Source organism: Balaenoptera musculus, chromosome 17 (genome assembly GCF_009873245.2).
Source record: "Balaenoptera musculus isolate JJ_BM4_2016_0621 chromosome 17, mBalMus1.pri.v3, whole genome shotgun sequence".
Taxonomy (NCBI): Eukaryota; Metazoa; Chordata; class Mammalia; order Artiodactyla; family Balaenopteridae; genus Balaenoptera; species Balaenoptera musculus.
In genome coordinates, this window is record NC_045801.1 from 36249370 (window position 1) to 36321458 (window position 72089).

At 41.6% G+C, this 72089-nt stretch overlaps 1 protein-coding gene across 3 annotated transcripts; it reads left to right on the top strand.

Annotated features, from left to right (window-relative positions):
* Positions 1 to 268: 268 nt before the first annotated feature.
* ANKRD46 (ankyrin repeat domain 46) lies at positions 269 to 40682 on the top strand. Of its 3 annotated transcripts, none has more exons than XM_036830277.1 (5): positions 269 to 382; positions 28545 to 28645; positions 31168 to 31505; positions 32692 to 32850; positions 38640 to 40682. In XM_036830277.1, exons 3-5 carry the CDS (start codon positions 31195 to 31197, stop codon positions 38854 to 38856), a joined length of 687 nt encoding a protein of 228 aa, XP_036686172.1. In that variant the 5' UTR covers positions 269 to 382; positions 28545 to 28645; positions 31168 to 31194; the 3' UTR covers positions 38857 to 40682. The 3 variants fall into 3 exon arrangements, with proteins under 3 accessions (XP_036686172.1, XP_036686173.1, XP_036686175.1); XM_036830278.1 differs by lacking the exon at positions 269 to 382 and adding an exon at positions 631 to 803; XM_036830280.1 differs by lacking the exon at positions 269 to 382 and adding an exon at positions 6668 to 6870.
* Positions 40683 to 72089: the final 31407 nt, after the last annotated feature.

Consider the following 72089-nt stretch of genomic DNA (forward strand, 5'->3'; position numbering starts at 1 on the left):
GCCTTTTAAGCCTTCATTTAGCTTAGGGGTGGGATGTTTCTTTAGAAAAAGACGTGAAAAATGCAAAATGCTCCTGGACTCAAATCGATGAAACCTCTTTCGGTTGTCTTTCTCTTCTCCCCCGTCGCAGTTTTGGTACTTTGCCTAGTTCACAGCGGAATCACTGAGTTTCTGATTCAGAGCCGGCAGAGCCGCCGTGCGGGCTGCCCGCCTCCAGGGGGAGCACCAGCCGCGGCGCAGTGAGGCCGCTCTGGCCAGCTGGGGTCCCCGCTCATCTCAGTGGCCAGCCCTTCCCCTCCACACGCCGCCGCAGCCGCTGCCGCCGTCGCCGCCGCCGCGGAGAAAGCGCTGCCGCTGTTGCCGCTGCTCGGCCGACTCGAAGGTACCTGGGCCTCGGCCCGCGAGCGGCCTCCGGACGGAAGCCACTGACACCTCTCCCGCCAGCCCCGAAGCACTGGAAAGCCTCGGCCCGGGGCCTGGCCGCAGGGAACCAGACCGGTGGTGGTGCGACGGGTGGCTTCCTCGCGGGTCTGGGCCGCTCGCGAGAGCTGGGAGGGCCTGCGAGGGTTCTGGGGGTTTTGTGGGTAAAAGCTGCGCGGTCGGCCGCGGCGGGCGGGGCTGGGGCGGGCGTGCTCGCTGGGCTTCGCACGGTAGGAGGTCCGAGCCGAAGCCCGCGGCCGGCTTCTCGGCGTCGGGCCCGAAAAGGTGCGCTGTGTCTTGGCGTTGGCACAGATAGTACGTGGCCGTTTACTAGGCGCCCGCCTAGTAAACGCCGTGTAGGCGTAAACAGAAGCTGCTGAGAGGTGAGTGGACGGTCCCGATGGCACACGACCCCGGGTGCCCGGGTTAAAAGACAGCATTGCCTCTTATTCACATGCAGTGCTGGAAGCAGATTGTCTTCCAGTACAGTGCTCTGCCTCGAGAAAAACACGTTTATTCTTCAGAAAGGTCCCCAGTGTTCAGAATTGGCTACAGAACATAACGAGGTAAAAAAAATATACCATTGAATAGTAACCCTTCTCACTCTTTAAAAAATGACGGTGGTACCAAGGAGCTCCTAGCTTAAAGAGCTGTATTATCAGTGATGTAGGAATCATAGTAATAGCTCTCTTCAGTGCTTACTATATGTCATTGTGCTGGGTGCTTTAAAACCTAGTATCTTTATTTAATCCTTGTAGCAACCGTAGGAGGTACCATTTCCATTTTACAGATAAGGAAACTGAGGAACAGAGTCTGAATTTACTTGTCCGAGGTCAGACAGCTAGTAAAGGGTGAGCTGGGATTTCAACCTCATCTCCTTAACTCCAGTGCTCCTACTTGTTGCCTATCCAAACATGTTCCCTAAGACTTCTATTTGTTTATTAATTTGACTTGTAGCTTGAACTGATTTCTCTCAGGTTTAATTTTCATGGCTAAATGCAAGAGTCCTGTACCAACTTATTTTTAGTTTAAAAGGAGTTTAATGAGAAAAATGTTTGCTCATTAAGGAGTGTAGTGATAATAAAGTTAAGCATGAACTAGGGCCTTCACCACTCTGATGCACTTTGATTTGAAGTAGAGTTGGGTTTATTTGGTTGTTAATGAGCTTCATTGCTTTTCTTCATTATTTGCATTGTGATACCATTTGTAGTGAGTTCACTTTGCCTTTGCAATATTATGTACAGTAGTGTTGAAGGGAAATGAAAGATTTTTCGATGACAGAAAGTTAATATTTTAGAGGATGTAGGAAAGACTGAAGTAAAAAGGAATTAAGAGGTTTGGGGCATGTTATTTAGAGCAGATTGTGTTACTACATGGAAGAGAAAGAATTTCCAGTTTCTGTCAGTGTCAGAAGGGAAGTGGTATTTCCTTTTGTGGAAAGAAGTTAGATACTGTAGTGTCCTAAGTCACTTAGCCTTATCAGGATTTCAGAGTTTGCCTATTCAGCATTCCTGTAGCAAATGTACACTGAGTGCCTCCCAGGGCCAAGCAGTGTTCTAAGCACTGGGGATGCAAGAGGAACAAAAGAAAACAGCATTCTTCTTCTCCGGGAGCTAACATTCCACTGGAGGAAGGTGGGGATGGAGACAGTAAATTAAATACTTTATAAAAATTAAAATATATCCAGTCAGATGGTAACAGTTGCTTAGAAGAAAAACAAAGCAGTGAAGAGGGCTAGGGAGCGCCAGAGAAGGAGCAAGGAACGGCTTCGTGGAGAAGGCTCTTGAGCCAAACCTGAAGGAGTTGGGGACAGCCGTGCCGCTGTATAGGGGTCACGTGCACCAGGCAGAGGCACAAGCCCAGAAACCACCAGGCTTGTTGGAGGACAAGCAAGAAGGCCAGTGGGTTTGAGCAGAGGAAGGGAGGGCAAGGTGGGGTCTGAGAACTAACCCGTCCTGGTAAAGACTATGGCCTTTTCTCTGAGTGCAGAGGGAGGTGGTTGGAAGGCTCTGAGCAGAGGAGTGAGGGGATCTGGCTTAATGGGTGTAAAGCAGCGTTCCCCAACCTTTTTGGCACCAGGGACCAGTTTTGTGGAAGACAATTTTTCCACGGATGGGGGTGGTGGTGGGGGGGATGGTTTGGGGATGATTCAAGCGCATTACATTTATTGTGCACTATATTTATATTATTATTATATTGTAATATATAATGAAATAATTATACCACTCACTACCGCCGCTGATCTGACAGGAGGCAGAGCTCAGGCAGTAATGCAAGCAGTGGGTAGCGGCTGTAAATACAGATGAAGCTTCGCTTGCTCGGCCACTGCTCACCTCCTGCTGTGTGGCCCAGGGGTTGTGGGGACCCCTGGTGTAAAGGATCACTCTGGTGCCTGTGTTCAGAATGGACGGTAGGAGCAAGGATGGAAGCAGGGAGCCCACTTGGGAGGTTGGGTCAGTACTGGAACGAGAGACGATGGGGTTTAGACCAGGTGGTAGCAGTAGAGTAGTAAGAAGCAGTCATGTTCTAGGTATGGCTAGCAGGATTTGCTGATGGATTGGATGTGGGGTGTGAGAGTAAAAGAGTGAAGAATGACAGCAAAGCCTTTGGCTTGAGCTAGTGGAAGGATGGAGTTGCCCTTTACTGACATGGGGAAGACTTGAGGATTGAGAGGGATGGGGAGACGGGTAGAACAGGAATCAAGGGTTCAGTTTTAGACATGTCAGGTTTGAGATGCCTGACATGAGGTGGGGTTTTATGAGGCTGGAGTTCAGTGGAAAAGTCCTGACTCGAAATAGAAATTTGGGAGCCATTAGCAAATAGATAGTATTTAAAGCCAAGAGATTATTTGAGATCTGGTCTAAAGAAGTGAGGGCTGAGCTCTGGGACTTTCCACGTTCAGAGGTTGGAACCACAAAGGAGACTGAGAAGGAGAAGTCTTTGATTTGACGAGTCAGGTAAGATGAGGACTGTGAAATGAGCGTTGGAGTTAGCAACGTGAATGTCATTGGTGACAGTGCAAGAACATTTTAAGGAGTGGGGAGAAAATCTGATTGTTGTGGTTTAAGGAGAGAATAGGGGGAGAGGGATTGGAGTTTGCAAGTATGGACAGCTCTTTAGAGGAGGTTAGCTGTAAATTTTTCATATATAATTTATTTGAAAGCACTGTAGTATATCCACAGTTAATAATTTTATTTCCAGCTTCAGCTACTTAGCAGTCAGACTTGGATTATTTTATCAGTGACTGGTGGAAATAAAATAACTATACTACTACTGATGATGATGATAATGTATTATTAACCTCCAAAACCAATACACAGTGAAGCTTGTCCTTTTTACATAATTCATGTCAGAGCTCATAAAAGCACTTCGGTGGAAAGTATTCCTTTGTCGCTTATCTTTGTTCTTACCTTAAGTTAAAATTAACTTAGAGGTGCTACGAGCTGTGCATTTAAAACAAAGTACATGCACAAAAAAATTGAGAACCAGGATTTGTTTTGAAGTGTGCTATCTTTTTATCTAAAGACATGAGTTTAGGTTCTTGTTTCTGCCCTCAGTAAATTAATGCCCAAATACAAAATAATCTACAAAGTATACAGTATATACCAGATTTACACCATCTTTACTGTGAATATAAACTCTTTCCATGGTCTTGGTATGTGCCTTTTTCATAGCAAATACAGCCCTCTATTGCATTGTAAAGAATTAAAGTGATTAAATAAAATATTTTGAAGTTTAGGGTTATATCTACTGATTTTTTTTGTAATCCATTAATTTTATCTGGAAGATGATGCATCCTTCAGTCTACAGATGGAAATCTTTTTTTAATTTGAGGGAAGTACTTTCTTAAGTTTGTCTTTTGTTCTTGTTTTTTTCTCTGGCAATTTTTCATGGGCTGACTCTGCTGTCTAGTTGTCATAATCATTTCACACGTCCTTTGTAACTTTTCTTTTGCAGAGCTTCTTAAGTTAGAAGCTGATTTGATTTTCTGTAATAGTTGTTCTGTTCCTTACTGTTTACAATTTGGATTTTAAATTTTCTTTTATGTTTTTATCAAATTCATAGTCTTTTTTTATCCCAATTTTCATTTGGTACTTTTTTTATTCCATACCCTGAGTTCTTAATTTTTTTGTATATTCCTAATCCAGTGTTTTTCTTTCTTTTTTTTTTTTTTTTCTAGTAAATGGTCTTTGGTGGTTTGCTTATCTCTGTGTAGAGCTAATGAACTTCTCTTACGGTGCAGAATTTTTCATTAACTCTATGTTGACTTTCTTTTGTTATTCATCCTTTAAAAATGGAAGAACTTTTGAGATTATCACTATACTATTGAATTTGTTCTACCAAATTTGTTCCGTACCATTCTACTAAAGACTTTTTCTAGATTCCTTACAAGGAAAATAGAGAATTGGATTTTGTGTAGGTGTTCTGTAAAGGATTGTATTGTGGTGTTTGAAAAAGATTTACCTATTTAAAATTATTTTCAGTATTATTACTTAGGTTTACGGTTTAGATCTTTGTAATAAAATCCTTTTGTTCCAAACCAGCATTCAGACATAAGAATGATCAACTTAAACTTTATATATAAATATATATAATAATGTATAAATAAAATCAGAGACAAAGGAATAGCTAATTTCCAAATTAAATAGATGCTTGTCCTTTTTCCTTTTTTTCCAGCTTCACTGAAATATTATTGACAAATACAAATTGTATATAGTGTTCATGCAGTGTGGTTTTTTAAAGGTGTACAATGTGATGATTTAATATTCTTATATACTGTGAAGTGATTACCCCAATCAAGTTAATTAATACATCCATCACCTCACATGGTTACCTTTGAGTGTATGTTTGTGTATAATGAGAACACTTAAGATCTGCTCAGAAAATTTCAAGTATACAATACAGTATTGTAGTCACCATGCTGAACGTTAGCTCTTCAGGACTTATTCATCTTATAACTGAAAGTTTGTACCTTTTGACCAACATCTTTCCATTTCCCCCTCCCCCAGCCCCTGGCAACCACTGTTCTACTCTCTGGTTCTATAAATTTGACTTTTTTAGATTCCACATGTAAGTGAGATCATTCAGTATTTGTCTTTCTGTGTCTGACTTAACTTCACTTAGCATGGTGTCCTCCAGGTTCATTTATGTTGTTGCAAATGACAGGATTTCCTTTTTCTTTTTTATGGCTGAATAATATTCCATTGTGTATATATACCATATCTTCTTTATCCATTCATCTGTCAGTGGACACTTAGGTTGTTTCCATAATGGCTATTGTGAATAATGCTGCAGTGAACATGCAGGTATCTCTTCGAGATAAGATTTCATTTCCTTTGGATATATACCCAGAAGTATAGAACTTGAAGAAGAACTTGTCCTTTTTTTTTTTAGCTCTGTTCAGTTTTTCTAGACCTCTTTGTTCACTGCAGTGTTTACAAACCTTAAATAATTTAGCTTCTGACTTGCCAGTAATTATTAGAGAAACAAAACAATGCTAAGACTAAAATATGTTCAATAAACAATAGAGATACACCCATTTGATAAAAAATAGATGATTTGTTTTGTCCGTAGCTCTTGGTCACGTGGCCATAAACACACATAAGCCAGCGAAGTACTGATCCTTCTGTGTATTCAGTAAGCTATCCCGTAAGTACTGCTTTTAACAAATTTCTGAATATAGTCATTTAAAAGATACGTGCGCATTGTTATTTAGGGATGGTGCCAAGTCAGTCAGAAACAAATGCAAGAACGCAAATGGTTTATTTAGCTGTCTTTCCCACATGGGGCCTTTATGAGATTAGATACTCTGCTGTTTTACTTTTTAAACTAAATATATTAAAACTAGCCAAAAACCCTGTATTTTATTATATTATAGTGTCTTTTTTTCCTTTAGCCTAATTTAAATTTGTTTAAAATGTCCTGAGTGTGACATTGTCAGACAGTTTATCTAGGCGTTCTAACTTTGGTGGCATTTTTAGTCCCAGTATCAGTTTTTTCCAAGAGCCAAATGGCACGGCTTCTTTCATTTAAATCTCTTTCTGCCACTTCCCCATTTGGGGCTATGTTTTGCCTGTTGGTTGTTTTTCTCAAAAACAAAACAAACACTGGGCCTTCCCTGGTGGCGCATGGTTAAGAATCCGCCTACCAATGCAGGGGACCTGGGTTTGATCCCTGTTCCGGGAAGATCCCACATGACACGGAGCAAGTAAGCCCGTGTGCCACAACTACTGAGCCTGCACTCTAGGGTCCACATGCCGCAACTACTGAGCCCGCGTGCTGCAACTACCAAAGCCTGCATGCCTAGAGCCCATGCTCCACAACAAGAGAAGCCACCGCAATGAGAAGCCCGCGCACCGCAAGGAAGAGGAGCCCCCGCTAGCCACAACTAGAGAAAGCCCACGCAGCAACGAAGACCCAGGGCAGCCAAAACAAACACTGGTATTGTCTGTAAGTGTTTTCCCCACAGTGAGCTTATTTTTATCTCACTTATTTATTCAGAGTATCCATTCAACTTGTTCTTCAAGTTTTCTCCTTGGTGAGCTCCTAGAGTTTACCCAGCTTTCAGTCTACTTCCAACCTCCTGTGCTATTTGTTCCATTAAAACATGAGATTTCTTTGACCTTAATTCAACTCCTTCTTGAAGAGAGTTAGATATCATTACACCCGACCCTTCCTTTGACCTTTGTCTTTTGCTGAAACATGTAACACAAGCAATATTTCTTTTCCTTCTTAGAAAGCAGTGGCAGAAGCATATGGCAGTAGGAATCAAGTGGTAATGATTACTTTAGGTTCTTTGTCGTTTAAATATTTGGTTCTAAGTAACAGAAAACCTAATTTAAACTGTCAGTAAAAAAGGGACTTTACTGATGCCTGTATTTGAAAAGTCCAGAGCTAGTATGAGCTTCATGTGAGGTTTAATCAAGGCTTTGCTGATTTTCTGTCTGCCATACCCTGTATACTTCCCTTCTCTTTCTCTGTCTCTCTACCTCTCTAGCTCTGTTTCTCTCTCTCTCTCTGTCTCTCTCTCTCTGTGTCCCTTCTGAAATATATCTCAAAATGACTAAAGCAATTTTGGATGTCATGTTTGCACCATATTATCAGAAAAAAAGAATATATCACTTTTAGCATTCCAAGTAAAGGGTCTTATTGGACTGAAATATGTCTACTTCTAAATAAACCACCACAGCTAGAAGAATGTAATATGTTACATAGCTTAAAATCCAAGCTGATCCCTTCAAAACATACATACAGACAACCAAGAGTAGTAGTGTTGGGTACTAATGGACAGAAAATGGTAGAAATGATAGGCAACCCGTTATATCCACTACAGTGGCACTGGGCCTCTGAGGGAATGAAAAACAGTTTTGGCCAATTATACAAGACCTGGTTCTGAACTTCCTTGTCAGGTGGGCAGCTGGAGGCAACTGTATGGAGGAGTAAGCATGGGGGAGGAGGAATGGAGAGCAAAAATGAACAAACCCTTCTCCCAAAATAAGCTTGCAGCAAAAATTCCAAAACAAATGAAAAAAGATCCAGTGCAAAGAAAAATCCATCTAACAGCGTTAGAGTTGGAACACAAATTCAGTCCTGATGTAAATGATTTTAGGAAACCATCCAACAAAGTTTTTTTTTCTTTTTTTTTTTAATTGACGTATAGTTGCTTTAAAATGTATTAGTTTCAGGTGTACGGCATAGTGATTCAGTATTTTTGCCTGTTATACTCCAGTATAGGTTATTAGAAGATAATGGCTATAATTCCCTCTGCTATATAGGATATCCTTGTTGCTCCAACAAAGACCTTCAATTGTTGTTATGCTCATGTAGAAAAAGGACTTGCGTTTATTAAAAATGAACAGTAAATTATGAAATGAAAAGTAACAAGCAGATGGATATGAAGACAAAATTAGAACTCTTAGAAAAGCACAGTAGTTGAGGGTTTTTTTCATGTGTGATAAACTTTTAGACTCAATCCAGCCAGAGAGGATAAGTGAATTAGAAGGTAGTGCTGAGAACTGTACCTAGAATGTAGCACAGAAGAGTTTTGGTTTTTTTTTTAAGAAAAGCATAAATTGAGTTTCCAACATATATCTAGTAGGAAGATATGGCTGAAAAGCAATATTTGAAGAGATAATAAGTGAGAATTCTCCAGAATTGAAGAAAGACATGGTCCTTAGATTATAAATACACTCAGAATTCCAAACAGAATAAGTAAATCCTCCTAAATAGATCCCAGTGAAACTGTAGAACATTAAGGATAAAGTGAAAACTCTTAAACCAAATAAAGAAAAAGAAAAAAGTCTTTTCTTATGCAATAATGGATGCCAGGAAGCAGTGGAGTGATAGCCTCAAAGTGCTGAGGGAAAGTAACCGTCAGCTACAACCTTGTAATCACATGAACTATCATTCAAAAATAAACTCAGAGTCACTTTAAAATTTCCAAAGACTGAAAGAGTTTACTACTCACGGATCCTCATTAAAGGACTGAAGGATGAACTTCAGTCAGAAGAGTGAATATACAGGCATGGGATTTTTTTTAAAAGAGTGGTCTGATTGATAAAATGTTGATAATTTAGTTAACCATTCTTTTAAAAATTTGGGTTTTTTTTTTTTTTAAGGTAAAATTAAACTCTAGACAACAATCATGAAATGGAATGTTCTGTAGTGGTTATAGTGGACTCAGAATAAAACTTCTGGATAATTTTAGACTTTAAGAAAAATTATTAGCATGTATGTCAAAATAACATTTGTTAGTAATCCTAACATTCAGGTGGAATAGGGAATGGCAAATAATTGTTACTTTGCAGAACAAATTTGGGAGACTTGCCATACAAGATACCAAAAACTATTATAAAGCCAGAGTAATTAAGACAGTGTGGTATTGACACATATATGTCCCATAGACTGTGGGAACAGAATAGAGATACACATAAACAGAAATTTGTTACATGTTAGAGCCACATTGTCCAGTACATAGCTATGACCACATAAGGCTATTTAAAATTTAAATGTATGGTACCTAGCATTAATAACTGCAACACTGGTTCTCAGCAGTCTGGTGTTCTCGTATTTAGTGCTATTTTAAAGTATTTTTGAAGATATATCTTTGTGGGGTTTGGGGATATTTTTTAAAACCTTATGTATATATGCCTTGGGACATAGCCAGGGAATTACATGTTCTAATTTCAAACTGAATGGTGCTACATGTGTTTTAAACAAATTTCTCTTCTGTATTTCCATTATCTCAAGAGGAGAAAGAAAATTGTCAAATCAATCTTCTGTTGTAAAAATAATCCTAACTAATTCAGAAACTTTCCAAATAAGCAAAATTTAAAATTGAGAGTACTGAAATTGATTGAGATATCCCTGATGAAATTAAGAGATGACAAATTGGAAATGTTTTCTCTGACACAGCTAAAAGCTCATTAGCAATAATAAGATTGCAGTTTCTGCAAAAATAAAGAAGTAATTAAAAGAAGAGAGGGACCTCAAAGAAGAGATCAAACGATTTGAAGATGGAATCAGAAGATGTGGAATTATGTTACTGTTATGTTGCCTCCAGTTAACGTAGATTTTTCAGCAGCTGGAAAAATTTGCACAAAAATTTGCTCACAACTCATTTGCATTGCTAGTAATGCATTTGTAAAATTATGCTGTCACAAAAAATCAAATTCAGTTTTTGTTTTCAATTTTTTGGGATTCTTGCCTTTTTTATCACTTCATGTGGTTTATTTTTAGATAATATTTCACTTTATTTTTCTGCTGATTTGTATTAGGATGATAGTGTATGCCCATTTATATTTTTATCAGTTTATATTTTTATTTGATACTCTGATATGTTATTAATGTTTTTGAGGTATATTGAACATTAAATTTTACTTGTTAAAACATGAATTCTGAATTTTAAAAAACAGAATAACCAGTATTAATGCTAATGTTTCCATATTATATAAAATAAGTATTGAAATATCCATACTTTCATTTTACTTTAATATTTCATTTCTAGCTAACATGTGCCTGCTATGGAAGGAGGTAACAAATATTGGTTTATTATTTCTAAGTAATTCCTACTTCTTAGACATCAAAAGACTTTCAAGAAGTAGTCATATGAACATGGTTTCCCTTTTTTTGTGTGTGTGTGAGGTGTTTTTTTTTGAAAGTTTTTCAGCTTTATTTGAAATCAGTAGTAGACAAAGTAAAACAACATTTTACTATTTTTACCTAGAAGATTAACAAAGGTCAGTTTCACCATGTTGATGAAGAGTCACTATCTCTCTCTTTTTTTTTTTTAGTGTTTCATGTAACTTTTTAAGAAATTTTATTTTATTGAAGTATAGTTGATTACAATGTTGTGTTAGTTTCTGGTGTACAGCAGAGTGATTCAGTTATACACATATATATACATTCTTTTCATATTCTTTTCCATTATGATTTATCATAGTATACTGAATATAGTTCCCTGTGCTATACAGTAGGACCTTGTTGTTTGTCTTTTTAGTGTAGTTATAGTCTGTGGCCACCTTCAATGGTTGTCTTCATTCCTGTTGTCACCATTTAGGCATTATGTATGCTAATTTCCATACTCCACTGAAAGTATGTTTGAATGCACACTTTACATTACATTTGTACCATACATTTCATTTAACCAAAAAAGTATGAAATGAGCACTTAGTTTGCAGTAGGCACTGCTAGACACTGTGGATCATGTTATCAAGACAGGCAAGCTCCTGCCCTCAACTTATTTTCAAATGGAGATATACAGGAAATGATTAACCAAATAAGCAAATAATAAAATTATAGATTGTGGTAAGAACAGGAATGAAGTAAACGGTGATGTGAGAAGTAAGTTGTGGGGATAAGTACATTTGAGCTGAGACCTGAGTGCTGAGAATGAGCCAGTTAAGTGAAGATCTATCCAGAGGAAGTACATTCCAGTAGAGGGGAGAGTAAGTGCAAAGGCCCTAAGGTAGAAAAGAGCTTCAGGGAGCATGAAGGAGGCAGGCGGGGCTAGAGTATAGAGAGCAAGACGGGGTGGGGGGATGGTGAAAGCTAAAATTGGGGAGGTAGGCAGGAGCGAAATCATTCAGGGCTTTTGTAGGCCACGGTAAGGGTTTTAAATGTTATCTTAAATGTGTTGGGTTGCCATCGACTTATTTAAAGCAGAGGAATGACATGAAATGATTTGTGTTTTTGAAAGATTTTGTTTACATGTGGAAAATGAATTGTAGAGGGGTGAAGGTGTAAGTGGAGAACGGTTAGGAGTTTATCGGAGTAGGCTAGATAAAAGGTCATACTTGGACCATGGGAACCACTAAAGAGTTTTTTTTAGCTTGGAAATGATGTTCACAAAGAATGAAATGAGAAAATGAACATGGCAACCTAATGTAGATTGACTGGGATGGGAGTGATAGGGGAGAGAACGAGACTGAGAGACCAATTGGGAAAGCATTGGAAAACTTCGCATATAAGGTTGTTTGTCAGAACCCAAAGTAAGAGTGGAAATAGTATAAATGGAAAGGAAAAAGAATTTGAGAGACAACGAAAGAAGAGTTGACAGGACTTTGTGTGTGATTCAGTGTCTGGAGAAAAGAAGGCATCAAGGATGGTGATTAGAAGCGTGGTTTACTAGAGTCCCATCTGGATATCTTGCCTTCACCTCAACATCATATCTACGTGCACACACACACACACACACACACACATATACACCCCAAGAAAAACTCTACCACTGACAGAAATTTGGAAGTGTTTTTGTTGGGGGGGGGGTGTGTGTGGAGTGTTGGGTGTTAGATGTGATGCAGAAGTGAAGGCAAGATATCCAGATGGGTCTCTGTATAGAACTGCCCTGTGTACTCACGTTCCAATGTACAGTACTGTTACTATCTCTTTCGATTTCTCTGCTCACTCTGCCCTTTCAGAGCAGCCGACTCTTAAGAGTTGCTCCTGTCATTGCCCCTGAGCTCCTGCGGGGCAGAAATCTTTTTACCTGTTGTTACCAAGATGTGGAAATACTTTTACCCTTAATTCAGGCTGAACTTGTTTAAGGGGAACTTTCACTAGGAAACTAAGCAAAAAATCTAGCATCGTATATTTATATATTGCATTATAGTTTTCAAAGTCCTTTTGTAGAAAAACACTGTGAAGGAGATAGGGCAGATATTATTATCCCAATTTTACAAATGAGGAAACCAAGGCTCTTAGAGACTGACTGGTTAAGATCGTACCCTAGAAAATGGCAGAGTTAGGACCTAAGATGCAAATCTTTTGATTAATATGTAGTCCTCAGTGCCTATCATAAAGAATAGTTCTTGATAAATTCACAGAGCAAAAATCTCTTGATTCAAGTCTTTAGGCCTGCCTTTACTGTTTATAGCTTATGATCACCTAACTGGTCATTTTTCTAGCTTCAACCTTACCTAGATTGAGAGGGAAGTGGTACCTTTGGGTTAGCAGAACCCTGACACTGAAATTTGATAGAATCCTTCATTTTTTCTGGAAGTTATTTTTTAGTCTTTTATCCAGTTGTCAGTCCCCTTAGGCCTTCCCCTCTGACCTTACACTTCTACACATTGTCCTTGCTTCTATGTGTCATGGTCCTCTGGATGGGGAAGGCACCTTCTTCCCTGGTGGAAATGGGCGTGAACCTTAGAAGTGAGTGAGCCTTAGAAGGAACCAGAAGCTGGCTGAAGAGATGGACAGTTGTACAGACATTTCTTTCTGCTCCAGGTAGCCAAAAGGGGGCTAAAGAAGAGGTTGAGAGATGTAAATGGGAGACATTTTATAAGGTGTGATAGAGTAGAAAGGGTAAAAGATAATCCAGAGATAGTTGTCCTAAGAGAGAGTTCGGGGTTAGGATCTGGGTGGTGGAACCAAGTTCCAGAGGACAAAGTCCAAGGAAGGGAGACTGAAGTGAAGTGGAGATAAAGGTATTTGACGTTGAGAAATTTGAGGAACTCTTGGGTTAATCTTTTTTAAGTGATAAGTTACACACAGGAAACCATCCAATAAAATATAATTAAAAACTAAAATTTGGGCCAGAGAAGATAGAAGGAAAGTGGTATGAAAAGGCAGTATATACTGGAAAAAATTTTAGGTTTATTTGTATTTGTATTACTGGGGGTGATGTGCTAGAATATCAGTAAATTTAATAGTTACTTTGAACTCAGAAGTTTGCCTTTAGTTTGTTTTTGTATCTGTTCTTATGCTTTTCTGCAGTTTAAAATGCTAAACATTTCATTTCCTAGATCATTTTCCCAAATCCAAAGCTTGTGAATTCTGAGATTGTAATTTGTTTCATTTATTTAAATATAAGAAATTTATCCTCCCATCTATTGTTTGAAGACCATGAAGTAATTATCTTTTCATAGTATTTTAAAGAATAATTTTCCTATCATAATTATCTTTGCTTGACAGTGCAGTTCTCTTGAGTACAAGGACAAATGTTCAAAGTAGCAATTGTTCAAACTTAAAAAAAAAGACTCTTCCTAACAGTTTTATAGTACATCATGACACTATCTACAGTTCATACAGAAAAAAAAATTTTGAAATGAAGACATTTACCATATTATTCCCAGTCTCTTCAGTATTTGTCACAGACCAAATGACAAAATACTAAATCGTTTTAAGAGACTGAAAATAAGGACCAGAAGGAAAATGAGGTTTGTATTTGCTAAACTTAGCAAACAAGTTTAATTGAAAAGGTTAAGAAAAAAACTCTGCTGAGAAGACATTTCAGTACATCTGGAAGAGCCATGTATCTATTAAAACTTGAGACCTTAATCACTGACCACTCTTTCCCATATTGGTCACAATGGCCTGGTAGGTCTTTGGGCAGTCTATAAAAATAGTTCCATGGGAAACTGATACAGGGATTTGCCAGCCCCTATTCCCGTTTCTGAAAGATACCCTAGAACCTGATTACACCAGACCTAAGTAAACTGAGCCAACTCACAGACCCGATGTGTGGGAGCCAGGTCTCAGTCAGAAAGAGGATTCCTGCGGTTCATTGTCCCTCTATTCAGAACTGCTGTTCTACTAAAGAAGCTACCAGGACTGCTGATTCAGTTCCACTTTACAATCCTGGCATTTCCCACTTCTTGCCCCACATCTTAGGTTCCTAAGTGGCAGCATGAGGAAAACTCCAGCCAAAAAATATAGCTTCTGCTTGGAATCCTATACTTATTTTTATCCTCATAAGCTGGGCTAAAAAAACAGAAAAAACCTAGTGGGAAAAAAAAAAAATCCCTATTTCTCTTTCTTGAACCTAGAGCCATTTCTAAGCATATAACTCACTACTTTCTTTTCTCAGGGTATCAAAAGATGCCTCCCGAGATAGGTAGGCCACAGTCCAAAGGAGAGACAGCAGGAAAAGAACCAAAGGCTCCCTTTAAAGCCTCAGACACTCCTCAACTTTCTTATTAAAACTCTGTACTCACTTCCTACCAAAGGTCTCATCCTTAATTCTTATTTCCAGTGGGGAGAAGGAGGAAATTACTACCCCATATGGTATCTATACATAAACATGCCATTTTTGAAGGTTTGGCTAAGTTAGCCCCGTAGGCCTGTCTTTAGTCATTTTTTCATTGCGTATTCTTATTATTTACCAGGTTCCCTAGAGGTTGGAATGAGTGGAGTAGGATTTGGGTCTAATGATGATGTGTAAGGAGTTCCTGATTTTTAAGGGTCTACCTAGGCCATAAGTGTAAACATCATGGAGCTCTAGACTAGAATGATTTGCATAGCCTTACCAGCAGTCAGACCATACCTCAAAGTCCACTAGGTCCTCTCTTGGGTTGTGTAGCTTAAGGAGGGTCCTGTGTCCCTAGAACGGGTGTTTTATATTAAGGATGCAATACATGCTAGCTTCCATCTAGCACGTAATTCAGAGCATGAATGGGAACAGATTATGGGAGAACTGTGAAAACCTATTATGTTGAAGATGATGTACCTTATATTTCTACCATAGATCATGAATAGGGCTAGAACCTTAGAGGTGAGGGTTGGCCTGTAAAGTTACAGCCTCTCTGGTTCTCAGTATCCTTATTTGTAAAACAGGGAGATTGGGTTAGATGATCTAGGTTAGATGATCCTGGATGGCCCTTCAGCTGTAAAAATTTCATAGAAATACTTAAGTTTCTCCTAAGAACACATTCTTGTGCTTTCAAATTATTTGAGGTGAAGTCTGGTTAAATTTTGTGAACTATTTAGGAAATAAGGAATAATTTACAAAAGTTGTAATTCCTATATTTTAAAATAACACCAAAGAAATGAATAAGAAAGTCATTATTGTAGCACTTTAACAATTCTGTATAAATGAAGTCTGATAAGGTGGGTTTAATGAGGTTTAGATTTTTTAAAAGGCCTGGAATCATATTTATGCTATTTATTTGCTTGGTAAACTGGTCTTTTTTTTTTTGGCCGTGTTGCACGGCTTGCGGGATCTTAGTTCCCCAACCAGGGATTGAACCCGGGCCATGGCACTGAAAGCCCTGAGTCCTAACCACCGGACCGCCAGGGAATACCTCTTCTCTTTTCTTTCTTCATTGAGATATGATTGGCATACAACATTATATTAGGTAAACTTTTCTTTTTTAAGGAAAATTGAACTTCATCCCAATTCTGAACAGTTTCAAAATTAGTGAGAATTATAATAAGTGACTGTGAAATGGGACAAAGGGAAACTTCAAAGGCCCTCACTCCTCTTGTTTTATACCAGTACTAGATGCTCACATTACTCTTGAAGCCCAGGTAGGCCACAAGGTGGCACCATTAGGTCATGTAAATAAAATACAGCTGTGTCTAGGAAAAAACTGATTTTTTTTTTTTTACATAAATAAATTAATTAATTAAAAAAAAAACTTGATCAAATATAGTTGGATAATATAGCCATAATAACCACCACTCATGGAGCACTTATTCTGGGCCTGGTGTGAGGTCTGCACAGTGCTGTGGGGACGTTGAGGGGATCTCTTTTCAGCGTAGAGATCAGGGAAGTTTTTCCATCCCCAGGAAAGGACGGTTAGAATATCTAGCAATCAGAGGGGACAGCAAGGCCCCTCAGAAGAGTGGGAACCCTAAGTACAGCGGAACTGGCTGGGCGAGAGAGAGCCTTCTGGATGTGTGCAAAAGTTTGGCTGTTGGGTGGGGAAAGGGACATCAGAGTGTAACCGAGCAGGACCCTCAGGGGACTTCCCGGGACAGACCCCGCCCCCATATCCTCTGCTGTAGCTCTTTTTTTTTTTTTTTTTTTTTTTATTCACACACACACACACTGTATTTTATTTTTACAAGACATAAATAGACTGACACCAAGCATTGTACATGGATGACCACAACAAAAGCAACAATGGTTGCAATTACCAAACATGAAACACACTCATACTATGTCATAATATTGACATTCAGTCCAGTAATCCTCCACTGTAACAGCTCCTTTACTTTGCAGTGAAAATTGATTTGTATATTCTTTGCCTCTGAGTCCTTGTGGGATTTTTTTTTTTTTAAATTCAGACAGAAAGTCACAAAAATTATACTCATCCTCATCAGTTCACTCAGTCCCATGTAATTAATTTTTTTTTTCATCTTGATCTTTTGTTAGCACTTTTATGAGTTCATCAGTTTTTCATTAGAGTTCTGAAAATGCTTATTCATTCAGTTCAGCAGTACAGTCAGTTACCAGAAACCTGTACTTGTCAGAGTCTTTTCCATGAATTTCTTGAAGATGAAACCCTTTTATAGGAACATATTTGCAAAATCATCAGAGTACACCCAGAACTGTCTGTAAATGACAAAAGACTTAAAAATGACCACGGTTAAGATTTGATGAAAGTTCATAATAATGCAGTTGACAAGAAAATTAGTTATTTCTGAGATATACATTTTAAAGTAATAACTAGGATTATTACTTATAACATTATACCAGAACATATAAGATTTTTAGAAATTTCATGTAATGTCTGAAACATTTATATTAACATATTTCCATACATATTTCCATACAAATACAAATATAAGATTTTTAGAAATTTCATGTAATGTCTGAAACATTTATATTAACATATTTCCATACATATTTCCATACAAATACAAGATTTTTAGAAATTTCATGTAATGTCTGAAACATTTATATTAACATATTTCCATACAAATAACCCAATGAAAGTTTAGTATTAGTTGTTTTGTTTGTTTTTTTATACTGCAGGTTCTTATTAGGCATCAGTTTTATACACATCAGTGTATACATGTCAATCCCAATTGCCCAATTCAGCACACCACCATCCCCACCTCACCGCAGTTTTCCTCCCTTGGTGTCCATATGACCATTCTCTACATTTGTGTCTCAACTTCTGCCCTGCAAACTGGCTCATCTGTACCATTTTTCTAGGTTCCGCATACATGCATTAATATACGATATTTGTTTTTCTCTTTCTGACTTACTTCACTCTGTATGACAGTCTCTAGATCCATCCATGTCTCAACAAATGACTCAATTTCGTTCCTTTTTATGGCTGAGTAATATTCCATTGTATATATGTACCACATCTTCTTTATCCATTCGTCTGTTGATGGGCATGTAGGTTGCTTCCATGACCTGGCTATTGTAAATAGTGCTGCAATGAACATTCGGGTGCATGTGTCTTTTTGAATTACGGTTTTCTCTGGGTATATGCCCAGTAGTGGGATTGCTGGGTCATATGGTAATTCTATTTTTAGTTTTTTAAGGAACCTCCATATTGTTCTCCATAGTGGCTGTATCAATTTACATTCCCACCAACAGTGCAAGAGGGTTCCCTTTTCTCCACACCCTCTCCAGCATTTGTTGTTTGTAGATTTTCTGATGATGCCCATTCTAACAGGAGTGAGGTGATACCTCATTGTAGTTTTGATTTGCATTTCTCTAATAATTAGTGATGTTGAGCATCTTTTCATGTGCTTCGTGGCCGTCTGTATGTCTTCTTTGGAGAAATGTCTATTTAGGTCTTCTGCCCATTTTTGGATTGGGGTGTTTGTTTCTTTGATATTGAGCTGAATGAGCTGTTTATATATTTGGAGATTAATCCTTTGTCCGTTGATTCATTTGCAAATATTTTCTCCCATTCTGAGGGTTGTCTTTTCGTCTTGTTTATGGTTTCCTTTGCTGTGCAAAAGCTTTGAAGTTTCATTAGGTCCCATTTGTTTATTTTTGTTTTTATTTCCATTACTCTAGGAGGTGGATCAAAAAAGATCTTGCTGTGATTTATGTCAAAGAGTGTTCTTCCTATGTTTTCCTCTAAGAGTTTTATAGTGTCCAGTCTTATATTTAGGTCTCTAATCCATTTTGAGTTTATTTTTGTGTATGGTGTTAGGGAGTATTCTAATTTCATTCTTTTACATGTAGCTGTCCAGTTTTCCCAGCACCACTTATTGAAGAGACTGTCTTTTCTCCATTGTATATCTTTGCCTCCTTTGTCATAGATTAGTTGACCATAGGTGCGTGGGTTAATCTCTGGGCTTTCTATCTTGTTCCATTGATCTATGTTTCTGTTTTTGTGCCAGTACCATACTGTCTTGATTACTGTAGCTTTGTAGTATAGTCTGAAGTCAGGGAGTCTGATTCCTCCAGCTCCATTTTTTTCCCTCAAGACTGCTTTGGCTATTCGGGGTCTTTTGTGTCTCCATACAAATTTTAAGATGATTTGTTCTAGCTCCGTAAAAAATGCCATTGGTAATTTGATAGGGATTGCATTGAATCTGTAGATTGCTTTGGGTAGTATACTCATTTTCACAATGTTGATTCTTCCAATCCAAGAACATGGTATATCTCTCCATCTGTTGGTATCATCTTTAATTTCTTTCATCAGTGTCTTATAGTTTTCTGCATACAGGTCTTTCGTCTCCCTAGGTAGGTTTATTCCTAGGTATTTTATTCTTTTTGTTGCAATGGTAAATGGGAGTGTTTCCATAATTTCTCTTTCAGATTTTTCATCATTAGTGTATAGGAATGCAAGAGATTTCTGTGCATTAATTTTGTATCCTGCAACTTTACCATATTCATTAATTAGCTCTAGCAGTTTTCTGGTGGCAGTTTTAGGATTCTCTATGTATAGTATCATGTCATCCGCAAACAGTGACAGTTTTACTTCTTCTTTTCCAATTTGTATTCCTTTTATTTCTTTTTCTTCTCTGATTGCCGTGGCTAGGACTTCCAGAACTATGTTGAATAATAGTGGTGAGAGTGGACATCCTTGTCTCGTTCCTGATCTTAGAGGAAATGCTTTCAGTTTTTCACCATTGAGAATGATGTTTGCTGTGGGTTTGTCATATATGGCCTTTATTATGTTGAGGTAGGTTCCCTCTATGCCCACTTTCTGGAGAGTTTTTATCAGAAATGGGTGTTGAATTTTGTCAAAAGCTTTTTCTGCATCTATTGAGATGATCATATGGTTTTTATTCTTCAATTTGTTAATATGGTGTATCACATTGATTGATTTGCGTATATTGAAGAATCCTTGCATCCCTGGGATAAATCCCACTTGATCGTGGTGTATGATCCTTTTAATGTGTTGCTGGATTCTGTTTGCTAGTATTTTGTTGAGGATTTTTGCATCTATATTCATCAGTGATATTGGTCTGTAATTTTCTTTTTTTGTAGTGTCTTTGTCTGGTTTTGGTATCAGGGTGATGGTGGCCTCATAGAATGAGTTTGGGAGTGTTCCTTCCTCTGCAATTTTTTGGAAGAGTTTGAGAAGGATGGGTGTTAGCTCTTCTCTAAATGTTTGATAGAATTCACCTGTGAAGCCATCTGGTCCTGGACTTTTGTTTGTTGGAAGATTTTTAATCACAGTTTCAATTTCATTACTTGTGATTGGTCTGTTCATATTTTCTGTTTCTTCCTGATTCAGTCTGGGAAGGTTATACCTTTCTAAGAATTTGTCCATTTCTTCCAGGTTGTCCATTTTATTGGCATAAAGTTGCTTGTAGTAGTCTCTTAGGATGCTTTGTATTTCTGCGGTGTCTGTTGTAACTTCTCCTTTTTCATTTCTGATTTTATTGATTTGAGTCCTCTCCCTCTTTTTCTTGATGAGTCTGGCTAATGGCTTATCAATTTTGTTTATCTTCTCAAAGAACCAACTTTTAGTTTTATTGATCTTTGCTATTGTTTTCTTTGTTTCTATTTCATTTATTTCTGCTCTGATCTTTATGATTTCTTTCCTTCTACTAACTTTGGGTTTTGTTTGTTCTTCTTTCTCTAGTTTCTTTAGGTGTAAGGTTAGATTGTTTACTTGAGATTTTTCTTGTTTCTTTAGGTAGGCTTGTATAGCTATAAACTTCCCTCTTAGAACCGCTTTTGCTGCATCCCATAGGTTTTGGGTCGTCGTGTTTTCATTGTCATTTGTCTCTAGGTATTTTTTGATTTCCTCTTTGATTTCTTCAGTGATCTCTTGGTTATTTAGTAACGTATTGTTTAGCCTCCATGTGTTTGTCCTTTTTACGTTTTTTTCCCTGTAATTCATTTCTAATCTCATAGCGTTGTGGTCAGAAAAGATGCTTGATATGATTTCAATTTTCTTAAATTTACTGAGGCTTGATTTGTGACCCAAGATGTGATCTATCCTGGAGAATGTTCCGTGCGCACTTGAGAAGAACGTGTAATCTGCTGTTTTTGGATGGAATGTCCTATATATATCAATTAAATCTATCTGGTCTATTGTGTCATTTAAAGCTTCTGTTTCCTTATTTATTTTCATTTTGGATGATCTGTCCATTGGTGTAAGTGAGGTGTTAAAGTCCCCCACTATTATTGTGTTACTGTCGATTTCCTCTTTTAGAGCTGTTAGCAGTTGCCTTATGTATTGAGGTGCTCCTATGTTGGGTGCATATATATTTATAATTGTTATATCTTCTTCTTGGATTGATCCCTGGATCATTATGTAGTGTCCTTCCTTGTCTCTTGTAACATTCTTTATTTTAAAGTCTATTTTATCTGATATGAGTATAGCTACTCCAGCTTTCTTTTGATTTCCATTTGCATGGAATATCTTTTTCCATCCCCTCACTTTCAGTCTGTATGTGTCCCTAGGTCTAAAGTGGGTCTCTTGTAGACAGCATATATATGGGTCTTGTTTTTGTATCCATTCAGCCAGTCTATGTCTTTTGGTTGGGGCATTTAATCCATTCACGTTTAAGGTAATTATCGATATGTATGTTCCTATGACCATTTTCTTAATTGTTTTGGGTTTGTTTTTGTAGGTCCTTTTCTTCTCTTGTGTTTCCCACTTAGAGAAGTTCCTTTAGCATTTGTTGTAGAGCTGGTTTGGTGGAAAAAACTGATTTTTAAAAAAATCAGATAACTTTATTACAGAAGTAATACATGTGCATGAAAGACTTCACATTGACCTCTCTGTGCTTATTTAATGTCTTTATTATATAATTATAGATTATAAATTGGAAACTTCTATGGGAGGAGGTTCCTTGCTAAGAATTTTAAACACGGTAAACAGTAAAAATTTTGGAAAATACTGAAAGGCATTAGAGTAAAATAAAATATCCAAGATAAACAATGTTATCAGAAACTCTTGTTTGGTGTGTTTTGATTTCCTGATGGAGAAATAAAAACTTAGGCAAGTGTTTTCTCACTATCCCAACAAGTAAGAAATAGTTGAGAATAACAAGTCCAGGAATGTAGCCACTCCCTGTAAAGTGGAAAATATTTCCAAATATTTTTATTTTTCTCACACTTAAAAAAGTTTACTTTGTGTGAAATGATTGCAAAGAATTAATCAGAATATATGTGTTAGACTGATGCTTCCTGTAAAGTAAGAAACATTTCCAGATATGTTTTTATCTGTTTTTCCGCAGTTTAAAAAGTTTACTTTTAATGAAATAATTCTGAGTTAATTCGGAGTGTGTGGGCTAGTCTGATGTTTCCCTTTATATAACCTTTGATGAAAAGATTTGCTAAACTAATTCATTATGTAAAAAGAATCTTATGAAAACAAACTTAGGGACTTAGTTTTTTCACCCATAAAATGAGGATAACGATAGTACTTACCATATAGGTTTTTTTCATGAGGACTAAATTAGTTATTACAGGAAAAACCCTTAAACAGTACCTGGAGTAATAATAACTTAATAAATGTTAAACATGTTGCTAAGCAGTTGTTGGCAGAGTAATAGCAAACATACAAATAAATCATTTTTCCTTCTTAATTATAAATAATAAACATAACAATAAATATTTATAAACATAAATAAATCCTTTGTTCCCTAAGAGCACCACCTAAGTAATACCCGATTAGCCTACTTTTAATTATTATATGAACTTAAACACAATGAACTGGCCTTTCTTAAAGTAGCATCTGTAATTCACACATTTGAAATTAACCTCCCCTTTAGTGCATTAAAAAAATTTTAATTATGAAGTAATTGATAGCTTGGCATTGAAGAAATCACAAGATTAAAAATTTTACCAGATTCGACTTGGAAATACCATAAAACGTGTGTTCTCCACAAATTTAAATATAAAGTAAAAATGTATCTGTGGTGGGTCCAGATTTATCTAAAAATTACTCTTTTTTGGACTTCTGTTAATTATTTTTGAGCCTTGGAAGTAAAGTTCAGAAGGTTCTACTTATAAGCTTCCTCCTTTAAATGTTCTTCATGGTACTGCGATAGCCTGAAAGGATAGTATTCGCAATTCTTTTTTTGTTTACTTACTACCATGCTTTCAGAAGGGGGACTACGCTTTTCCTTTTTTTAAGAACTCAAAGTAAATATTTACATATTTTTTGCCTTTGTTTGGGTAGATACCTCAAAGGTTGAAATTTGGAATCCTACCCGTAAGATCTATGTGAATCTCAGACCCAAGGCAATCTTCAAAAAAACAGATAAATAAGGATCCTAAATCCAACTTAGTTTAAGATGAACTGTAAACCAGGATCTTGGAAGTTTTATAGTGAGCAAAACGAGCATTGCATCAAGATTGCTATCACAGTGAAACCATTTGCCAATAAAAAAATGAAATTGGTTCCCCAGCCTTACATTATAGTCGATCCATCTGTGTCACATTGCCTGAAAACCCATTGTAATAGTCAAATTTTGACCAAAAATATTATTTTAAAATTCTCTTAGACTATCTACATTTTGATTGGCTTAAAATGTCAGTGAATTTGAATCTGTGTAATAATTAGAAAAGTATAGGGAAAATTCTGTTTTAGTGTGCTAAGAAATTCAGTAAGAAAATTATGGTACATGCATACAATATAACATAACCATTAAAAATTGTTATAGAAGACTGGTAACATGGAAGCATGTTCACAGTATAATTTAAAAAGTTTAACATTAGTATGTATATTATGAATTTAAAAAATATATAGAGAAAAAAGCTGTGAGACCATAGCACCAAAATGTTAATGATAGTTACTTCTAGTTGGTAGGATTATGGGTAACTTATTTTCTTCTCTTTGTTCATGTTTATTTTAAGAATTTTACAATGAACTGTAGAACTAGTCATAAGAAAAAAAATGTTACTTTAAAATCCTGTTACAATGAACTTAATTGAGTGTACATTCAGCAAAGAATTACTGGATTCTCTCATGTCTAGATTTCAAGAAATAACATGCCAAGCACTGTGTAATCTGCCAGGGTGCACAGACAGGTCAGACCCATTTTTTGTCTTCTAGAGGAAGACTGTCTGTCAAGAATTTTAGAGAACGGTTCTGAACAAGTAACAAAGCTTTGTATGAACTGTTTTCTCCTGGTTATCTTCATAACTATAGAAGCTGCATGGCATATTGCAAATATTATAGACTAAATTTGAAGTCCACTCTGCCACGTACAGTAATATGGCCTTAGACACATTAACTTTTCTGAGCCTTGGAAATTATTAAGACCACTCTATTAGAGAAGTATAGCTGCTGAAGATAAACAGACTGAAGAAATATATTATCGATATTTTGGGAAGGGGTTTAAATTATTGTTAAAATTTTTACTTGCTCACAGCTAAATTTCTTTTAGATTGGGCTTTTTTTTTTTTTACCCTTTCCTAATATCTGTGGATCTGTGCAGTGCTTAGGTTTTAAGAACAGTAATTCTAAAGTGCAAGCAGTTAGGACTTAATGAATTCATTGGATGTTCTTGTTTTATGGTTCTTTGAGGTTATTTTATATTTTAAAAACAACTGTATCCTTTTAAAAGGGTAAGAATAACCAAGTGAGGTATAGTGAATCCAGATTTGGGGGTTCCATTTACTGTATGTCATTCTCAGTTTTAGTACTTTCCTTTGACATTAGAAAATGCAGGCCTTGAGATCTGATAGCACATCTCTTCAGGTACGCCATTTTTCCCTTGAATTTTGTTGAATTGTCTGGTGCTTTGATCTCTGATCAAAGTTGCTATATAGGCATAAGGCTGTCAGTCCATTTGAACCATTTGTAGCACTTAGTCTTGCCTTTCCCAGTGACCTTTCAAAATGAAAAATAAGTCAATACATTATGTATGGTTGGTGATATTGGGTATGGAAGACAAATTTAAAGTTATGTTACAATAAGTATATGTTAAACTAGAACACATTTTCTCCATTAGTTCTTAACCATCAAGAATACTTATCTTAAAGTTGTGTAGATTGACCTAAGAGTAACATAAAATAAAATATAAAGGAAAGAGAGTATTAACTAGAACTTTCTTATCAAGTTGGGGACTCACAAGCTTTCACTAAAACCTCCTTATTGTTATGTGGCTTGAGACAAGTGCTCTTTGGCGTTAGGAGCTCTTGTTACTGAGGTCTGGGTGACTGCCTTGTCCCAAAGGATGAGTGCCTCCATCCTCATGAAGTTTCCTGGGCAGTGCCACAGAGCATGGAGTTTGAGTTTTAAATACTAAGCTGTGCCAGCCGTCTAAGATCTGACCCCCAAAGTCCTGCTTTTAACAATCCCAGGGAGTTAGCCTCTGAGCCAGTCATTGGACACTGTCCCTTATGGACACTGTCCCTTAGGAATCAGAACCAGGCTATGGGGAACAACCAGAGGACTTTCTGGGGCTTGACTATTCCCATTATTGACTGTTCTTGTGGTTTTTCTTCTGCCAGGAGGAACCAGTTCTCTTTTTCTTTCCTGGAGGTCTTTACTCCCCACTAGAGGTCACCCAGTTGTTAGAAACTGCTGTGTTACCAGGGGATCAGTGCTCTATGCAAGCTAGAGCACAGTTGAGGACTGTACCCAGCCCCAGGAGAGTAATAACTGTTATTTTTTGGGTGCTTAAGTCATATAGCTAGTAAGTAGCTGAATTGGGATTCAGACCCAGGCATTCCAGCTCCAGATACATTCTGGGTGGAGTAGCCAAGCTCTTTGAACATCTGACAGTAGAGAAACTGCCTCTCTAGAGTACTGTTCACTCCTGAAAGTAGCGCCTCTCAGGACAGTCAGACTGTATCACGTCTCTCTCCCTTCTGCTTTCCCCACCTCTAAAGCAGCCTCCAGTATGCCCATGTCCGTTCACAAGGTGACAGACTCAGCCTTCTGTGAATCTTGAAAGATATCACACAGTAGTGCCTCTAACTCTGCTTGTGGAATGGTTCTTATGACACATTCCCTTTGGTAAATACCAGGGCTTCTACCTGAGCCCTTCCAAATGGTAGGTCCTACAAACTCTTCCATAAATAACCTCTTACTCTCCTAGCACCCAGAGAAATGACCTCAAAGAAGACCTTCCTTCCTTCCTTCCTTCCTTCCTTTCTTCATGGAGAAGATGAGCACATTTAGACTCAACAATCTTTTCATCAAAATCTTTAGGCCTCTATATGACCCAGACATTGCACTCCTGACCATTTATTCCAGAGAAATGAAGACTTAATATAAAAATATGTACCTGAATGTTTTTAGAAGCCTTAACATAACACCCCAAAACTGGAGATAATCAGATGTCCTTCAGTAGGTAGACAGTTAAACTGTGGTACATCCATACCTTGGAATACTACTCAGCAGTAGAAAAGAAACAAACTGTTGATACAGACAACAACCCAGATAAATCTCCAGAGAATTATGTTGAGTGAAAAAAAAAAAAATCCTCAAAGGTTACGTACTGTATGGCTCTCTTTATGTAACAGTCTAGAAATGACAGAATTATAGTAATGGAAGACAGTAGTGGTTTCCAGGGGATAAGGAGAGGTGGGGGCAGGAGGGAAGTAGGTGTGGCTGTAAGAGGGCAAAGATCCTGGTGGGGCTGGAAATGTTCTGTATCCTGGCAGTATCAATGTCAATATCCCGGTTGTGATAGGGTACTACTATTGTTTTACTCTGTGTTACCATCAGGGGAAACTGGGTGAAAGGTACACAGGATCTCTCTGTATTGTTTCTTACAACTGAATTTGAATGTACAATTATCTCAAAATAAAAAGTTTAATTTAAAAAATCTTTAGTCCTCTTCACCCTTTGGACAATAGTTAAAGTGTCCCGATTTGTATTCATTTCTGTTATTTCTTGGGGAATCTATCAGTAGCTTTCTAGTGGTTTATTTAGGGTCTTCAGCATTTTCTTGGCAGGTTTCTAGTAATTAGGTCTAATGCATTTATATAGTATTAAGTTTGAAATCATATAAATTTGTAATTTGATCATTTATTTTCTTATGTGGCCTTGTCATATCAAAAGAAACTGGCAGAAAATGGCCTTTCTTATGGATTTAAGGAAACATTAGGATTACTTTGGGGGCACATAACTATATAATCTATAATTCTATCTCCCAATAAACAGCTACACTTGTCCTTTTCATAATATAAACCCTACTATCTTCAGAATAACCCCTGCACCATTTTAACATTGAAAAAGCCACATCTTATATTAATATATTAGAGAGAGACTTTAGTCAGGAAGACTCAGCTCTAGTGGGCAGGACAAAAAAGGAAAATAGTAGGCTTTGGGTGAACACAGACTATTTGTTCAGGGAAATCAATTAAGTGGCTCAGTGATAATGAGGTCTGTCTAAATTGGTATTACAGACTTGCAGAAATATAGGGAACAGTTGAAGAGGGTGGATGTTTTGCGTATTATCATGTCATCATGGTATTTGCTGAACTGTTGTGGGACTGGTCCTCACATGTAGTTTGTCTTCACTTCCAACCTCGCACTGATAGCCCTTATGATACAACCTGACTTACGTATGGTAAATGGAGCTTCATAAAATGCCATTGATTATTCCCTATAAGTTTATTTAAAGGGACTTGATGACAGCATAAATGACTAGTAAAAGTCATGAATTTCAGCTGGAACTGTAAATTTGGGATTTAGACTTTATATCCCAGATTTACCACTTAGCATATTATCTGGAACATTTTGGGCACGCAGTAAATGTTTGCCTAACAAATTACTATTGATTTTTTATCGTCCGTGTTGCCTGTTCGTGACCCCCTCGCTTCCACGTTCCCTCAAGAGAAGAGTGCAGTGGGACTGACGGGGGACTCTCCAAATGTTTGTCAGTGCCCTAAGGGGAAACCTGAGGGGGGGTCCCAGCGAAAGTGTGAGCGTGGGGCTGCACCAAGATGCAGGAGGGGTGGGGTCAGGCATGTGGAAAAGACTGCAGATAGATTTGAGCCAGTTTTCTTTCACATTGAAAAGAAAAGGTAGGGGGACAATCTCAGGAGGAGATTTAAGTACCAGTATTCAAGACAGATTAGACATTTTTTTTTCTTAAGTGTACCTGTTTGGTTTAAACCCAAGTATTGGTTGTTTTTAATTTTTTCCCCCACTGCAAATAGCATTTTATTTCTAAAATTGCTTTAGTAGGCTAACCTGAGATGAAGCCACCATTTATAATGGGAAAAATATGTATTCCAAATTCTGGTAAGTTAGAGTGAATTTTCAGAGCGTAGTTTCTCCTGTATTGATGGTAACATAATCTGACTCTCTTTCTTTCATCTTTCTGACCGTGCTTTCTTGTTAGTGGGCAACAGCGCTTCTCCTTATTAAGCCCTTCTTTCCTCCTTTTCACCACTTTATTACTCGTCAGTGACTTTAGTAGCCTCATAAGTTAACGCCTTACCCATAGATTTTCTGGAAAATATCTACAGGTCCCTGTACCTTGTCTATGTTTAGTAGAATAGCAAGTCCTTTTTCACACCGCATCTTTGTTATAACTGAATTTTCTATTTATTATAGATCCTTGCTGGCACATTTCTGGATAGTCTATTGAACCTTCTTAAGAATTCAGAGAAACTGCCGTGTGACCACGGAGAGAAAGATCTAATCTTAAGGCTTACGTGAGTATTTTCTACTGTGGACTCCCTCACAACATGTGAAAGCTTCAGTGAACTGTGGCCTTGCTTTTGGGCAGATTCAGTTCTGTAGTCAAGATGAAAAATGTTATCTATCATTGGTTTTATTAAATTTGGAGGTTAGTAGTTTCTCAAGGACACAGAGAAATCACAAAATAAACCATGCTTATTCTCACTTAAAAAATAGACAAGAAAGACTTGTCCTTTTTACTGAGCCGATATTCGAAAGAATCCCAGTCTGCAACCACAAGAATTCTTAACTGTTTGAACCAAAAATACCAAGTAGATTGTTTTTCATTATCTATTCTTAGAGAATTTAACCAAAACACGGTACCTCTTGAAAAGCACTTGATATGTGGTATTTTAATTTTTAAAAAGCTTGTGATACCTCTGTCTTTTTTATGATCCAATCCAATGACTACCTTAGGGGAAAATAGGGAGATTACCCTTGGAAGAGAATTCTTGACTGTTTTTTTGAGAAACATCTTCCCATTGGGTTAATTTCTTTAAAAAACATTATATAGTATCATAATCTGAGGTTTATCTTGTCTTGATCCCTGTAATTCTTAATCATAAACATATTTTCCCGTTATTTAGAATTATCCTTAACAGCTCCTTCTCACCCTTTATATCCAACAGGTCATTCAGTTGTGTTCATTCTATCTAGTGTATCCCTCTCCAGTATGCCCCCTTCTCTCTGCCACTGCCTTACATCAGGCTATCATCATTTCTTGCCTGGATCTCTACAATGACATACTGATTGATCTCCCTGTCTCCAATCTTGACCCCCTCCAAACTAACCTCTCTGTATTGCCAGAAAGTCATCTTTCTGAAAGACTAATATACTAAGACCATGCCATTTCCTTGACTTAAAATCCTTCAATGACTCCTTACTAAAATTCAGGTATAATAAATCTTACTATGGACTTGTTAGGAAGATTAAATAAAATTCATTAACACCCTTAATGCAGTGGCTGGCTCGGAACAGGCTCTCAGTCTGTGTTAATGTTTCCCCCTTGCATGCATGGTAGCAGCAGAGCTTAAGGTGGCCCAGGAATAGAGGGACAGTGGCTCTGCTGGAAACCAGGCTAAAAGGAGTGGGGGCCAAGAATCTCACCAAACTCCAGAGCCAGGCTTTCCTAAATCCCCGGGAGGTTAGGCACAATAGATTGATCTAGCATCCAGTTCCATCTGTGTTCCAGGAAGACTTTGCCTGATAAATTATAAGCCAAGCTCATCTGTGACTAAGCTTTTTTAACCTTAGAGTAAGGGAGCCATCTTAACAAACACATCGGTCTCTGCCTTTGTGTTTTCTTGTTTTGGTTTGTTTTCTCTTTAACTTCTTAGTAAAGTTTCTTTTGTCAGGCTTTAACTTTTTCTTAAATGAACCAAGGAAGGGACAATTGCAGGTGGGGTGGAGACAAACGCACGCACGCACACACGCATGCACTGAGAGACCAAGAGATTGCTGAGGGCAGGGAAGTATCAACGAAGGATGTGTGGAAACACCTACTGGTGAACCGAGGCTACTCAGATGGGTGAAGTATTAGCATGGACACAGCTGGGATTGCTGCTTTTGTCCTGCCTCTGCATTCCCACACAGACTTGTTTTTCCTCATCTCTCCATCTTCAGACAGTGGGAGTTTGGCAAAATCAGATATTTAGATAACCACAGAACAAAGCAGAATAGGATCAATACTGTAAAAAGGACAGAATTCTTAATTTCATGATATTTTCAGTTTTTAAATTTAGTTTGTTGCCTTCCTTAGCTTTTCTCTTTCTATGAAAAATTTGAAGTTTGTGCTCTAAACACAACATTTAGCAGGTCCTTATTGAGTGTGAATTAAGTTATTGGTGTTTTCATGCTGATTTAGTTAACTTTTGAGCTGATAATTCTGTTTTACCATATAGAATATCTCAAATACAATAAAAAGCAAATATATGAAAGAGAATTACTTTGTTTTAAATAAGAATCTCTACCAGCAGTAGCATTTGTGTGTGTGTATGTGCGTGTATAGGTAGTTGTATGAAGTTTAAGGAACATGCTGTCTTTGTCTCCTGACAATGTAATAAACTTAAATCTAAGCACTTATATCTTGCTTCGCTTTAAAAATATCTCAATCCAGGGACTTCCCTGGCCGTCCAGTGGTTAAGACTCCACGCTTCCAATGCAGGGGATGCAGGTTTGATCCCTGGTTGGGGAACTAAGACCCACGGGCCGCTTGGCGCAGCCAAAAAAAAAAATCTCAGTCTTTTTATACGATGAAAAGTGAAATACGGCTTTATGGTAATTTAATTGCAATTTTGATTCAACAGATATGAAAAAAATGAGACATTTTAATGGAAAATAAAATATAATAATAACTCTGTTGTTGTTTCTGTTTGGTGAGGTAATTTATTAGAGGCAGGAGGCCAAGAAGGAAAAGAAATAGTGCTTTTCTAAATGACTTCATTGTCTTGATTTAGTTGGCTTCTCTGAATCTTGCTCACCTCATATTTCATTACAGGCACATTCCATCCACCACATCTGAACAATGTCCTACGTTTTTGTGAATGATTCTTCTCAGACTAATGTGCCCCTGCTACAAGCCTGTATTGATGGAGACTTTAACTACTCCAAGAGGCTTTTGGAAAGTGGCTTTGACCCAAATATTCGTGACAGCAGGGGCAGAACAGGCCTTCACCTCGCAGCAGCCCGAGGGAATGTAGACATCTGCCAGTTATTACATAAATTTGGTGCTGATCTCCTGGCCACAGATTATCAGGGAAACACAGCTCTTCATCTCTGTGGCCATGTGGATACTATTCAATTCTTAGTTTCCAATGGACTCAAAATTGATATTTGGTAAGTTCTGTGGTTTTTGAAGTCTTGTCACTTCTTCCCATTAGTCTCTCAACCAATCATCTAGGAGTCTGTTGATATTGTTTCCTCACTGATCGAGCATAGTGACAAGTTCAGAAGGGTATTGAGGACAATGAGTGAGGGAACAAGAGGCTGACTTCTAGATTTATGCTGAAGCAGTGTATGTTTTTCTATGAAAATAGTGGCTAGGTTCTGCTACTAATTAATTGTGTATTGTAAGACAAGGGCAAAAGAAGAAAAGAACTAACATTTGTTGAAAATCTATTACGGCCTGGGCACTGCACATACTGTGTTAGCTCATTTAATCCTCAGAATGAATAACTCTTAAGGTAGGTATTCATTTTATAGATGAAATAATTGAGACAGGTATTCTGGGTGAAATGACTTAACAAAGGTCACACAGCTGGAATGTGAACCTAGTTCCACCTGATTGCAAAGCTTGTTTGCCCTCTATGGTATAATATGCCATGCTAGCTTCATAATCTCTCTGGGGCGCTCACAGTCCTTTTGATACTCAACAATGTGAAGAAGTGGTTTTTTTTGGTTTGTTTTAGTGATTCCTTGTCTCTTGAGTGGGAAAGACATCAGGCCACTTTAAAAAGTGACCTTGACCTTTAAGCTGCAGTTTCATGTTGCCCTAATTTATTGGTGCTATAATGTCCCTAAATCTGAATAAGACAGTAAATGGTTCTGCTGCTATAGAACAAGATGTGGTGGGAATTAACTAGGATTCAGTGTTACTTGGGCTCTCTCCTGTTGTTAAATAGCTAGGTGAACCAAAGCAGCTTATTTGATTGCTTTTGAGTGTGGGTGTTTTTTTTGTTGTTTGTTTAATTCTTAGACATTTAAAAAAAATACACACTCTTCTCATGAAATGTATAAATGTCAGATAAGGATGAATCTAGAATTTTCCAGTTAATTTCTAGGAAGATACCCTCTTTTTCTTTTATTTATTCTCATTTATCTACTCTTGCCTGTATTTTTTTTTTTTTCCTTTTTCCCTAAAAGGAAAAAAAAATGGTTGACTCAAAATTCAGGTTCCAACTCAACCGCAGGTTCTGCTCTGGGTTTTAATTTTGAGTTAATGGGGCCCATGCCTTCCTCACTGAGATCTACACAAATGGCTACTAACAGTATAATATAACCTCTATTTTTATGAACTTTTTAGCAATCATCAAGGTGCTACACCCCTAGTTCTGGCAAAGCGCAGGGGAGTGAATAAAGATGTCATCCGATTGCTGGAATCTTTGGAAGAACAGGAGGTAAAAGGATTTAACAGAGGAACTCACTCAAAACTGGAGACCATGCAGACAGCTGAGAGTGAAAGGTACTTAAGATATCATTTTTTTAAGGGGCAAGTCACTTTAAGTGAATCTTCTATGACAACTTTTTGTCAGCTTTATATTTATTTGCTTTCAAGTAAAGTGCTTTGATACTTTCGTTGAACTTATATTAGTCCTTATGGCTCCAGATTACAACTGAAAAGCTATTAACAGAAAGTACTATGTGCCCACATGCACAGAATGTTCTGTTAGCCACTGGGCAGGGCAGCCTGCTGTATTGGTAGTACAAGTGAGAAGAGCTGAATAGGAGGGAGGGAAACAGGAGTCTGAGAATTTAAGCACAGGTCCCAAAAAAATGGAATTTCGAAAAAGGAAGAGAAAGATAAGTCAGGACAAGAACTTGGACAGTATTAGAAACGACCAAAAAGCTTCCTTTCAAAGGTAGGGAATTAAAGTGCTGAGGAAAAGTAAAACAGGAGGAGAGTAAGACAAAACTTAACACATACACAGTTCAGTGATGTGAAAGTGACTTTTACATGAGATGGAACAAATGAAATGTGGGCTCCTGTAAGTAATTGAAACTAAGATGTAGTGACTGACAGGGTCTCAAATATCTCATCATTTCTCGTCTAGAAGCAGTTTAGAACATAGTTCAGGGAGCTCTGAAAAGGTGACCAGTCATCTTTTCTCTGGCATCACGGGCTCAACAGGTAAAGTCTCTAGGCCAGACTTAGTTGTACTAGCATGTAGTTTGGTTGACCACCATGGAGTTGAAGCTCTCCAGATATTACAGGGTAAGAAGGATGATGAGCTTTATAGTCTCCTCGCAAAATTTTCAGTGGACTAGGGCCCTCATTAGCTATTGACCCGGTAGCAGATTGACCAAGACTTTGAATTAGGAGCATATGGTCCACTTAGACTGTTGGGATCATTGTTTCTGTGAGTTCCAGATGAAATCCTCTGTTTTTCATAGTTCACCCTTAATTTGATTCCTCTGTGCCCATGATTCCTTTCCTCCCTCTTCGTGGACTGCCTGGTGTACTCCTTGGGGACCATTACTTCTACTCTCAAGTTTAGGATTATTTTGTTTGTTTCACATACTTATTATTGTCCAAAGAAATTAAACAGTTTTACTTCTAGAACAGTGCATGCTCCTTATGAGTTATCACTGAAGGCTGGCAAGTACATAAAATGAGCCAGAGGTGCATTGGGAAGCCCTTCTTTCACCTGTGTGCTCTGGATTGGCAGTCAGGATGCTATAAGCAATTCAATAACATTGAGTTATCTGTTTTTTGTTAAAGATCATGTTCTTGCAAAATAACTTAAAATTTATTTTCAAAACTACTTTAAGCTTCTTTACTCTGAAAAATGTCCAAGAATGTGCATTTTCTTGGTACATATTTAGGACTTTGCTTGGTATATTTTGTTAATAGCCAATTTCTTGGCATCTCTTTATTAGAAATATACTTTGTTTTGCCTCAGTTGTGATTACTTATTAACTAAGAAGTGATTAGTCATTTGAGCAATGCAATATGAAGTATTTATTCCTACTTCTTTCACGTACCTGCCATTGCACTTCAGCATGAGAATTTGCATTATTTACGGCATTATGTAAAGCCTATTCTTTGAAAATTGAATTATTAATATTTGTACTACCTAGTTGTCCTATCTTACTCCTGCCCTTCAGTGTCATGATAGGAAGGTGTGGTTGAAGCTTAAATTAAAAAGCTTAAAGCAGCATCGTTGGTCATTAGGGAAAATGCAGATCAAAACCACAGTGAAATACCACTTCATACCCAGTAGGATGGCTACAATCAAAAAGATGGACAATAACACGTACTGGCAATGACGTGAAAAAATCCGAACCGTCATACATTGCTGGTGGGAGTGTAAAATAGCATAGCTGCTGTGGAAGACAGTCTGGCAGCTCCTCAGAAAGTTACACAGAGTTACCATACGACCCAGCAATTCTACTTTTAGGTATACACCCAAGAAAATTGAAAACACATGTTCGCACAAAAACTTGTACATGAATTTCATAGAAGCATTATTTATAATAACCAAAAGGTGGAAACCACCCAAAAGTCCATCGATGATGAGTGGATAAACTGTCATCTATCCATCTAGTGAAACATTATTCCACCATAAAAAGGAATGTAATACTGGTATGTGCTCCAACACGGATGAGCTTTGAAAACATGCTACATGAGAGAAGCCAGGCACAAAAGGCCAAATGTCATATGATTCCATTTATATGAAGTGTCCATAATCAGCAGATAGAAAGTAGTGGTTGCCAGGAGCAGGGGAAGGGGCAGTGGGAAGTGGCTGCTGAAGGTACAGAGTTTATTATAGAGGCGACCAAAATGTTCTAAAATTAGATAGTGGAGATGGTTCTACAACTTTGCGAATTTACTGAAAACCACTGAATCATGTACTTTAATTTTTTAAATTTTACTTATTTTTATTTTTGGCTGCGTTGGGTCTTTGTTGCTGTGTGCAGGCTTTCTCTAGTTGCAACGAGCGGGGGCTACTCGTCATTGTGGTGCGCGGGCTTCTCATCGCGGTGGCTTCCCTTGTTGCAGAGCATGGGCGTGAGGCATGTGGGCTTCAGTAGTTGCAGCATGCAGGCTCAGTAGTTGTGGCACGTGGGCCCTAGAGCAAGTGGGCTTCAGTAGTTGCAGCACACGGGCTCAGTAATTGTGGTGCGTGGGGTCAAGGGCACGTGGGCTCTAGGGTGCACGGGCTTCAGTAGTTATGACGTGCGGGCTCAGAAGTTGTGGATTGTGGGCTCTAGAGCACAGGCTCAGTAGTTGTGACACATGGGCTTAGTTGCTCCGCGGCATATGGGATCTTCCCGGACCAGGGATGGAACCTGTGTCCCCCTGCAGTGGCAGGTGGATTCTTAACCACTGCACCACCAGGGAAGCCCCTGAATCACATACTTTAAAAAGATGAATTTTATGGTACATGAATTACATCAATTTAAAAAAAGGGAGGGAGGGACTTCCCTGGTGGCACAGTGGATAGGACTCCACATTTCCAGTGCAGGGGGCCCGGGTTTGATCCCTGGTTAAGGGACCAGATCCCACATGCATGCTGCAACTAAGAGTTTGCATGCCACAACTAAGGAGCCCACGTGCTGCAACTATGGGGCTGGTGAGCTGCAACTAAGGAGCCTGCAAGCCACAACTAAGGAGCCCGCCTGCCACAACTAAGACCCTGTGCAACCAAATAAATAAATATTTTTTAAAAAATAAAAAAAGTGGGGGAAAAGCTTAAAGGGATTGGCTAGTACATGGCATAGCTGTGTGATGATTAGCCTTTTCTAGAACAGAAGATAAAGCAAGATTTTGAATGTATTTAGTATTTTCCACTTCCCTTATGATTCCCTGAAACATAGCATAACTTCTTAAGGGCCTATCAGTCAAGTTGATGAAAAACATTTCCCTACACCCCTTTATATCCTAAGTTTAATTTAGTTCCTTTTTACTTTGTAGGTATGGGATGACAGAGACAGTGTAGCTGACACATGTACAAAAAAGATTACACATGCACACGCAGACCATCGTGCTAGAATCAGGTATTTCCTAGACAGTAGAAAACATTTCATTGGATCAGGTTGCTATAGACAGTTCTGATTGGCAAAACTTCATGGGCTCCTAGAGAACGTGCAACTGAATTCTCATTTTACAGGTCCCTACCCCACCCGCCACTATCCAAAAGTAGAGTGTTCCTAGGAAACCTTTCCTTAAGCCAAGATGGCATAAAGCAAAGAAGCAATTGCCTTAGGACTCATCTTACTAATGGATGCACAAAATAAATCGAGATAAAGCACAGATGCTCACAGGCACAGTTCAGAGATACTGCAGCTGGATGCTGAGATGCTGAGTGCAGTTCCTGGGGAAGGAGCTTGGTGGGGCCACTCTTGCTGCAAAGTAAACATTGAACACTGTTTTTGCTTTTCACCTTTTTTCGTATAAAAGCAAAAATCCTCTTGGGATTACTTTCAGTTAGCAAATACTGGTAGTATTGTAGATGTTTCTTAAAAGTGAGGTGGCATAAAGCAAACTTTCAAAAAATGGGGGATACCTGTATATCTAACACTTTTTAAGTATGAGAGCATGTTGACTCAGACGTAGTCAATAAATTTCATGTAAGTCAAAATTAACCTCTCCCGAACTTCTTAAAGTTCTAATCTTATTTTTGAACTTGCTTGAGTTTTCTTTAAATTTTTGTGTTGTTGTAGATTCCCATTGAAAATGTCTTCTCCTATTCAGAAGATAAATATAAAAAAAAGTTTGGATGTCAGACATATTGGCCCATTAAGAAATCACCTTCCCATGATTAGAGAAGACTCTAAATGCCAGTAAACGCTGAAGTGCCTTTGTTTAACAGTGTCAAGAAGTAAAATAAAGTTGTAGGTTACCCAAAAAGAAAAAAAAACTGTCAATTTTGCATGATGAACCAGACTCTTAAGACATTGTTTTGTGCTGTTTCCATTGTTCTGCCCCAAGATGGTTGGAAGAATATGAAGAGAAGGAGTTTAGGAAGGATAGTAACAGCGGTAGATAGTTGATACCTATGATTATGGTCATTGTGGCTTTAATCTAAATGATACCCTGTTGTTGGTCCTGCATGTTGTGACATAGTTGTGGGTGCTAATCCCTTAGAGCTTCAAATTCATCACTGTGCAGCCTTCCAAATACCAATGTCAGATATACTGTATTTGTAGTGGTCATATTTCTCGCTTATATAGTTATGAAAACCTGAATCAGTGTTTTTAAAATTTATTTATTTATTTATTTATTTATTTATTTATTTATTTTTGGCTGTGTTGGGTCTTCATTTCTGTGCGAGGGCTTTCTCTAGTTGCGGCAAGTGGGGGCCACTCTTCATCGCGGTGCGCGGGCCTCTCACTGTTGCGGCCTCTCTTGTTGCGGAGCACAGGTTCCAGATGCGCAGGCTCAGTAGTTGTGGCTCACGGGCCCAGTTGCTCCGCGGCATGTGGGATCTTCCCAGACCAGGGCTCGAACCCGTGTCCCCTGCATTGGCAGGCAGATTCTCAACCACTGCGCCACCAGGGAAGCCCTGAATCAGTGTTTTTATGGTATTTGTGCTGCCTTATTTTCAACTAGACTCAGCCTTTATATAGAAGAGAAACAAACGTATTTTGTGTTATTGTACAAGACAGAACTAAAACCAGTCGGAGGCACCTATTAAGAGGAATTCCTAATGACTAGCCCTGTCCAGGTGTACAGCAGACTGAAGAGTAAGCATCCATTACTGGAGTATTGCAGTTTAAAGAAGGAATTCCTTCATTGGTCAGATTATTGAACTAAATTAATAAAAATTCCCTTTTCACTTTAAGATTCACATACTTTATAGAACAGTGTTTTAGATTTGCCCGTCTTTGCTTAATTCCATTAACATGAATTCTCAAATTTTGAATCCTCGTGTTGAATTCTAAATTTCAAATAACCAAAATGTGTTTTGCTTTAGTACCTGGTGGAAACAACTCATTTGACCTACTTCAAGACTTCTGCTTGGGACGTTTTTATTAGAAAAGGAGTTTTAACTGACTCTTCTAGATACTAAACCAAGAAACATAATCATTACTGTATAGCAGTTTATAGTTAAAGGTAGATTGTCCAGATACCTGCACGTAAATAAATCAGTACACAAATGGGTGAGAATATATATATATAAGTCAGTTTTCTTCTTGTAAATATTGTATTTTAAGGTTGGTCTTTTCTAAACAGTGCAGTTCCTGTGGTTTTATGTTTCTGAAATGTGTTGTTTCATGCCCTTTCTTTTCCCTTTGCTTCTCTCACAGTGCCATGGAAAGCCATTCCCTCCTCAATCCCAACCTGCAGCAAGGTGAGGGGGTCCTGTCCAGCTTCCGAACCACGTGGCAGGAGTTTGTAGAGGATCTGGGCTTCTGGAGGGTGTTGCTCTTGATCTTTGTCATTGCTCTGCTGTCCCTTGGCATCGCCTACTATGTGAGTGGGGTGCTACCCTTCGTGGAAAACCAGCCTGAACTGGTGCATTAGGAGAGCCCATGGGAGAGGAGGCAGATGCCAGTGTCCTGGCTTCCATTGTTTGTTCTCAGTTTCTCAAAGTTTTCTCTTGGTGCAAGGCAGTGAGGGCTGTACGTTTTTTCTTTTTGCAGTTTTACACATTATAATCCTTGTAGAAGAACTAACTACATACTGTAGTCAAGTATACTGTCCTAAAGCTACCTCCAACTCAGCCTGACTTCTTAGGAAAGGCTCTGCATAGCCTTGTTTGATAAAAACATGGAAGTGACTAAAGAATGAGAGATAGAGGATGAGACTAGGAAATCCTTGCTACAGAAACCTTACCGTAACAAAAGACCAACTAAAGTGAAGTGTCTGAAGATTGTCTTATATGATTAGTTTTGGTTGGTAGTTTTGTTTTGTTTTTGTTTATTTTTGCAAGAGCTGCTTTTCTCTTTTTATTTACTTTCTCTGGGGAATATCGGGGGCGGGGGCCAGGGGAGAATGAAGCATTCAGCTTAAAACTTGAAGTGCTTTTTTCAAATCCTGTAGAGCAAATCAGTATTTTTGGAATGTTTGGTTTGTTTTAATATTTTCAAGTCTAGTCACAAACCAAACAGAACTTTTGAAAATGAGCTGTATTTTCCTCAAAAATGACTGATTTGATCTTATATTTATTTGTTTTTAAGATAATTTTGATTTTTTTCTAAGCTGCTTTGCTTGTTGTTGATATCTGTGACGAATGAACTTGAGAAGTTAATTTTGTTCATTTGTCCATTTCCCCTAGTCTTTATTTCAGAGATATTCTGTTCATCAAAAATGCAGTCAGAAAACTTTCTCTACTCAGTAGTTAGCAGGGGAAAATAATTCTGATGTTTAAATGTCACTGTAATTCTGTAGTACTATTATTATGGTGAAAAACTCAGTTCTGTAAGCTAGCTGTGTTGTCACAATTGTATCATAGTTTGTAATTTTTTCATTTTATGTGCAATCCGGTTTAGAGGCCCTGTTAGAATTGTGGTGACAATCCCATCCATGTCAGTTGTTCTCTGATGGCAAGAATGGATGGTGTATTTCTGAATTAACAGTGCTGAACACTATTGTACTAGGTGTCATAAACTCTTTATGAACGCTAATATTATGTAAATTGAAATATGGCCCCCAAACTATATTGACGCTTTTAGCAGTTGTTTGAAGGCCTCTTTTGTTAATGATTCTGCTATGTTTAAGTCATATTCTTGGGTTATTAAAAAAGGATATGAAGACTTGAGAATTATTCATTGGGTGTAGTCAGAAAATTATAGTGAAAGAACTAATGGTTTTATTTTTTAGAACATAAGTCATCTAAGCTACTGCTAATTGAATTGTTGCTAGAATTAGAAATTATAATTTAAAGCAGAATTGGTATTTCTGTGATTCTTTTTGCTTCTTAATATTTTCTCTTTTGCATTTATATATCTAGGATTGAGGCATTTTTCTTTTATGTGACTTTATCCTGTCTTAAAGAGCTGTTCTGAAATTTCTGATTTACCTGGCTGCCTCAGGATCAGCTCACAGCATCTTGCTTTTAGGTTAGATACAAACAAAATTAATCATACTTGGTGTAAATACAGCAAACCGTGGATGTTAGAATGGAGAACACTAGAACTCAAAATCAGAGTATATTCAGATTAAAAGCTTTGGAATTAGCTTTGCTTTTGTTTGTAACTCTAAACAGATGTGCAAAATTGGTTAACATATATGTAAATATATTGCATTTTTTAAAGATTTATGTTTCCTTTTAAGTGCTGATTTCTTTGTATTCTCTGTGTTCAGTATTCAGTAATACTACCAATAAACGTATTTATAATCTCTTAATCACAATCTGTTTGCTTAGGTATCATTGTTTTTCTTTTAACTTAGGATTTGTTTAAATGGGTTCCAATTGGCTGTTCATAAAAACAAAGTTTTTTTTTTTTCAAACCTGATGTAATAGGTATATCACGTTTCACGTATGTTAGCCTTATAAATGTTCTGACACTAATTTGGGTCAATTGCTTTTGGATTTAAGAGTGATAATAACTACCATGATTAAGCACCTCCCAGTTTTACAGGTCACTTCATGTGCCTCATCTCATTTCATCCTTATATTCACCCCACCCCTGCTGTATTTCCCCATTTTATAAGATGAGGAAACTGATACTAGGAGGTTTAAGTGACTTGTCCAATATCAGACAGCTAGGACATAGTGGAATAGGGATTCCACATTCAGGCTCTATCCCCAATTATAAGTTTGCTTTTTCCTTCTGCCCTGCTGTCTGTCATGAGTCTGGCAGTGGAACCATCTAGAATCTTGCCTACTGCCGTCTCAGCAACACCTGTTACTAAAATTTTCACTCCTGTTTCTAAATACTTACTTTTCTTCCTCCTATGATGCACCATTTTTCCACATCCTCCCAGGATTACTGACCCTTCATACTGAAGCTCAAACCCTGGCATGTTCAGAAAACCTAACATAGTTAAACGTATCTGACTGCCCACTTCTCTACCTGTCATTCCTCATCACTTACCGTACTCAGTAAACAGGTACAGTTGACCCTTGAACAGTGCAGGGGTTACTAGGAAGTAGGGGCACTGACCACTGCACAGCTGAAAATCAGCAAGTAACTTGACGGGGGGCCCTTGGTATCTCTGGTTCTGCGTCTGCAGATTCAGCCAACAGTAGATGATCTTGCAGTACTGCACTACGTATCTTTTTTTAAGATTTATTTATTATTTATTTATTTATTTTTGGCTGTGCTGGGTCTTAGTTGCGGCACCCGGGATCTTTGTTGAGGCATGCAGGGTCTTTCGTTGTGGCGTACAGGCTCTTCGTTGTGCTGCGCGAGTTTCCTCTTCTCTAGCTGTGGCGCACAGGCTCCAGGTCGCGTGGGCTCTGTAGTTTGCAGCACGTGGGCTCTGGTTGTGGCGCATGGGCTTAGTTGCCCTACGGCATGTGGGATCTTAGTTCCCCGACCAGGGATCAAACCCACATCCCCTGCATTGTAAGGCGGATTCTTTACCAATGGACCACCAGGGAAGTCCCTGTACTACGTATTTAACAAAAAAAATCCGGGTGTAAGTGGACCCATGCATTTAAAACCCTTGTTCAAGGGTCAACTGAATTTTTTTTTTTTTTAAAGCCTGGTGGGATTTTTTTTTTTCCCCCTTTGGCTGCGTTGGGTCTTTGTTGCTGCACGCAGGTTTTCTCTTGTTGCGGCGAGCGGGGGCTGCTCTTCGTTGCAATGCATGGGCTTCTCATTGTGGTGGCTTCTCTTGTTGCAGAGCATGGGCAATAGACACATGGGCTTCCGTAGTTGTGGCACATGGGCTCAGTAGTTGTGGTACACAGGCTCAGTAGTTGTGACTCACGGGCTCTAGAGCGCAGGCTCAGTAGTTGTGGTGCACAGGCTTAGTTGCTCTGCAGCACGTGGGATCTTCCCGGACCAGGGCTCGAACCCATGGCCCCTGCATTGGCAGGCGGATTCTTAACCACTGCACCACCAGGGAAGTCCTCAACTGAATTTTTTTTTTTTTGGTCTTTTTGATTATAAGTTTCATGAGAGCAGGGACTTCGTCTATTTTTCCTTTCCTATTTGTTCACAATGCACCCTGTAGAACTCTTTTGAACACAAAGACTTCTTTTTACAATAACTGTATTTTTTCTTTTCAGATTTAAACGTGCTTTTCACACGTTTCCTCCAACAGGCTGCATGTGTGAATGTGCTGACCATTCTTCTTCCGCAGTATGCCTGCCGCTGGATGGAAGGGCTAGAGTCTTGTACCCCTGGCTTCTTTATGTAAGAGCATGCAGGCTTTCCACTAGTATAGCCTGCCTCACATTTACCACAGGTTTTTTTAAAAAGCATAGTTGCTATCTTTTTTACCACATGGTATTAGAAGTCCAGAAACAATAGTCACCTTTTGTTGTTATTGTTGTTTTATTTTAACCAGGCCTCAGTCTTTGACTTGTGAAATTGTTTATGAATGTATCAAAGTGCTTTCAGCTGCAAGAAGCCAAAATCCAAATTCAAAGTGGCTTAAACCATAGGAAATGTACTGACTTATGTAACTGGAGGCCCAGAGGTAGAGTAGACCCCAAGGGTGACATAATCCAAATCTAGCTCTGTTACCCTCTGCTTTTCGTGCTGTCCTCCCGTTTGTTGGTTTCATCCTCCAGCTGGATCTGAGATGAGTCCAGAGTTTTCAGGCCTGACATGCATTTGTGACCATGTAGAGAAGAAGAAAGAAACCATCTTTCCTCTGGTGTTCTCCTAGGAAGCTTTTCCTGCAGAGTCCCCAGCCAACTTCCTCTTGGTTTCATTGGCCGACATTACATCGTGTACCCTATTCTCAAACCAGCCAATGCCATGCACTGATTTACTAGGCCTAGCTTGATGGATCAGTCATCGGGGAGGGTGGGGTTGGTAGGATTAATGTGATTGGCTTGGACCAATTGTTTTAGAAATGATGGGAGGTGCTGCTGGCAGTAAGTGGGCAGGGCCCGTAGATGTTTTATGTCTTACAGAACATGGGGCAGTTTAGCACAACAAAGAATCATTCCACATCCCACATGATTCTTGAATGTTCTGCTGGTCATTCATATGGGTGGTTTTTTTTTTTTTTTTTTTTAAGTTTGTTATCCAAGCCTAAACCCTAACTCCATTTCACATTTTAAAGTATTTTTTCATACGGTTTTAATGTACCCTGAATTTTCTAAGAATACAACCACAAGATAATTGAGGGGAGATTCTACTCTATGTTGTTCAAAGCTTGACCAGGAATTATACCTCTTCCAAGAAATCTTGTTATTGAAGGTGGTGTTACTGATGATAATTGAGTCCCCCATATAATTCTCTGTGTGGCTACTGATGACTTCATTGTTTCTTCCAGTGTAGCTGTGCCTGGGTCTTCACATATTGAAATGCACACTTTGTTATCAATTACTTTCCCTTTATTTTTCCTTTATATTACATGATTTATATTAAATCATTTTATTTCAGCAGTTGTTACTCACTTTTATCTGGGATGTATACTAGAGCTTCTTTTAGTCATCTTGGTATACCTTTTCCTAGTAGTTTATCTTGGAGGGTACACCAGGAAGTAGCATTTCTCAAAGTTAATAGAACACTGGGGAGAAGAAAAGAAGCCAGCATCTGGTTAAACCTTTTAAAATTGTTCAAGCTGAAACAGTCCCAGCTGCGCTAGATGAAGTAGGACTTTGGGATCAAGCCCATTCCTTTCAGCTCTGAAGTCGATTCAAAACAGTTTTCTAGGGAGGATCTTGGCCTTGCTATGGGTACATCCTTGGCTTCCCTCAAAGTGCAGATAGGCTGGCACTCTGTTCAGTCGCTCATGTGTTCATTGTGTTCATTTTACATCACAAGCGGACAGCTCCACATAAGGCATAGGGGTCTATGCTCATTAGGCAACAGAGGTTTGGTCACGCTCCAGTTAGATGTCAAGGAATAATACAATCTGGAGTTCCTTGTTGCCTAATAGTCATCAAAAACTCAGCTGATAACAGTATTAAGAGAGTATTCCTTGGAAGCTCTTTTAGGTCAGCACTGTCCAAATTTTCTGCAGTGGTGGAGATTTTCTTTTTCTGTGCTGTCTGGTGTGGTAGCCACTCATCATTGTGGCTACTCAAACTAATTTAAATTAAATTAGAAATTCAGTTCTTCATTAGCACAGTTATCTGAGCCTGAAACCCAACTCCATTTTACATTTAACAGAACTAGCCACATTTCTAGTGTTCAGTAGCCACAAGAGGCTGTTGTATTGGACAGCATTTTTGCAGAAACTTTTTTTGGACAGCACTGTTCTCAAATCTACCTTGGGCTCATCGGGTCGGGGTAGAGCTAGCTATGGAACTGTATTAAGGCAGTTTCCACCGCATTTGCTTTTACTGAGCTCTTTGTTAACAAGTGGTAACACTGTAACAGTGCTTATTAACTCACTTAATCCTCAGCAAATTGCTGTTGTATCCCCACCTCACAGGGCAAATGAGGTCACCTGAGGCAGGTTGGAAAAACGCCCCAGGTCACACAGCTATTAAGTGACAGAGCTGGGGTTTGAAGTCTGACAGGATAGGACTGGAGTCTCTTCTAACCGTTGCGCTGTGATGCCTCCGTCTGCTTAGTTGTGGTGCCATCATCGTGAAGTACGAATTGTCTCGAGGACTAGCCCAGTGTGTTAACCATTGCATCTATTCTAAGGAAAGTTACTGAGCATGCTGTTGGCACAGTTCTTCAGTATGAAGACCCCAATTGCTTTTTACAACCACAGATAACTGCATTTCTGCTGAGCTTTGCTTCCACCTTATGTTCTCTATGAATTATGTAGTTGATCAGGTAGAATCTCTCTTTCACATCAGATGCTGAAAAGCTTAATGTCAAATTTGGGTTCCACCAGAAGCAATTGTAATATTGGTCATTATGGTGATTTATTAGAACCTCATTCCTGGTTTATTTTATATCCTCATCTTTAGTTTTATTTTCCTATTCTAAATGTTCACTCTGAATTTATGCTATTCTGTATTATTTAAGCCCCCTTAAATCATTTTTGGATCATGATGGGGGGATGGATAGTTAATTAGACAGTTATTAGTTTGGAAAGAACTACCACAAAACTACCTGTCAGTTTCTGGAAACTAATGACAGAAAATGCATTGACTTTTTGCAGTTGGAAAAAATAGTTTGTGGCCTCCTATTCAAAATGCAGTTATGGTTTTTGTCATGGCTGCAGTTGTTAGTTTACCTCATTTATTTGTCTCTCCTTGTTTCGAAAAGGGTTTGAGTTCAGCTGAATAAGCAGGTATTAGTCTAAACTTTGGAAATCAAATGTCCTAGTTCTATTCAAGCATTTTGGTGAATCATTTGAGTGAAGCCTGAAAAAATCAACATTAACAAGTACTATAATCATAGAATTTTAGAGATGGGGGGCCATTAGAAATCATCTAGGGAGGGTAGAAGACCAAGAAGAACTCAATGACTGTGGTCCCTCAAGTAAGAAAGGGGCAGAAATGTTAGGTGAACCCACTCTATTACGCTTACCTCAACTACACTGCCCCTTACTCACATGGTCTCCATCCCTCCAGCCCCCACATGCTATTCTAAATGTTATTTTAAAATGTGAGTATCTGGCGTTAGATACATAAAGATAAACCTCGCATTATGTTCTGTGTATTTTAATAATTAACCAAAATACTGACCTGTTAGTAAGCTGACGCTGTCATAAGCCAAGGATGTATTTTCCTGTCACCCAAGTCTCCTTTTTTTTTATGAACAGGAGAATCACCATAAACTATCATCTTCTCTTGATAAACATTTTAAGTGAGAAATCTTTTCACTTCTCAAAAAAAAAAAAAACCTGCAGGAAATAATGGACTTTCTCTATAAAGTGCCTTACACCATGGAAATGCTGTGAGGAAGCTAAGTAGAAAGTTCCAGAGTACCACTGTGTCCCTGGTAAGTCACAGCACTTCTCCTTTTGTTGTTGTTTTTTTGTTTTGCCCACACCACATCGCTTGCGAGATCCTAGTTCCCGGACCAGGGATTGAACCTGGGCCCTCGGCAGTGAAAGCGCAGCGTCTCAACCCCTGGACCGCCAGGGAATTCCCCACAGTACTTCTTACTAGAACAACTATTTCTTCAATACTACTGTCTGCTACATACTTTTCATTCAAGTTAGGAGATTGATGGTTACAGGACCATTTGTAAACTCAAGCCCTAGAGTTATAAAATGCCCTGTCTGATGGTGTTTAACAAGGCCGTTCACTGCCTGGTTCCCTAGTGTGTCAGGGATGTCTTGTGGGTGTTAATTGAGCTCTTCAATAAGTGTTCCTGTGTGTCCTTTGCCACATCTTTGGAAGCATCTCTAAAAAGAGAAATGTGTGAAGATAGGAAAATAACCCACACCAGGATAATGCTATCACTGTATCTGCTTAGGAATCACTCACTTTAGGGGTATTCACTAGACTCTTCTCCCCCCTTTCTTTTCCCAAAGGTTTTGTTTTGTTTTACTTCTGGGTTATTTTTTTCATGTCCAATTAGTCTGAGGATCAACTTAATAATAAGCTCTGACCAAGGATAATCCCAACTTGAAATGTGCAATAGTAAATCTATTCCTGAGATTAAAAAAAAAAAAATGGATAATTTTTTTATTTGCTGGAATCATTACAAATTAATGTATACATATATTATTTTCTGAATAATATATTTCAGCAAATTTTAGTTGTTTTCTTTTTCTCTTTTTTTTACAGTACCCCTTGATGGGCTTTTAAAATTATGTGGTATGCAATGTTAGCACTACAGAATGCTTACGTTTTGTGTGTGTCCATAAGCCAAATTCCTTTTTTGGAGGTTCAAGGACAATTGCTAGCCTAATTCTCTTGCATCTTCATGCTATAAATTGCAAGTATTTAGAAGTGCGGCATTGTAGAGGTAGTTGTTTCTTCCAATAATTGGGCTATGAGAAGGTTATTCTTTGTCACAATAAAAATTAATATTCCCTTTCTTTGGGGATTAATTTCTAAATTTGAAGACTCTGGGTCGGAGTTGGCCGGACTGTTGCACTGAAATTTCAGCCCCTAAGAAACAAAAATAGGTTTTGAAATAGTTTCTAGGTTACTGGCACAGAAAGCTGGCTAAAAGCTATAACTTACTTTGGATAGTCCTAGTTAGTACAATTCCATCAGCACAGGCTGTTCTCTTAGACTCTGACTCAAATTTAGGAGAAAATAAAATGTAAGGTTCCCTAAATTCTTATCTGTAAGTTTAGGCTTGGATGATTCTCCTTTATTTTAGTAGAGCCCCTGATTTGGGGAGGGGAGACATTTAATCAGATATCAGTTCTGTATTTCACCTTACTGAACTATCCACATTCATTTGTTATTTTAGTTTAAGTTATAGTTTGGATCAGATGGTGCAGGCTGTAGTTATACTGGAAAACGTGTAGTCTTGGAGTTGCAAGATCCTATCTCTACTTACTATGGACTGACCTTGCTCAAATAATTTAGGTTTTCTGAACCTTTGTCTTTATCTGTAAGACAGAAATAATACCCTCCTCAAGATACCTATAATTAATAATAATAATAATAAAACTGTCTTATTTGAGTGCTGTGTGTTTGCATGTGTACTAGGCCCTACAAGGGTTGATACTGTTGTTATCCTCATAAAGAAGACAAGGCTTAAAAGGTTAAGTATGCTTCCTAAGTTCATGGAGTAGACCAAACCAAGATTCTGTCTAATTACAGTGATTTTTGCGTGTGGCCGTTAGAACATGGTGCTTCTCCTATTAAGTGAGTTACCACATCTGAAAGTACCTGGTACTTTATAGGGACTCAATACAAGTTACTTCTTCTTTTCTCTCAGCAGAATAAATTATGTGATTTATTGACTGAACTCTAGCTTTTTATGAGCGAATGATCTACACATTATCACACAATTTCTGACAAGGAAACTTTAATAACTGCTTTATTAATTACAACCCTCATCCATTATTTTTCATACCAGTGGCCTTATAGAACCTTCCATGCATCATCTCATTAGCTCTGTTTGCCCCTCCTCAGTAAAGGAGCCTCTCAGCCATCAGTAGAGCCCAGAGACCTCTCCAATGATAAGGAGAAGGGAAATGCCCCGGCTCATAACCTCTGAACTGTCCCATCTCAGGTATACATTGGGAAGGGAAGTACCTTTATAAACACCTGTGACATTTTAAAATTCCAAATGCGCACCTTGTAAGACTCAAGAGGGTGATTTCCACTGAGTTCCATGAGAAAAGATCCAGATGTTAGTGGCCACATTTGCTAAATTCTTTTCGAAGGGATTCCTTTAATAGAAGTGCTCTTGTTGCTAACTTGGAAATGAGAATTATGGAAGCTTATATTTTCTAACTGAGCTTGTTTTCTGTTTAGGAAGCATGAAACTTTTCTCTCCTGGTTTTTGTATCTGTGATTATGTTGGTGCTGTCATGACATCATCTTGCCTAACTACAAAAATGTTTTCTTGGCTGAGCTTAGAAACCCACTATACTTCTTATGATCTTCAAAATATATGTGTTGGTCCATGATACGGGAACACACTAGGTCCTCAATCAACAAACCTTCAGTCATTCTGGAATTCCCATTCTGGAAAGTGGCAGCCCCAGCCTCCAACACAGAGAAGCAATGCCCTTTCTTATTTCTCCTTTGACAAACCCTATACCTTTCCAAGGCCTACCCTGCCCTAGTCTTGAGCTGTAGTTAGAGGAAAGAGAGATTGAGACTTGGAAGGCAAGCAATTATCTTGTTCTCTGGTCCTGACTCAGATAATACTATGAGTAGAAGGGGCCCGGAGCTTCCACTCCCCAAAATTACGATTCTCTTTCTACAAACTAAACGTCTGCCCCTGCTTAGAATACAACTTCTATTAAATCAAGAGGCTTATTCTTTTCTTTAATTTATTTGTTTATTTATTTTTTTGGCTGTGTTGGGTCTTCGTTTCTGTGCGAGGGCTTTCTCTAGTTGCGGCAAGCGGGGGCCACTCTTCATCGCGGTGCGCGGGCCTCTCACTATCGTGGCCTCTCTTGTTGCGGAGCACAGGCTCCAGACGCGCAGGCTCAGTAGTTGTGGCTCACGGGCCTAGTTGCTCCGCGGCATGTGGGATCTTCCCAGACCAGGGCTCGAACCCGCGTCCCCTGCATTAGCAGGCAGATTCTCAACCACTGCGCCACCAGGGAAGCTCCAAGAGGCTTATTCTTACTAGAAAGAAATTATTCCAATTCCAAAGTTATGTGGCTGTACCGTTTTTCTCCTGCTGGTTGAAATTCTTTATTGTCTTTAATGGAGTCCTAATGACCCAGACAGTGGTCCAGTTTTGGTTCCCTGGCTTACAACTGCTCAAGTAACATTCTCAGCTGTGGAATAAATATGGACTGTCAACTTATTTTAAATGTCAGCCTTTTACAATATGTATGCATATATGATATTTCTTGATCATTTAATTCAGGTAAAATAAGTTGTAACAGAGAGTTGACATGGTGCTTCCAAGTGGCAACAATGGGTATGAAAGGAGGAGATGAGGTGCCCCACCTTCAGCACCCAAGGGGGAGAGAGAGAGAGACACACACACACACACACACACACACACACACACACACAAGTTGTAACAGAGAGTTGACATGGTGCTTCCAAGTGGCAACAATGGATATGAAAGGAGGAGATGAGGTGCCCCATCTTCAGCACCCAAGGGGGAGAGAGAGAGAGACACACACACACACACACACACACACACACACACACACACGCACACGTCTTCCTGCCCTACCATTTACCAGATTCATATGAAAACAAAATAAACAAGGCACACCTTTGCACAGTCAGCTTCTTTTTGTGACCAGTAGGCAAAATGGTGTGAAGGTGAAACACCTGGGCCTTGGAGTCAGGCACACCTGGTTTGGATCCCAAGCCCACAGTTAGAGCTGAGTGGCCTTGGGCAGGTTACCCACCCCCTCTTCCCAGCCTCAGGGTCATCGACTGTTAGCTGACAATAGTGATGGTAACTAGAGGCTGAAGGAGACAGCGCATGAGGCTCAGCGTGGGGCCTGGTGAACAGTAACTCTCAATTATAAGCATAATTATGCGACTGCTTTCCCTTTAGGCCAACTGCTACCTAGAACTGTGGCAGCCCCTGCCCTCCACTTTAAAAAGCTTTTATTTGCAGAAAGAGAGGACAACTTCTGTTCTCTTGTGATTGGTCAGGCCCTCAGGTGCTGGCTGATGGGGTTCGCAGATGACAGGATGGCTTCCCCTCTTCTTTGAGCTTTCATTAAATAATACCTTCCTTATTAGCTCAAGAGGATGTGGGTCACAGTCGCTGCCAATCCCCCCAGAACCCTCCTGTAGGGTTCTGTAAGGAAGCCAAGGGTCTTGTAGCTGAGAAGCTGCAGAACACTTCCCTCTGAGTGTTGAGAGATCTGAGGGCAAGAACAAAATAGGCCTTGTGCTTTCCAGGTCCACACACTTATTATTCTCTTGTTTGGTCCAAGAGCATCTCTGTAAGGTAGCAGAACTGGGTTTTTTTTTTTTACCCTCCCCACCTTTACAGAGGGGGAAACTGAGGCTTAGAAGTTCTGCAAGGCAAAACGGAAGCTGAATCTAGGCCACCTAACCCTCCAGGTCAGTGCTCTCTGCACCCGGCTGCCGTCACCAGAGCATTGGAGGCCGAGAGAGGATGGACACAGGGGCTAGTGTCCCTGGCGGGTGGGGCTGTTCCCGGCACGACTCGCGGAGCAGCATCTCTGCAGTTAGAGAGACCTCCCCACCGGGCCCTTCCTGTCCAGGCCCGCCCTGCAGGCTGCTCAGCGCACCTGCCACCCTCCTCCCTCCCAGCTCCTCAAGGCGAGCTCAGGGGACCAGCCCCTCCTCTGCCAGGGCAGGATGTGAAGACCTCCACAAGGCAAATCACATCCATTTGATATTGAATAAAAGGCTGCTACGGTGTGTGAAGTGACAATTCCCTGGTGGGTGATGTCATGCTGTTTTGTTTGTCTCCATGAACGGTGGGGATCTGATTTCAGTTGTGAAAAAAATAGTCTGGGGAAAAAAGTTACTTCGTTTGGAAAATTCCAAGAAGCCATAAATACTCAGTTTGCAGCTGATGAAAGTGCAGTCACAGGCGGACAATGGCTTTGGGATGGAAGAAGAGCTCCCAAGAGGCTGGGTCCTTCACCCCGCCACTGCCATCAGCAGCCCTGCTTCCCTGGTGCTTCTGGCAAAATCCCCAGCAATCCCCTCTCTGCTGAGCAGACCCCATAACCCAGCGGCAAGCTGCCTGGGGACGTGTTTTCCCTGGTCTCCATCCTAAATTGCCTCCTGCCCAGTCCATCCCTGGAGTAGCTGGCACAATGGGGCCCGCTTCCCTCTCGTAAATGGTTGACCTGCATTTCTGAGTTGCTGTTAAAGCAGATTAAAAATAATATTTTGTTGTTTTCCTTTCTTATACACTTTCTAGCCTTGCAGTCTCTTGCGAATCCTTTTTGCTTTTCATATTCTTCTCTATTTTTTTCCCCTACAGTTGGCACAGTGAGTGAGAGAGAAAACAGAGGATGAAATTCTATTTTGCTTTTCATGAGAAACTAAAGAGTATAATTCCCAGTCCAGATCCCCAGCCCTGAGTCAGGAAGGAATGACCACTGCCAGGCAAGACCAGAGGCACATTGCTTACATCCAGGGGCAAGTTTTCAAGAAATGCATCTCTCTCTCTCTCTTCAATTATATAAAAACAATATGGCAAGATTACAGAATTTTGGAAGATAGGAGACAGTCTCCCCAACTCAACCCCTCCTTCCATCCTTGTGTCTACCTGGTGCCAGGTCCCTAGGTCACTGAGCCCCTCATACTGTCTTCCCTGTCACCCCAACCTCCAGTTTTGGGGCATCCTCCACCTGGGGCCTGGCCTCCACGGTATTCCCAGGCTCTGGGAGCTAGTCTTTCCTGACCCTTGCTCACAGCCTCACATCTCCATCCCTGAATCAGTTACCAGCAGCACCGGCCCCTTGTGCTCGTGCTGATTACAGGAGCCCTTCCCTTTGGCCTAAGGTCTCAGCAGCACAGGTCTGCCAGCCTGGGTGCCCACAGTGGCGGCCTACCACTGCCATCCTGCAGGTGTGAGCCGGAGGCCGCCTCAGCTTTGACACTGCCCCAGGCACAGCAGGCGCCCGCCAGGCCACAGGGTCAGGGCAGGGGCTCTGGGACAGGGCGTGGAGCCGGCCCTCCTTTACCTCCCAATCCCCTCCTGCTCCACCCGGTTCCTGGACACGTGGGACTTCAATAAACATCTGAGGAACCACGGGGGAGACCATGTGTGTCTCTGGGAGGGCTTCCAGCTCCTCAGGCAAAGCATAGCCAGATGATAGAAAAATAAAAACAAAGCCAAGCTTCTTTAAAAGTTCCGATTAACCCAATTAGTCAAATCCTGAAGGGGCCTTTGTCTTAATGGAATTCTACTCTATCTCAATATGACTTGAAATAAAGGAACCATCAGTTTGCATTTAGGAAGTGTGGGTTTTCAAGCTCACGGGATTTGACTTCTAGACATGAGTAGTTTTTCCTCATAGATCAGGCTGTCCCATAGAAATACAATGCAAGCCACTGAAGGAATTTTAAATCTTCTAGTAGCCACATTTCTAAAAGGTAATAAGAAATGGGTGAACTTAATTTTTAAAGTATATTTTATTTAACCCAATACATCTAAAATAGTAAGATGGAATCAATATTAAAAAATCCTAATGAGCTATGTTACATTCTTTTTTGTACTAAGTCTTTGCAATTGTACCCTTCCAACACACCTCAGTCTGGACCGGCCATGTTTCAAATGCTCAGTATCCACATGGGGCTGGGGGCTACTATTGCTGAACAGTGCAGTTACAGACAAATGTCACCTATCCTGGGAAGGTTCCCTTGAGATATGACCCTAGGAAGTGGGCACTGGCTCTGAGAACACAGCTGCAGCCCAGCAAACCAGAGGCCCTACTCTGAGATCTTAGAACACAACCCAAATCAGGAGTCGTCCAAAGCCTCCCCCAATTTTTGCAGTCCTGACATGGGGTGGGATCCCTCCAGATTCATCTTTTCTCTGTAGTCTCTTGTTTCAGCCTTGTCAGGTATGGGTTGATAGGCCAGGAGTGGGACGTTTTCTCCTTCTGGAGAAACTTCATTAATTTACTCAACAAGTACTTACTGGGCAGCTTCTATGTGCCAGGCACTGTTCTAGGACTTGGGATACAGCAGTGAACAAAATAGATTCCTGCCCTTGAGTAGACAGACAATAAAAAGTAAACAAAATAAGTAAGCAGATCAAAGGGTATATTAGAAAGTCATAAGTGCTATGGAAACAAAGGAAAAAATAGAGCAAGGTAAGGAAATAAGTGCCGGGGATGGGGCAGGTTGCAGTATTAAATTTCATGGTCAGAGTAGGTCTCCTTGAGAAGGTGAGTTTTGAGCAAGTCTGTATGCAAAGATCTGAAGGAGGAAGGAAGTTGGCCACTAGAGCATCCAGACAGAACAACTAGAGCAAAGACCCTCAGGTGGGCAGGAACATAACCTGACACTATTGTTCGGGAAACAGCAAAAAGACCAGTGTGTCTGGGGAGGAATGGCAAGAGGGAGAGTATTAGGAGATGAAATCACAGGGACAAGGTGGTGAGGGGCTAGATCATGCAGGGCCTTGCAGATGATTGCAAGGACATTGGCTTTTCTGAGAAAATCATTATAGAGTTTTGAATAGCATTGCTCCGACTTAAATTTCAACAGGGCCACTCTGGTTGCTGTGTTGGGAATAGAGTGGAGGAGGGCAGGAGCAAGAGGCAGGAGGGCCAGTTAGGAGTCTATTTCAACAATCCAGGTGAAAGATGATGGTGCTTAGACCAGGGTAGTAGCAATGAAGATAATGAAGAATAGCTAATGTTTTCAAGGTAGAGCCGATGGGAGAAAGAATAGTCAAGGATGACTCCTGGGTTTTGTTTTTTTTTTGTTTTGGTTGCACTGCGTCTTAGTTGCGGCAGGCAGGCTCCTTAGTTGCTGCTCACCGGCTCCTTAGTTGTGGCACGTGGGCTCCTTAGTTGTGGCATGTGAACTCTTAGTTGCGGCATGCATGTGAGATCTAGTTCCCTGACCAGGGATTGAACGTAGGCCCCCTGCATTGCGAGCATGGAGTTTTATCCACTGTGCCACCAGGGAAGTCCCGACTCCTGGGACTTTTGATTTGAGCAGATGGTAAGATGTCAGGGCTATCGACAGAGATAGGAAAGGCTGCACGTGGGCAGGTTTGTGGGAGAAGACCAGAAGTTCAATTTTGAACGTGTTGAATTTGACATGTCTGTTCAACATCCAAACAGAAATAGCAAGTAGGCAGTTGGAATTATGAGTCTAGAATTTGGGAAAGAGATCAGGGCTGGAGATACAGATTTGAGAGTTTCCAGCATATGGGTGGAATTTAAAGCCTTGCCTCAATGAAGTCATCTGAGAAGTGAGTACAAAAAAGAGTATTCCGAGACACTCCAACCTTAAGATGTTGGGAAGATAAGGAGAACCAGCAAAGGGGACTGAGGAGTAGTGAGGAGGAAAACCAAGAGACTATTGTGTCCTGGAAGCCAAAGGAAGAAAGTGCTTCAAGGAAAAAGGTGACAACTGTATAGAATGCTCCTGACAGGTCAAGTAAGATGTGACTGAGAAATGAGATTTGGCCATTGGATTTAGCAACATAGAGGTCACTGCATTCTTGATGAGAGCAGTTTCCAAGGCACGACGGGAACAAAAGCCTGACTGGTGTAGACTTAAGATAGAATATGTGGGACAGAATTGGAGACAGTGAGTGCAGACAACTCCTTCAGGAGTCTTGCAGAAGGGTAGCTGGCAGGGTAAGTGAGGTCAAGAGAAAGCTTCTTTTAAAAATCAACTTTAGGCAATTCCCTGGCGGTCCAGTGGTTAGGACTCGGTGCTTTCACTGCTGGGGCCCAGGTTCGGTCCCTGGTCGGTGAACTAAGATCCTGCGAGCTGTGCAGCGTGGCCAAAAAATAAATATTGAGGCATAATTTACATTTAACACATTTGAAGTATACAGTTCAATGAGTTTTGACAAATATATACATCCATGTGACCACCACAACAAACAAGGTATATAACACTTTGATCATCCCCCCCCCAAAATTCCCTCGTGCCCCTTCATGGGCCTTGTCACCATAACTACCCCCATCCCCAGCACCACTGATCTGCTTTTTGTCACTGAGATTAGTTCTGCCTTTTCTAGAATTTCATCTGTTAAATCATACGTGAGGTACTCCTGTGTCTAGCTTCATTTGCTCAACATATTTTTGAGACATAGCTCCATCTTTCATATTGTTAAGTGGTATTCCATTGTATGGATATATCACACTTGATTACCCATTCACTTGTTGGACATTTGAATTGTTTCCAGTTTTTGGCTATTATGATTGTTTTGGCTATGAACATTTGTATACAAGTCTTAGTTTAGACATAAATTTCACTTTTCTTGGAGAGATATCTAGGAGTAGAATTGCTGGGTCATATCATAATGTATATTTAATTTTATCAATTACCAAAATGTTTTCCAAAATGACTACATAATTTTACATTTTAACCAGCGATGTATGAGTTCCAGTTGCTCCACAGAGTTACCAAACACTTGATACTGTCAGTCTTTAAATTGTAGAGGAAGTTTGGTTTGCTTGTTTGCAGAGAGTTCTGGTATACTGTTGGCCCAGCTTCCCCTAATGTTACCATCTTACAAAGCCATGGTATATTTGTCAAAACTAAGAAATTAACATTGGTATGATACTAACAGCCCAACTACAAACTCTAATCAGATTTCACCAATTTTATCACTCGTGTCCTTTTTCTGTTGGACACCACATTGCATTTAGTCAGCATGTCTCAGTCTTCTCCCATCTGTGATCATTTCTCCGTATTCTCTTATTTTTCATGACCCTGACAGTTTTAAAGAGTACCGGTCAGGTATTTTATAGAGTGTCCCTCATTTTGAGTTTGTCTAAGGTTTTCTTATGATTCAACTGGGGTTATGGGTTTTAAGGAAGAACACCCCAGGGGTGAAGTGCCCTTTTCATTAGATCATACCGGGGGGTACATGGTAACCACATGGCTTATCACTGGTGGTGATGTTACCTTCATCACTTGGTGAAGATGGTGTCCACCAGGTTTCTTTCCTATAAAGTTACTATTTTCCCCTATCCATATTCTACTCTTTGGAAGCCAGTCACTAAATGCAGCCCACCCTCAAGGAGTGGGGATTTAAGCTCCACCTCCTGGAGGGGGGAGTAGCTACATGTATTATTTGGAATTCTTCTGTAGAAGAGACTTTCCTTCTTTTTTGTTAATTTATTATTTATTATCAGTTACTAATATTTATTAATTTGTTTAATCATTTATTTAAAGAGAAAGCTTTCTTTATAAAAGATGGGGAAAATAACAGCCTATCTGTAGGCTGATAACAGTGATCCTGTAGAGAGCAAAATATTGTAAGAGTATCTTTGGCTTCTTCAGTAAGTGTTGAAAAATTTTTTCACTCTTAGAGTCTCTGCCATTGCTCATAATAATTTCACTTTTACCCACAGTTAATTTCCTTAGGCTCTACTGGAGGTCAGGCCACCTTCTGAGATCAGGGCAGTTTTCCCAGATGACCCTGCGCTGGCTGAGAGCTCCACGGAACCAGGCGTCAGGTCTGGCCATCCAGCAGAGCCCCTTGGTGCTTGTGGGAGGGGTGGCGCCTCTCCCAGGCTCCTCAGCCGACAGGAGCGCAGTGCAGCAGGGAATTCCAGGGCTGGGGAAGAGCCCGTGTTTTCCTTTGGGTAGGAAAGAGCGGGACATCTGTCATGGAGAGCTGTGGCAGCTGGAGCCCTCTGCAGGGGACTGTGAGGGAGGATTCTAGGAGAAGGAAACAGCAGATGGAGCCCCTTGGCTCCAACTCAGAATCCAGAACAGTGGGCCCTGTGTGTCTTCTTTCCCCTCATTGGAAGGATGGAGCTCTGGGAACAGTGGCCAGGGCTCCGAGCTCTGGCTGGGGGCTTAGGGAAAAGGAAAATCCGAGCGCCCCAGGGCAGGGGATGAGATGGGTATGAGCTTGAAGGCTCAGGTTAGAAACTCAGTGGGAGAAGAGACAGCCCGGGAGAGAGAGGCCCGGGACAGGCCCTCGGTCACTGCCAGCCAGCTCACCAGCCCCGCCTCTGCAATCCCTGCCGTCAGAGAGCTCTCATCCGGTTCCAGCTGGGGAACTCCAGGCCCACACGCCTGGGACTGCGGGGCGCAGGGGTGGTGGAGAGAGTGGTTGGGACAAAGGTGACATATCCTGGGCGGCAGAAATGATCTCCAGGTGTGTATTTTGCAGAGGCTAGCGGCATGGTGTCTGCATAGATGTGTGTATCTGTAGATGAATCAGTCCACACCCTGCCGTGACACCAGCACTGTCACCATTGAAAGAAAGGTGGTAAATTCCCTCTCACTCAGAGAATACCTCTCTTTTCAACCAGCGGCCCACGGGTTTCTCATCAAGATAGTAATTCATTGTGCAGGGAAGGAAACTTACCATGTGGAAATTCCCACTTCCTCCCGAGAACAGCGCATGCAGTGTGAACCTCGGTAAGAAACCACCCCACTGCCCCCATGCCTCCGAGGGCAGCTTTGCTTTTTGGAAGACTGCAGCCACCCTAGGTCTTATCCAAAGTCTCAGCCCAAGTCTGAAAAATGCCTGGGACATACCTAAGAGCCAGTCTCCCGAGCACCAATAACCTGATTGATTGGAGCAGGTATCTAAGGTGTTTTCTGCTCTGCATCTCCTTCTTCTGACAGCAGCACTCGGCTTTCCTTGGGGAGCGCTCTTCAACCTTCTCTGTTCCTATGCTTCTGTAGCGACACGTGGCCCAGGCCCCAGGGGTGGACACAGAACCCAGGCTGGGCCAGTCAGAGGTAACTTCGGCAGGCACTGCTAGACTCGAGTTAGGGCACAGCCTGCCCGAGAGTGGAGCTGATGCTGAGGGAAGGGAGGCCGAGAGGAGGGCAGAGTCCTGAGAGCATCCTCGGAGCTCCGGCTCCAGCTGGTCTTTTCATTAGAGAACCAAGCAAGTTCCTCTCCATCTTTCCCTCCCCCTCTCCTTCCTTCCTCCCTCCTTTCCTTCCCTCCCTCCCTGCCTTCCTCCTCCTCCTCATTCTTCTCCTTCTCTCTCTCTCCTACTTATTTTGGCACAGTTTGAGTTTGGTTTTTGTCTCTTGCACTAAAATTGTTCCAAAAAATACTCTGATGGCATTTCCACCTCCTGTGGCCGCAGAAGCGCCTCTCCCGCCTTCGACACTGAGAAAGGCTTACGCTCAGGTGCCATGAGGCTACTGAACCATCCCAGCCCACAGCCCCTTTTGTCCCCTACAGTGGGGAGTGAGAACATATTTTTAAATTGAATACACGTACCTTTCTATTATACAAATAATACAAAAATTTATTTTTTTAATTAGAGAAGAGGGGGAGAATTACTCATAATCCAGCCACTGTGAGCATTTTAGTCTATTTCCTTACAAAGGTTTCCCCAGACACACTTTCATAGTTACAGCCCCAGCACACAGTCTATGCTGCTGTTGTCATTGCCATCATCATCATACAGGTATTGCCATTAGCATTTCTCTCTTTCCGTGGTTTTTCAAAGTCTATTTTTATCGGCTTCCCTTCAGTTGTTGTAAGATTGGAAAGTAAGCAAATCACAATGTAAACCCACCTGTTTAGGTGAGAGCCATTAACTATAATTAACCATTCTTTTATTGTTTCCGGGAACCTGGGTTTCATCACCTAAGAGTTTTATACTGATTCCTGGGTCGCACCCCTAGAGATTCTGATTCGGAAGGACCCAGGGTGGGTTCCAAGAATCTGTATTTCCAAGCAGCTGCCAGGTGATACCAGTGCTCAGGCCTCAGCGTGTGGAACTCACCTGGGGCTAAAATGCATTTGCTATTCAGGTGATTCATAAGTAGATTCAAGCATGAGAAGCCCAGGTATAGATGAGTCCCAACTTTCAGGCTGAGTCATTTACTAAACACTAACTCATGCACCTGTGGTCCTTCAGAAGCCTACGATTTCTTGGGGGCCAAGTTTCCAAGGCGGGTATGACCTAGAGCTTCACGCCTAAAGCTTCTGGGATCCCCCAGTTTCACAGAAGCTGAAAAGGGGAAACATGAGTGAAGGGTTTCTTTCATTGTTCTTGTCTAACCTTCGCCCAGTTGGTTAGAGGTTAAGGGGCAGGCGGTGGGAGATTGGAGCCTTCAGTTCACTTTCATATTTATTTAGTGTTGGGGACTATTCAGGGGATGCGATGATGAATAAAACATGGTTCTGGCCTGTAGGAGCTGATGACCAATGGAAAGATGAACACAAAATAAATAAATGCCGTGTAACCTGAGAAAGAGTGAGGGTCGAGCGAGGCAGGGTTCCCTGGCAGCACAGAGAAAGGCACTTGGGCTGCCTCAGGGGGTCGGGAGGCTGAGCTGAGTAAGAGTTAGCAGTTGACCACGTGAAGGGGGGGGGAAGGGCACCGTGGCTGATGGAACAGCAAAGCCAAAGAGGTAGGAAGCATCGTGGTGCTGTTAGGTGAGGGGTGGTGAGAAATGGGGCTGGAGGACGAGGTGGGGCGAGGCCCAGACAACCTCAGCTGGAGGGCGGTTTGGAACCTCTCATGTTTCTGGTCCTTGAGCCCGAGAACCCAGCGTGGAGCTAGCACGGGACCGTTTGAGGATTTTCAACCAGTCCACTAAGTGGAATGACGTGGTTCTCTGCTCAAAATTTCACCTCGAAGGCAACACATTTGGTCGACCATTCCCTGAGCTCCTGCACACACCCAGGCACTACAAGGCCCCGTCAATAGCTTCTGTAGCGTGAACCCCATGTCCGTCTAAGGACCAGGTATTGGATTAGCTTGCTAGTAATAGAGAACCAAACAGCAGTGGCTTAATCGAAATACAGGCATATTTTCTCTAGAAGGCAGTCCAGGGTTCCAAGAGGGGCCCTGTGGTCAAACTCAAGTACTTCTGCCGTTGGAATCCACTGTCCTTGACTGCCTTGCTACTCAAAGCATGGCCTGATGCCCAACAGCGTTGGCATTGCTGGGAACGGGTTAGAAACACAGATGTGGCCTACTCTATAGCTCAGAACCACAGTCTGCCTTGTAACTAATCCCCAGGTGATTTACTTGAATACCTGTCGTTGGACAAGTTGGCCTAATCACTTAACTGCAGCCCAAGTCGCCAGATGGCTCACCCTGGGAGCTTGGGCTTTGGTTAGGTGAATTTGGGGAGGGTCCAAGAAAGCAGGGGTTTGCTCTGGATTGGGTGCTGCCAGGAAACGGGGCAATTCTATGGTCAAGTATCTTAGCAAGTCTTATCTGTAACGAGGGCAGACCAGATCAAAGCTAAAGTTACAAGTGGTAAAGAAGCAGCTGTTATTCATGTTAGCCAGGAGAGGGAGGTGTTCCGTATTCTGTGGTTGTTTTTGTCTGTGTTTGGATAAAATTATGAAGTGGTCCATTTGACTCACTTTATTACAGTCACAGAATAACCTTGTCTGACATTGGTATTCTGTGAGATTGTTTATGTCTAACAAGAGACATCTAGGGACTTCCCTGGTGGCGCAGTGGCTAAGAATCCGCCTGACAATGCAGGGGACACAGGTTCAAGCCCTGGTCCGGGAAGACCCCACATGCCGCGGAGCAACTAAGCCCGTGCGCCACAGCTACTGAGCCTGCACTCTAGAGCCCGTGAGCCATAACTACTGAGCCTACACTCTAGAGCCCGTGAGCCACAACTACTGAGCCCACATGCCACAACTACTGAAGCCCACGTGCCTAGAGCCTGTGCTCCGCAACAAGAGAAGCCACTGCAATGAAAAGCCCACGTGCCACAACAAAGAGTAGCCCCTGCTCGCCGCAACTAGAGAAAGCCTGCGCGCAGCAATGAAAACCCAACGCAGCCAAAGATAAATAAATAAAATAAATAAATTAAAAAAAAAAAAAATCTAGACCAGGTTCTAACAAAACTAAGGCCTACCTGAAAGTGTCAGGCCAGTTTTCAGATGTCAGGGGCTGCTTTTTTCTTTCTCGACTTCAGAGATTGAGAGCCAATGTTTTTGTTTGTGGCTTCCTTTTTCAAAGTTGCCTCATAGTCCAATATGGTTGCTAGAGCTCCAGCTGTCACATTAGTGGGGCAGAAACAGGGGAGGGGAGGGTGGAGAGACATTTCCCATCTCCCTTAAAGAGGTTTTTAGGAAGCCCTACCCAACCCCTTGCATTTATACCTCATTGGCTGTCCCTAGTTTCAAGAGAACTGGGAAATACAGTATTTTAGCTGGGTGTGTGGCTTCCCCTCCCCAGTCAGGTACATCCAGTAAGGCAGAAGGGGAGATTGGGTATAGAGTTGGCACTGGTAGTCTCTCTCTCAGAAAGGGAAGGCTGGGCTCTGGAATGGGGAAATTCTAGGGCCTGGAGGGTGACAAGATTTTATCTTCTCCTCCTTATCAATATTTAACATTCCTGCTACTGGTTGGCCGGAACCTTCACATTAAAGAAGAATAAGCCTGTCTCTAGGGTCGGCAAGAAATTCTTGTAAAGTAGAATTTGCTTCTCAGGTTTTCCATACCACTCGCCGGAAGAGCGGGAGGGGTATAAACATACAAGTTGGAACTCCCCCCGCCGCCACAGGTGGGAGAGCTGTTGGAACCGGAAAGGAGGTCTCGGAGAAGAGTTCTGCTCTAGCCCATCCTTAGGAAGGATGAGCAGTGGGAAGAAGACAGCTGGAAACAAGTTATCGGAGCTGAGGAGAAGGAAGCATGCCTTCTTTTTTATTTCATAAACCAGCACAAGAGCGGGCATCCCGCAGGTCAGCCGCCTGCATACACAGTGGTGTCCCAGTAATGCCCACTCACAGTGACGCACCCCACCTCCACCACACATGTAACCACCAGCTCAGGTAGAACCCCACTCCCTTCAGAGAGTCCCCAGTCATTTTCCGGAAGCCCCCAAAGGGACTCCTCACCCGTGTCCCTTTGTAGTGCCAGTTGCCAGGTTTATTGCCTCATTTAACAGAAGTTTACTGCATGCCTTCGAGACACCAGGCCCTGTGCTAATGATGTCATATGAATGATTCAGGTGTCAACGAGAGAGGCACATCACAGACGGTAGAGGGCTGACAGCTTACTGAGGGAAGACACAGAATAATCTAAAAAATATACCCTCATAAATTATGGAAACGCCGTGATTAAAAAAATCTGACAGTGACCAACAGGAGATGGGGTGTTCCTTAAAAATACCCCAAGCATCCGTGTGTGTTCCCGCTTTGGGGCACAACTTCTTTCTGCAGGAAGGAGTTTCCCCCTACACACGCCCGTGACTCAGTCCTCACTTCCTTCAGGTCTTTGTCCAAATGTCACCTTCTCGATGCCGCCTTCCCCGGCACCCACGCCCAGCCCCTGACTCCCTAGTTCCCGTCCCTGCTCTATATTCGCTCTAGTTTTACCACCTACCATCTAACATCTTATATACTGGTTTATTAATCGTCTCCCCTCCCCTCCACTAAAACTTCCTTCTAAGAGATGAGGGTTTTTGTCTATTTTGTCACTGCCCCCAGGGTCTAAAAACAGTACGTGATAGGCCTTCAGTGAATGTGTCTTGGATGAACGAATGAGAGAGTGAACGAATGCGTAGCACAGGAAGGGACCGCCAGGGAGGATCCCTGGGACTGCGATGGGGAGTTTGTCTTTTCCTCCTTGGGAAGCTGGTGAAGCAAAGGCAAAAGTGATTTGATTTGTGTTTTATCACTGCTCTTCTGGCTCTTTTGGGCAGAATGGCTTGGAAAAAGCCAAGGTGGAAATGGGGGCGGGGGTCAAGGTGGGCAGCCATGGCAGTGGCTGAGGCAAAGAAAACGGCCCTTGGATAAGACGGCTGGACGTGGCGCTGGAGGAAACCGGGCAGATCAAGGGACGGTTGGGAGGTGGGTGGGACATGATTGTGCTGAATGGGACGGGTATGGGAGAGGAGTGGAACCTGACCCCTGGAATTCTGGCCCCGGCTGCCTGAGACACGCAGATGGAAGGGAGAACAGGTGGGGGCAAGTCAGGAGTCTCCCTTGGGAGGTGTTTTCCCTCTCCTGCTCTGCCCCCCCCCCCCGTCAACATCTGCAGCCTGCGAAGGGGCGTGGCCAGAATCTCAGCGCAGCCGCCAGGATGGTGCCCATCGGGGGGTCCTACAGCCGTTCAGGTGTGCGTGAAAATGTTGCCTTGTCACATCCGTGAACCAAGAATGTTGCACTGTGGCCGTCAAGCCGGCAGCCAGCCGCCCCCAGCTGTGCACCCTGAGGGGATTCACGGTGGCGAAAAGCAGGATACCGGCCCTAGATCGCTAAGGTGCACATCAAAGGCACGATTTCAGTGAGCCCAGACTCTTGCAGCTTCGCATACATTAGGAAAGCGCTACATTCATTAACTTGAGATGTCTGGTTTTCTCTAATTAACAGTAATCTCGATGTTCTGACTACCTAGTTTTTGTTGCAAAAACTCCTATATACCCTGGGTCCTCCCTTACCCCTTAGGAGCAGTCCCTCGGGGCTATCCAGAGAGGCTGTCTTCCAGGCTTAAGTCCTCAGTTGTGTCTGCCAAATAAAACATAATTCTCAACTTTTAGGCTGTGCTTTTGCTTTCAGGCTGGGCCTTGACCCCTGCTGAGGCAGCCATGCTGGGTTCCGCGCAGGGCGGGGCTCTGCCCATCCCCCCACCTCTCTGACCCTCACCCCTCTAAGGTCCAGGGCCTCAGCCCAAACCCTGTCCCCTTCCTCTTTCCTCTGCAGCGTCCCTGCTCCAACCCAACCTACCTGGCTCCACTGACGAGAAAGACCTGCTTTACACGCCAGTGTTCCAGGGACAGACGCCTGGCCCATCCGCTTGGGAGCCGTCCAGATAACTCTCAGCCCCCAAGGCAACCACCAGCCAACACTGAAGACGGTGCAGGAGTCAGAAGGAGCAGGGAGAACTTGCCAGGGCACCAGGGCCTCCCCAGAGCCAGGAACCCACAGGTGACACACACTCCAAGGGCCCAGCCTCCTCCCGGGGCTCTGTCCCCCGTTCCAGGGGGACCAGAAGAGGCCTCTGACGAGCCCCCGCGCCACAGAGCTGAGTCCGGTCTCAAGGTGTGCACCTTCTCACTTTCTCCACTTTCCTTCCTGGCCCTGCCTTCCGTTCCCCAGAGACGCTCCCGTCCCATCCCCACTCCACCTCCTTCCCCTCCTTTGTCTGTGTTCTCCTCTGGGCTCTTTGGCCTCTGTATCCTTATTTCAGAGTTTGGGGCTGTGTGTTTCATCTCCTGCTTCTCAATTCCTACAGGCTGGAGGGTGTGTGTTACACTACTACAGAGTGGGGCTGGCAAGCACAGACTGCAGCTGACGGGCCTGCGTGCAAGTCCAACCTGCTGCACTGTGGCCTTGGGCAAGGAAATTAACTTCTCTGTGCCTCCCTGAGAAGTGAGGACGCTAATGCCTACTTGAGAGGCTCCTGGGAGGGTTAAATGAAACCCCGTTTGCAAAGCACCCATCCCGGTATCTGGTGTGCGGTAGGGACACAGCTATTATTCTAGGGTGACAATACTCGACAGCACACCAGGCATTCAGCGGGTGCACAGTGAGTGCTCGGTGGCCAGATGGGCTGAATCTGAGTCTTTGGTTGCCTCACGGGGGTCAGGCACTAGAGCATTTGTTTCCATTTTTCTCTGGACCTGTCTCATATCTGCAGGTGTGGAGAAGTACAGGCTGACCACTCATTTCCTCAGAGCCTGAGCCAGCAAAGACACAGCGGGTCAAGTTCACAGATAAGTGTAAAAACTGACACTGGCCCCTCTCAAGGGGTGGAGAGAATCTTTCTCACAAAAGTTTTCACTATTCATCCCACGTTTTTTCTCCTTAAAAGCATCCCTAAAGCAAGAGCAGGCTTTGAGGCAAACTTCTGCCTCAAAGACAGATTTTAGAGACATTCTTTGAAGATCTTTCTGGTCCCATGTGACCTGTTGCAGTGACTGAGGCCCTAATAAAGAGCAATGGGCATCTCCATAGCAGATGGTCATCATGACACCTCCCTGATCGACCCTGACCTGGGCTCCAGGTCCCGGACCAGCCCCAGGCATATTTTATATCCATATGCCTCCTGTCATCCCCATGATAACCCCATTCTACAGGTGAGGAAACTGAGGCTTGGCAAGGTCACACAGCTGGTAGATAGCAGAACCAAGCAGTGCACTCTGTTTGACCTGTCCCAGCCCACACTCCTGCCATGGGGCCACTCCCTTTTGTAATGGGGTGAGCACTGGCCTAGAATCTGAGGATTCAGCTCTGAGCCAGTGACGCACGTGCCCCCTGGAACCTCAGCTTCATTACTTTCTAAACGGGGGGAGGAACAGGCCACCCTCCCACTGCCCAGGTGAGGGTTCCGGGTGGGGGCAGGAAGACAGTAGAGTGAAAATAAATTTCTTTTTAATCTATAGCTAACCAGATTTTCTCTTGCAGCAATTTATATCTGTTTCCCCTAATTCAGGCAACTGTGAATATGAGAAAAGCATTCAGCCGTTTGAAGAGTGCTATTTAACTCATTACAAAGAACAATTCTTCTGAACCTCTGAAACTTTTCTGGAAGTCACATGTCATTCTCACTGTCACCTATTGAAACTGAAGCTTACATTCAGCGTTTGAAAAAGCGTCCCGGCGCAGAGGCAGCCAGCAGCTGGCGGCACAGGCTGGGTCTCGGGCCCGAGCCAGAGGTCATCCCTCCCTGGGAGCACGGACCATCTCAGCAAGTTGCCGGCTTAGGCTCAGACCTGAACTTACTTTGAGAGAAAGAAAGACATGAAAGAGGTCACAGTGAACCAACAGAAAATCTTCAACGTCTGTCATTATCTCGATTCACTGTGGGCTTGGGAGTGGCCTGCCCACATTCCAGGAGCCCAGCAGGAAAAAGCTGGGCCGTGAGGAAATGGAGTTCCTGGGCTGGAGTGGAGCCCAAGGCCTGTATGAGATCCCTTCACACATCTGCTTCCCTCATAAGGGATCCCTAACTCCCAGGCTCTGCCAGGTAGAAACCAAACTAGCTCTGGGCCAGGAGCCAGAGCAAGGGCTTACCTGGTAGGAACATCTGCTAAGCTCTGAACCAAATGCAAAAGCTGCTATTTTAATGATCATAAATTCCTATAGCAGGTTCCCCCAGTACCCTGGCTACCATGTTAATGGAATCATTTTTCAATTGACTGGGTACAGAGGAGACCCAGTACACAGGGCCGAGCAGAGGGTCTGTGTGTGTGTGTGTACACGCCTGCATTTTTCAGGAGTGAGGATATTTGCATAACACAGATATCGTTGCAGATACCAGATAAACAGGAAGTTTCAGAACAGATGCTGTTTCCTTTCGCTGTGAATGAGCAGCCTCTTTCTTCTCATACAGAAATGGTGAAAATCACAGGCTATGGCTCTGGAATGTGCAGTACAGGAGAAAGAGCACCAAGGTTTCCAGTCCCCTTTTCTGGTGGGGGGCTTCCCTGGACACCCAGCCCTGCGAATGCTCCTCAGGCCCGCACTCTCCACCTGCCTGGCTTCCTACAGCGCTTCAGGAGATGCTTGGATGCCAGCCCTAAACGCATTAGCCAAACAGTGTCCAGCCGCACAACATTCGTTTCACCAGTGCTTGGAAGAAGCCCAGCCAGAAGGGTGAGGGAGCCCCTACCTCCTGGTTCCTGGCCCCAGGTTTGTGTCACAGAGAGGCCATGCGGCGTAAGGAGCATGCCCTGGACTTGGCACCAGAATCCCTGGGTTCAGACCCTCAGACCCCTGCTCCAGCCGGAGAGACCTTGGGCCACCCGCTTTCCCCTCTGAGGCTGGGTTTCCTTATCAGTTCCGTGGGGCTGATAATGGCCCCCTGCAGGTTGGGGGCTGTAATACATGTGAAAAGCAGGGAATATAAAGCAGCAAATAAAAAGCACACACTTTGGAGTCAGATGTCTGAGTTCAAAACCCAGCTCCATTGTGTTCTGGCTATGAGACTTCGGGCAAATTACTGAACTTTTCAAAGTCCATTTGCTCATCTGTGAAATGGAGATAATAAGAATAGTCTAACGGAAGCCTCGTACACTGTTGGTGGGAATGTAAATTGGTGCAGCCACTATGGAAAACAGTATGGAAGTTCCAGAAAAAACTAAATATAGAACTAGCATATGATCCAGCAATCCCACTCCTGGATACGTATCTGGAAAAAACAAAAACACTAATTCGAAACATTACATGCACCCCAACGTTCATAGCAGCATTGTTTACAATAAACAAGACATGGAAGCAACCCAAGTGCGCATCAACAAATGATTGGATTAAGAAGCTGTGGTATATATATACACAATGGAATAATACTCAGCCAAAAAAAAAAAGAAATACTGCCATTTGCAGTAACGTGGATGGACCTAGAGAATATTATGCTTAGTGAAATGTCAGAGAAAACAAATACTGCATGATATCACTTACATGTAGAATCTAAAAAAAGATACAAACGAATGTATATGCAAAGCAGAACAGACTCACAGATACAGAAAACAAACTTGCAGTTACCAAAGGGGAGAGAGAAGGTGAGAGGGACAAATGAGGGACAAATTAGGGGTATGGGATGAACAGATACAAACTACTATGTATAAAATAGGTAAGAAACAAAGATGTACTGTACAGCACAAGGAACTATAGGCATTATCTATATTGTAATAACTTATAAGGGAGTATAATCTGCAAAAATACTGAATCACTGTGCTGTACACCTGAAACTAACAATATTGTAAATCAACTATAATTCAGTTGGAAAAAAAAAGAATAATCTACCTGACAGTCTATTGAGAGGGTGAAATGACATATCCCTTAGCACCCAGCACAGTGTCTGGCTCACAGGAAACTCTCAACTGTGTGAACCAGTTTTCCCACTGCCTTCTCCCCCTCCTCCTTCCTCCGTCCTCCTTCCGCCTGCCTCATCCAACACTGAAAGACCCGTGAGGTAGGGACCACTGCTGAGCCTCACCAGTGACTGCCCAGCACCTGGCTTGGCATGTAATAAGGCTTAACAAATCAGTTGAATAAAAGAACAGATGTTCCTGGTTCATAGCAGGTGCTGAGGAAATATAGAATATATATGTATGAAAGCCACCGCATCATGCTCTAGTTTTGAAGTCCCTAAAAGGGGGCCAGTATAATGATTACAGGCATCGTGGGCTTATACAGCAGTCAGATCTGATGTGTCCTTTAACTTCTCTCAGCCTCACTTTTCTGATCTGTAAAATGGGCACAGTAGTAGTAACTCACCCACGCTGAGTTGTTTTAGGGTTAAATGAGATAATACATGCAAAATACTTAACATAGCGCTCTGCACATAATAAGCATGTAGAGGAATGTGTCGGAGAAATCCCAGCTTCAGGACCCTAGAGGAAGATGATTCAAAGACTTGACTTTTTTCCCAAGAGGACAAGCCTTGGGCCTGGCATCCCTCTTGCCTCATTTCTCTTGGTTCCCTCCTTCCCAGCAGTATCCCTCTTCCTCCTTAGGCCTGGTGGTCTTTTCTTGTTGAAGAGTTGGTACTTCTGAAGCCCTGCTCCCACCACCCCTGTGGGATTTCTGCACAGGACAGCGAGCTACGCCTCACTGACCCCACTCTGCTGCTCTGTGCATGTGTGTGTGGGTGCATGGGTGCAGGGGTTTGGGAGGCTTGTCTCTGCAAGGCACACAGCACGCTGATCCAGGTATTTACCCTGGGGCTTGGATGCAGTGGACACAAGGGCAAAGCACCAAGGTCTGTACTCAGATAGCCTGACTTTGCCTCAGAGCTCTGCACAGACAAGCTGTCTGATCTCAGACAAGTCTGCTACCCTCTCTCAACCTCAATTTCCTAATCTGTAAAATGGGGACCAGTGCTAGTACCCAGGGCTGCTTTTGAAAACACTTAATAACCGGCTTTGGCACTAACCTATTAAATGAATGCCAGTCAGTACAGGCACACCTGCTAAATATTAACTCTGCTAATTTCTACTGCAGAGGTTGCTATGGCTCCTGGCACATTATAAACACCCTAAACTTTAGCCGTGACTTTTATGTTTAGCTCATGTCACACAGTTCCCAGAACAGTCCCCAGGGGAGGGACATTCAGAGAAGTGGTGCCTCTAAACAGACCTGGTCTTTGTCTTCTCCCAGGTTAGCTAAGAACCCCTTGCTTCTCTTTGCTCACCAGAGAGTCACAAAAGTGCTGGGGATGGGAAAGGACCTTGGTATTATCTGCCCAATGCAAATCAGTGCACCCCTGTGTTCCCCTTGGGTGGGAGCTGTTTTCCCCATGAGAGTTCTTTGCAAATCTTCATCATGGCCACGGAAGTGCAAAATACGTGGTGGCCCAGTCACAGAGTTTGTTCACAGTACAAGCCAAGCCAGTGTGTGGCTCGCAGATCACACACTGGGGCCCCCTGCATTGCCCCGATGGAAAAATCCAGAGATGTTTATTGTGCATGTACCACTGGACAGCTTCTGTGTCTGAGGCCAGAGTCTCTTTCCCTCCTGTTACCACTCTTGGACCAGGTTTTTGAAAAGGGTCCCAGGGCATGCAGATCATGCAGGCAGCCCTCCACAACAGCAGGAATTTATTTTTGGGCACCCCCATTCTGCTTCCTGCACCCCAAAAATCCATAGCCAGAAATATCAAGGACACCAGGCCCAGCTGCCCGGAGGCTAGAGGTCACTTCTGCCCCCCAGCAAGAGTCTGCAGGAGGCCACGTCTGCTAAGGACCAGGACAGCTGGTCACCCTGGAGGCCCTGCCTGGGCTTTGACGGCCTGCTGGGCCCCCGTCATGAAGACTAAATGCAGCCATCTCTCTCCCGCAGACCCGGCAGTCCATCTATGTTTGGGGCGGCGTATCTATGAAGTCCTGTTCTGTTGCCTCATAAAAGATGCTCCCACGGGAGCGAGTGTGGAAGCGGGCCAGGGAGGGAGGTGACTCTACCTCAGGGCACCGGCTCTGGAAATGTACCCTGGTTGCCCATCAGGGCCAAATAATAGAATGCAAACCCCAATGGGATTTTCTAGTAAGTGTTTTAACGGAGGACTTTTTTTCTTTTTAGAACTGCATCCTTCATGATTAGAGCCCAGCAGGAATTTACCCATGGGTTTTTCGAGCATCTATATTTGTCCTTTGCTGTGTCACAACTGTCAACAAAATAACATTGTAATGATAAAGCTGCCATTTCTTGTCTGTAAACTCTGCTCCAACCTCTAGCAGGTATTTATAGTATACATATTCTGTCCTTTGATGTATTCCTTGCCAAAACCCATGAGAAAGGAAGTATAATAGCAATACTAATTATTATACTAATTATGCTTTTGATTATAATTATTATTAGAATCAATAATAAAATAAATTTTATTTTAATAAATAAAACATGCGTTAAACTTTTTTTAACATGCCAGACTTTGTGCTCATTGTCCTATAACTAACATCTCACTTGTTCCCTCCATGAGCCCCATAAAGTAAGTACTATTATTGCCCCATTTCACAGATGAGTAAGAGGAGACCTGGGACTCCAGCCCAGATCAGCTGCACCCAGAGCCTGTGAGCTTCCCCACTGCACCATCCAGCCTCCCTTGTCAGCCCTGCTTCTCTTCACTCGTCTCCTACCGGGGGAGGCAAGGGCCAGGGGGCTGAGGAACCCACGGCCAGCGTGCGGGCCGCTGAGTGAGCCAAGCTCCAGGATGCAAACCCTCCTGCCTCTCCTGGCAGGTCAGAATTCCGGGGCTGGCTTCCCACTGCCTCCCTGCCAGTCAGTGCCGACTAGGGCTAACTCCCCCTTAGCTCAAATGAAATAATCAGGATGACTGCTGTCAGCTGCACTGAGAGCTCTGGATTAGCCACTCGAACTATTAGATTGACACCTTGGGAGCTGAAATTAGAGGACCGAGGACTGAAGAACCTTAGCAGCAAATACAGAGCTCTGCCATATCCTTCCGCCTTGCCTCAGTTTCCCCTATTATTAGCACCTTGCATTAGTGTGCCACATTTGTTATAAATGATGAAACAGTATTGATACACTATTTTTTTTTTTTTTTTTGGCCGTGCCACGCGGCTTGTGGGATCTTAGTTCCCTGACCAGGAATCGAACCCAGGCCCTCGGCAGTGAAAGTGCGGTGTCCTAACCACTGGACCGCTAGGGAATTCCCAATATTGATACATTACTATTAACTAAAGTCCAGAGTTTACATTAAGGTTTACTCTCGGTGTTGTACATTCTATGGCATGGACAAAGGCATAATGATAATGTATCCACCACTACAGTACTGCACAGAATAGTTGCACTGCCCCCCAAATGCCCTGTGTTCTACCTGTTTATCCCTCCCTCTCCTCCAGTTCCCCACCTCTCACCTCCTGCCCCAATCCCGGGCAACCACTGATCTTTTTATTGTCTCCATAATTTCACTTTTTCTAGAATGTCACATGTAATAGTTGGAATTATACAACATGTAGCCTTTTTAGATTGGCTTCTTTCACTTAGTAATCTGCATTTAAGGTTCCTCCATGTCTTTTCATGGTTAGATAGCTCATTTCTTTTATCACCGAATACTATTCCTTTGTCTGGAGGTACCACAGTTTATCCATTCACCTACTGCAGGACATCT

Coding starts and splice junctions, on each gene's coding strand:
- ANKRD46 (XM_036830277.1), top strand. CDS start 31,195: ATGTCCTACGTTTTTGTGAATGATTCTTCTCAGACTAATGTGCCCCTG. Junction 31,506..32,691: donor GGACTCAAAATTGATATTTG/GTAAGTTCTGTG, acceptor TGAACTTTTTAG/CAATCATCAAGGTGCTACAC. Junction 32,851..38,639: donor CAGACAGCTGAGAGTGAAAG/GTACTTAAGATA, acceptor CTTCTCTCACAG/TGCCATGGAAAGCCATTCCC.